The 72,089-nt window shown below is 36.9% G+C and overlaps 3 protein-coding genes, 2 long non-coding RNA genes and 1 pseudogene across 7 annotated transcripts; 3 read left to right on the top strand and 3 right to left on the bottom strand.

The window, feature by feature from the left end:
• Window positions 1–20,101: 20,101 nt before the first annotated feature.
• On the bottom strand, window positions 20,102–27,855 carry LOC110775891 (acyl-protein thioesterase 1-like; annotated as a pseudogene).
• Window positions 27,856–27,866: 11 nt separating this feature from the next.
• Window positions 27,867–34,861, top strand: LOC130466321 (uncharacterized). The gene is made up of 2 exons (XM_056835199.1): window positions 27,867–27,985; window positions 33,711–34,861. The coding sequence occupies exon 2, from the start codon at window positions 34,166–34,168 to the stop codon at window positions 34,562–34,564; it is 399 nt and encodes a 132-aa protein (XP_056691177.1). The 5' UTR covers window positions 27,867–27,985; window positions 33,711–34,165; the 3' UTR covers window positions 34,565–34,861.
• Window positions 33,785–34,093, top strand: LOC130463444 (uncharacterized). The gene has a single exon (XM_056832578.1). It carries the CDS (start codon window positions 33,785–33,787, stop codon window positions 34,091–34,093), a length of 309 nt encoding a protein of 102 aa, XP_056688556.1.
• Window positions 34,862–34,944: 83 nt separating the features above from the next.
• Window positions 34,945–44,363, top strand: LOC130466320 (uncharacterized). Of its 3 annotated transcripts, XR_008926428.1 has the most exons (8): window positions 34,945–35,105; window positions 36,149–37,032; window positions 37,429–37,547; window positions 38,085–38,433; window positions 42,486–42,828; window positions 43,822–43,884; window positions 43,977–44,072; window positions 44,183–44,363. It is a non-coding gene; the product is annotated as an uncharacterized lncRNA (long non-coding RNA). The 3 variants fall into 3 exon arrangements; XR_008926426.1 differs by having other exon boundaries at window positions 36,149–37,547; XR_008926429.1 differs by lacking the exon at window positions 38,085–38,433 and having other exon boundaries at window positions 36,149–37,547.
• A 4,299-nt stretch (window positions 44,364–48,662) lies between these two features.
• On the bottom strand, window positions 48,663–49,253 carry LOC110775892 (uncharacterized). Its single transcript, XM_021980485.2, has one exon. It carries the CDS (start codon window positions 49,251–49,253, stop codon window positions 48,663–48,665), a length of 591 nt encoding a protein of 196 aa, XP_021836177.2.
• A 19,019-nt stretch (window positions 49,254–68,272) lies between these two features.
• LOC130465782 (uncharacterized) lies at window positions 68,273–69,878 on the bottom strand. The gene is made up of 3 exons (XR_008925796.1): window positions 68,873–69,878; window positions 68,686–68,787; window positions 68,273–68,558 (listed from the first exon to the last, which is right to left on the bottom strand). It is a non-coding gene; the product is annotated as an uncharacterized lncRNA (long non-coding RNA).
• Window positions 69,879–72,089: the final 2,211 nt, after the last annotated feature.

Raw genomic sequence — 72,089 nt, 5'->3', positions numbered from 1 at the left:
GTAGATAGTCCACAGCACGTCCGGATCCGCCTTAAGATTGACCAACTAGAATCGCCCTTAAGGTACTAAAATTTTCGGCACTTTTAGGCAAGGTATGTGACTGAATTTTTCTCTCAAAAACTCACTTTGAATACTTGAAAACTTATTATAAATTGTGAACCCAGGCCACATATTTATAGGGGTATGGAAAGAGAATTGGAATCCTATTAGGATACGAATTAATTAAATTAGAATCCTAATGAAACTCTTATTTAATTAATTTATCAAAATAGGATTAGGAATTTAATCATTAAACGAATCCTGTATGTTTTAGGTTTCGTATGTGAACACAAACACACACGCACGCACAACAGCCCACGAGGGGCCCCATGCGCGCGCGCGCACAGCCCGAGCAACGCAGCCCACGACTGCCGCAGCCTTGGGCGCGCGTTGGGCCTGCCTTGCGGTGGGCCTGGCGCAGCCTTGGGCTGGCGTGTTGTGGCGCGCGTTTCCCTTGCTGAACGTGGGCCTGGCTTCGTGCTGGGCCTTCGTCTAGCAAGCTCGTCCGATGCTAATTCGTACGACGCGCTTCCGATTAATATTCCGATTCCGGAATTCATTTCCGATACGAACAATATTTAACATTTCCGATTCCGGAATTAATTTCCGTTTCGAACAAATATTTAATATTTCCGTTTCCGGAACTATTTTTCGATTCAGACAATATTTCCGTTTCCGGCAATATTTCCGATTCCGGCAATATTTCTATTTCCGATAATATTTCCCGATACGTACCATGTTTACGTTTCCGGCAACATCTACGACTTGGATAATATTTATATTTCCGATACAATCCATATTTCCGTTTCCGGCAATATCATCGTTTCCGGAGTATTCATTTCTTGCCTGTGACGATCTTAGCTCCCACTGAAACCAAGATCCATCGATTCCGAATATCCATAGATGGAGTATTTAATGCCATTAAATACTTGATCCGTTTACGTACTATTTGTGTGACCTTACGGGTTCAGTCAAGAGTAAGCTGTGGATTAATATCATTAATTCCGCTTGAACTGAAGCGGCCTCTAGCTAGGCATTCAGCTCACTTGATCTCACTGAATTATTAACTTGTTAATTAATACTGAACCGCATTTATTAGACTTAACATTGAATGCATACTTGGACCAAGGGCATTATTTCCTTCAGTCTCCCACTTGTCCTTAGGGACAAGTGTGCATTTCCTAATTCCTTTGTCGTTCGATGCTTGCTCTTGAACATAAGGTAAGAGTTGTCATCCTTATTATGTCCAGAGGTGTTCCTCGGTTTCAGAGTTCAACTGATCAAATAAACAGATAATCATAGCCTATGATTCATCCGAGCACGGCCATGCATTTCACAGTTTCTAGCTCTCCGAGTGGCCTTGTACAACTTTTAAGCATCTCATCCCGATTTATGGGAGGACAATCCCAATCTTGCGATCTTGAGATTAGACTTCGTTTGATAGGTGATTACCCGAGCGTTGCCTTTATAGCCTCCTTTTACGGTGCGACGGTTGGTCAACGTCAAAGCAACCAGTTCTCAAACAAGTAATCTCAAATCACTCAGGTATTGAGGATTTAGTGTCTAATAATTTTAATGAAATTTACTTATGACAGATTTTCATCTCTTACAGTAAAGTTTCATAGGTCTTGTCCGATACTAGTCTTCCCAAAGTAAGTATCTATGCAAATGATTATGACATTGCCATGTCCACATAGTTCAAGAAACAGAACTACTAGTCATCTTGCATTCTAATCGTCTAGCATTTTCTATGCGTCCAATTTTATAGAAAACTCCGACTAGGGACCATTTTCAACCTTTGACATTCAAGTTCACTTGATAGACATTTCTTAGTCACAGGACTGGTCCTGACAGTCTATCTTGAATATATCGTCAAATTGAAGGGACTCATCATTTAATAAACCACAAATTAAATGGAAAAATGAATTCTTTTCATTTATTGTGAATGATTAACCAATAATGTTTTACAAAGATTTAAACTCTAAAACTTTAAAACATTAAACAGAGACATCAAAGCCATTCTCCAATATGCTTGATTCTCATAGCTGCAGTGTGCGAGTTGTGCTTCGCCTGCGGCAGAGGTTTAGTCAATGGATCTGATATGTTGTCATCAGTTCCAATTTTGCTTATCTCGACTTCTTTTCTTTCAACGAACTCTCGTAGAAGGTGAAATCTACGAAGTACATGCTTGACTCTCTGGTGGTGTCTAGGCTCCTTTGCCTGTGCAATAGCTCCGTTATTATCACAATACAGGGCTATTGGTCCTTTAATGGAGGGGACTACACCAAGTTCACCTATGAACTTCCTTAGCCATATAGCTTCCTTTGCTGCTTTATGTGCAGCAATGTACTCCGCTTCAGTTGTAGAATCCGCAATGGTGCTTTGCTTAGCACTTTTCCAGCTTACTGCTCCTCCGTAGAGGCAGAAGACAAACCCAGACTGTGATCTGAAATCATCTTTGTTGGTTTGGAAACTTGCGTCCGTATAGCCTTTAACAATTAATTCATCATCTCCACCATAGACCAGGAAGTCATCTTTGTGCCTTTTCAGGTACTTCAGAATATTCTTGGCAGCAGTCCAATGCGCCTCTCCTGGGTCTGACTGGTATCTGCTCGTAGCACTGAGTGCGTACGCAACATCCGGGCGTGTACATATCATAGCATACATTATTGAACCAATCAATGATGCATATGGAATCCCATTCATTCGTCTACGCTCATCAAGTGTTTTTGGGCACTGAGTCTTGCTTAGAGTCATTCCATGAGACATGGGTAGGTAGCCTCGCTTGGAGTCCGCCATTTTGAACCTATCAAGCACCTTATTGATATAAGTGCTTTGGCTAAGTCCAATCATCCTTTTAGATCTATCTCTGTAAATCTTGATGCCCAATATGTACTGTGCTTCTCCTAGATCTTTCATCGAAAAACATTTCCCAAGCCAAATCTTGACAGAGTTCAACACAGGAATGTCATTTCCGATAAGTAATATGTCGTCGACATATAATACTAGGAAAGCAATTTTGCTCCCACTGACCTTCTTGTATACACAAGATTCGTCCGCGTTCTTGATGAAACCAAAGTCACTGACTGCTTCATCAAAACGTATATTCCAGCTCCTGGATGCCTGCTTCAATCCGTAGATTGACTTCTTTAGCTTGCATACCTTTTTAGCATTCTTTGGATCCTCAAAACCTTCAGGCTGTGTCATAAACACAGTTTCTGTTAAAACGCCGTTTAAGAAAGTAGTTTTGACATCCATCTGCCATATTTCGTAATCGTAATATGCAGCGATTGCTAACATTATCCGAATAGACTTTAGCATTGCAACTGGTGAAAAGGTTTCATCGTAATCCACACCGTGGACTTGCCTGTAACCTTTTGCAACCAATCTAGCTTTGAAAACTTCAAGGTTCCCATCCTTGTCCTTTTTTCAGTTTGAAAACCCATTTGCTTCCAATGGCTTGGTAGCCATCTGGCAAATCGACCAAATCCCATACTTGGTTTTCAGACATGGAGTCTAATTCAGATTGCATGGCTTCTTGCCATTGCTTGGAGCTAGGGCTCGTCATAGCTTGTTTGTAAGTCGCAGGTTCATCTCTTTCAAGTAATAGAACGTCATAGCTCTCGTTCGTCAAAATACCTAAGTACCTTTCCGGTTGAGATCTATATCTTTGCGATCTACGCGGGGTAACATTTCTAGTTTGACCATGATTCTCACCAGATTCTTCTAAAGATCTCTGAGTTTCATCCTAAATGTCATCTTGAGCATTCTCTAGAGTTTGTTGTTCGACTCGAATTTCTTCGAGGTCTACTTTTCTCCCACTTGTCATTTTGGAAATGTGATCTTTCTCCAAAAAGACACCATCTCGAGCAACAAACACTTTGTTCTCAGATGTATTGTAGAAGTGATACCCCTTTGTTTCCTTTGGATAGCCCACAAGGATATATTTGTCAGATTTTGAATGAAGTTTGTCTGAAATTAATCGTTTGACGTATACTTCACATCCCCAAATCTTAAGAAAAGACACATTTGGAGGCTTTCCAAACCATAATTCGTATGGAGTCTTTTCGACAGCTTTAGACGGACCTCTATTTATAGTGAGTGCAGCTGTATTTAGTGCATGTCCCCAAAATTCTAATGGAAGTTTGGCCTGACCCATCATTGACCTGACCATGTCTAGCAAGGTTCTGTTCCTCCGTTCCGACACACCGTTCCATTGTGGTGTTCCAGGAGGAGTCAACTCTGATAGAATTCCACATTCTTTCAGATGGTCATCAAATTCATAGCTCAGATATTCACCGCCTCTATCAGACCGCAGTGCCTTAATCTTCTTGCCTAATTGATTCTCTACTTCACTCTGAAATTCCTTGAATTTGTCAAAGGATTCAGACTTATGCTTCATTAGGTAGACATAACCATACCTACTGAAGTCATCAGTGAAAGTGATAAAGTAGCTGAAACCACCTCTAGCATTTGTACTCATTGGTCCACATACATCTGTATGGATTAAACCCAATAGTTCATTTGCTCTTTCTCCAACTTTAGAGAAAGGTTGCTTTGTCATTTTGCCAAGTAAACATGATTCGCATTTACCATAATCCTCTAAGTCAAATGGTTCTAGAATTCCTTCCTTTTGAAGTCTTTCTAAGCGTTTCAAGTTTATATGGCCTAATCGACAATGCGACAGATAGGTGAGATCTGAATCATCCTTTTTGGCCTTTTTGGTATTTATGTTATATACTGTTTTGTCGTGATCTAATAAATAAAGTCCATTGACTAATCTAGCAGATCCATAAAATATCTCTTTAAAATAAAACGAACAACTATTGTCTTTTATTAAAAAGGAAAATCCCTTAGCAACTAAGCAAGAAACTGAAATGATGTTTTTAGTAAGACTTGGAACATGGAAACATTCTTCCAGTTCCAAAACTAGCCCGGAGGGCAACGACAAATAGTAAGTTCCTACAGCTAATGCAGCAATCCGTGCTCCATTTCCCAAGCGTAGGTCGACTTCACCCTTGCTTAACTTTCTACTTCTTCTTAGTCCCTGTGGATTGGAACATAAGTGTGAGCCACAACCTGTATCTAATACCCAAGAAGTTGAATTAGCAAGTATACAATCTATAACGAAAATACCTGAAGATGGAACGACTGTTCCGTTCTTCTGATCTTCCTTTAGCTTCAAGCAATCTCTCTTCCAATGCCCCTTCTTCTTGCAGTAGAAGCATTCGGATTCAGAAGTGGGTTGACTGACCTTCCTCTTTACAGATTTGGCGCCAGTTTGCTTAGTTGGGCTGGCCTTGTTGCCACCTTTCTTAGCATTCCTCTTCTTTCCAGATTTCTTGAACTTGCCCCCACGCACCATAAGCACATCCTGCTTATCACTTTTGAGCGTCTTTTCAGCGGTCTTCAGCATACCGTGAAGTTCAGTGAGCGTTTTGTCCAGACTATTCATACTGTAGTTCAGTTTGAACTGATCATACCCGCTATGAAGAGAATGGAGGATGGTGTCTATAGCCATTTCCTGAGAAAATTGTTGATCCAGCCGACTCATATTCTCAATGAGTCCAATCATTTTTAGAACATGTGGACTTACGGGCTCGCCTTTCTTAAGCTTGGTCTCAAGAATTTGCCTATGAGTCTCGAATCTTTCGACTTGAGCCAGATCTTGGAACATGTTCTTCAACTCACTGATGATTGTGAAAGCATCTGAGTTGATGAACGTTTTCTGCAGATCCGCACTCATGGTGGCGAGCATTAGACATTTCACATCCTTGTTGGCATCAATCCAACGATTGAGGGCTGCCTGAGTGACCCCGTCGCCTGCGGCTTCGGGCATCGCCTCTTCTAGGACATACTCCTTTTCTTCCTGCATAAGAACTATTTGCAAGTTCCTTTGCCAGTCAAGGAAGTTTTTCCCGTTCAACTTCTCCTTTTCGAGAATTGATCGAATGTTGAATGAATTGTTGTTTGCCATATTAAAAACTACAATTGAAAAGAATAAACAAATAAATAACCATTCACAGTTTCTCTTAATAAACTTAAATTCTAGCATACATGCATAATTCAATGTTTATTAAGCATTTTATTCAAGTTATGTGTTCCGGCAGGTGTGAATAAAATGATTCCAAGATCCTAAAATCATTGAAGAACTAAGCACAGTTTGTCGACTTAATCCTAAAACATCTTAGGTAAGCAAAAGCCTTTTGCTAATAGTCTAGAAACTATTCTTGGTTGATAGGTACGTCTAAGAACTTATTAGGTAAACCTATCGATTTTGCCACGACATAAAAGGACTCCTTACTTATATCGTTGAGTTTCACCAAAACTAACATGTACTCACAATTATTTGTGTACCTTGCCCCTTTAGGACCAATAAGTAACACCTCGCTGAGCGAAAACTATTACTAGATTGATGTAAAGGATATCCAAGCAAGTGTATATTTTGGCATGGCACCTTATAACTCAATTTTTAAGTTTGGAACTTAAGGCTCTTACTATGTTGGTTAGATTTTAAGTGAACTAAAATCCTTAATCATGCAACATAATCAAGCCACAATCTCATGCATAATTAAGACATATTTAAAGCAATAAATAACTTAAAGCATGCATAAGATAAATGTGATCTAGTATGGCCCGACTTCATCTTGAAGCTTTAACTTCAAAGTCCGTCTCGAAAATCTCCGTGGGAGGCACCATTTTCTTCAAATAGGATAAGCTATAATTAAAACTAATTACAACTATTTGATGGTACGCAGACCATATTTGAATTGAAAAACGACTTTGGTACTTTAGACCAATTACATTCAAATTAATGGTACGCAGACCATATTTTCTATCCTATTTGGGCCATACTAGTCACTTCATAACCTGCAAAACAGTACATATACAATATATACCATTCACCCATTCATTATCATGAATGGCCCACATAGCTGGTTAGTAAAACACATTATGCATCACGTAAACATTTGCAGCAATTAATCAAGGGCACCAATAATCTACCAATTATTCAGTCCTTATTAATTCTAATCAAGTTGTTTTAACCTTAAGGATTTGTAGACCTAATCAAGAGTTTATGACTAAAAGCGCTCCCACTTAAACCAATAAATTCATATGCTTTACTAATTTTAAACATAAAAATGTATTTCTAGTCTAACCGGAAACATACAAATTTAATTAAAATTTAAAGCTCATATAAATTTATAATTGAATCCAAAAATTTAATTTAATTTCAGTCGTATTTAAATTAATTCATGATTTAAATTTTAGTAAAATAATTAGAATAAATAAAATTTATTATAATTATAATATTCAAAATTAAAATCCAAGAAAATAATTTAAATTATTAATTTTAAAATTAATTAAAATTACGTAAACTGAAAATTTCAAATTAAAATTTCAAAACGATCTAATCGTAACGCAACAACCTTACGCATCGCACGCCCATGGGCCACACGCACACAGCCATCGCTGGCCATGTACGCGCAACCCATGCGCTACGTCGCATAGCTGCTGCTTCTACCCTTCGCAAGCCATCGCGCGAGCTGGTGCTCGCTGCGCGCGCGCCAGCGCTCGATGCACGCGAGCCATCGCTCGCTCCGTTCGCTCGCGCCAGCGCTCGATGCACGCGAGCCATCGCTCGCTTCGTTCGCTCGCTGCACGCGGGCCAGCGCTCGCTTCGTGCACTCGCCAGCGCATGCTGTGCGCGCTCGCTAGCGCTCGCTTGGTGCGAGCCAGCGCTCGCTGCGCGCGGCATCGACGCTGGGCGCAGCACTCGTGGCACGCGAGCTTGGGCTCGCTGCGCGCGAGGCAGTGCGCGTTGTGGCGCAGCTCGCTTGCTGCCCACACGCGACTGCCGTGCCTTGCCTTCGCCCATGCCCATTCGTCCATTGCTCATAGCCCACGACACAAGGCAGGGCTGCTGCCTTGTGCTCGTGCACCATGCCCTTTGCTCATTGCATTCGTGCCGCATGGGCGACGAGCTCCCTTGCTCGTCGTCACATGCCCGCACTATACAACACCCCTTAAGGGTAACACGTAGCGTCCATTGCTTTGTGCGTGCAAGTTATATGAACGAATCGCATAAAATTTAAAAAAATTATATTTAAAATTAATGACAAATTAATAAATTTATTAATTTCATAATTTTAGGGCGAAAAATCGAAAATTTATTATTCAATTGATTTACGATTAACATGGATTCAAGTCTAGGTCATAAAAATTTAAAATTTATCATAAATTTACAATTTTTATGGTGGTTTTTAATCATAGGTATCTAATTAAATTATAATTAATTATGAAAATCAAATTAATTCTAAATTATTCTAATTTTCAACAAATTAATCATAATTACAAATTAGATTGCATAATTAACAAGGCTAGGCATTCAAACTTGTTAAACATATACAGTAGGTCAATAAAAAATTCAAGATTTATCAACAAGAATCGCAAATATTTAATTTAACATCTTAAATTTACGAAATTTTGCATTCGAAAAACTAAAACCTTCGAAAAGTCATAGTTAGGCTTCGAATTTGAGAATTCTGGGTTCGGCAAAAAAAAACTATTTTTGTCAAAATTTTAGAATGCCTTTTATATGCGGAATTGACACAAAAATCACTCGATTTGGATGAGTAACGAAGAAACTGCCGAAAAACTGCGTACGTATAATTAAATAAACGCAATTTGCAATTAATTAACAATTACGAAAATTAATCACCCCTTTTAATTCTTGCAAATTTGTAATATTTAACCATGTTCATGCAATTTAGATTATGAAAATAATAAGAGGCTCGTGATACCACTGTTAGGTTATGATACATATGACAATTCATAAATCATGCGGAAAAACCATTTAGCCAGGATTACATATTATTTACACATAATCATATAGCATAGTTTAGATGCATACTCTTTGTTGCGTGCCTTCCCTAGCTGCGCCCGAACCGAACAAGAACAAGTCTTTAGGACTCCAAGTGTTGTCCCTCCGTAGATAGTCCACAGCACGTCCGGATCCGCCTTAAGATTGACCAACTAGAATCGCCCTTAAGGTACTAAAATTTTCGGCACTTTTAGGCAAGGTATGTGACTGAATTTTTCTCTCAAAAACTCACTTTGAATACTTGAAAACTTATTATAAATTGTGAACCCAGGCCACATATTTATAGGGGTATGGAAAGAGAATTGGAATCCTATTAGGATACGAATTAATTAAATTAGAATCCTAATGAAACTCTTATTTAATTAATTTATCAAAATAGGATTAGGAATTTAATCATTAAACGAATCCTGTATGTTTTAGGTTTCGTATGTGAACACAAACACACACGCACGCACAGCAGCCCACGAGGGGCCCCATGCGCGCGCGCGCACAGCCCGAGCAACGCAGCCCACGACTGTCGCAGCCTTGGGCGCGCGCTGGGCCTGCCTTGCGGTGGGCCTGGCGCAGCCTTGGGCTGGCGTGTTGTGGCGCGCGTTTCCCTTGCTGGACGTGGGCCTGGCTTCGTGCTGGGCCTTCGTCTAGCAAGCTCGTCCGATGCTAATTCGTACGACGCGCTTCCGATTAATTTTCCGATTCCGGAATTCATTTCCGATACGAACAATATTTAACATTTCCGATTCCGGAATTAATTCCCGTTTCGAACAAATATTTAATATTTCCGTTTCCGGAACTATTTTCCGATTCCGATAATATTTCCGATTCAGACAATATTTCCGTTTCCGGCAATATTTCCGATTCCGGCAATATTTCTATTTCCGATAATATTTCCCGATACGTACCATGTTTCCGTTTCCGGCAACATCTACGACTTGGATAATATTTATATTTCCGATACGATCCATATTTCCGTTTCCGGCAATATCATCGTTTCCGGAGTATTCATTTCTTGCCTGTGACGATCTCAGCTCCCACTGAAACCAAGATCCATCGATTCCGAATATCCATAGATGGAGTATTTAATGCCATTAAATACTTGATCCGTTTACGTACTATTTGTGTGACCCTACGGGTTCAGTCAAGAGTAAGCTGTGGATTAATATCATTAATTCCACTTGAACTGAAGCGGCCTCTAGCTAGGCATTCAGCTCACTTGATCTCACTGAATTATTAACTTGTTAATTAATACTGAACCCCATTTATTAGACTTAACATTGAATGCATACTTGGACCAAGGGCATTATTTCCTTCACTTGTGTCATTTCCGGGTTGTTTAGGCCCAGAGATTAAGAGCGACAACATGATGTATCTACGCTTCACGCATAACCAAGGATGCAAATTGTATATGGTGAGAAGAGCCGGCCAAGATGCTATATTGGGTACTCAGGGTCCGAAATGGGTTCATTCCATCCGTGCAAAGGCCAAGCCTAAGATTCTGAACTTCTTCCCTAAAGACCTTGTACTTTCGATAAATGTTCCTCCATTGTGGAGAATCAGCAGGATGCCTCATTAACCCATCCTTCTTCCTCCCTTCGGTATGCCATGTCAAGAGTTTTGCAGTTTTCGCTTCTGAGTAAAGGCGCTTAAATCTTGGTATAATTGGAAGATACCAAAGAACCTTAGTCGGAGAAGGTTTCTTCTTAGTTGATGTTGCATCATTATCCACGATCTTGTAACGGGACAATACGCATCTTGGACAATCATGCGGATTTGCATACTGCTTTCGATACAACACGCAATCATTTGGATATGCGTGTATCTTCTCATAATCAATACCCAAAGGACACATAAGCTTCTGAGCCTCATAGTTAGATCTTGGAAGTTTGTTTCCTTCAGGAACAGTATCGGACGTGGCCTCCAAAAACTGTGAAAAACTCTTGTTGGTCCGACCGTTTTCCACCTTTAAGTTGAAATATTTGACGACGGCACCAAGTACAGTTTTTGTAGAACCAGGATATAACGGTGTTGCGGAAACTTTGATTATACTCTCATACATACGGGGACGCTCAACGAAATGGTGGTCTTCCACATCATGTATCATCTCATCTATCCTATCTTTCTTCTCTTCTTCCTGACTTTCAACACCAATATCATCCTCAATTTCATTTTCATCACCATTATCACAATGATTATGCTGACTCGAGCTCGGAATACTAGAGCTTGCCCCATGATTTATGCTCTCACCATGCCATGTCCACGTCGTGTAGTTACTCTTAAAACCGCGACGAACTATGTGATCAACAATATCATCAATTTCCCGATACCCCCTTGAATTATTGCAATCACAACAAAGACACTTAATCGAACTTGATTCATGTTCTGATTGATGTTTCAAGGCAACCTTACTGAACTCTTGAATCCCTTATAAGAACCTAAATCTTAAATGTACACAATTAAAATTCAATTCAAATTCAACTAAATAATATCCACAATTAAAATTCAATTGAAATGTACAACTAAAATTCAATCATAATATCCACAATTCAAATTAAAATGCACAATTAAAATTCAATTAAATTTAACTAAATAATATCCACAAAATTTCAATCTTAACATCAAAATTTAAATTCAATCTTAAATGTAAGCAAGTTTTTTATTCAACTAAATAAATTCCACAAATACAATTTAAACCTAATTATAGAAAGTATAAATATTTAAAAATAATGTAAAATGTACCTAATTAAGAGAGGAGGGACGACTGAGCAGGGGCGGCGGAGTGGGCGGCGGCATGATCGACGGTGTTAACAGGGACCAGCTGCCGTGGTCGGCGGCGATAACAGGCAGCAACTGCCGTGGTCGGCTGCGTTCAGGACGAACAGCAGGAGAAGATCGAGGAGTTTGAACAGGAGAACGACGCAGGGAACAGGAGAACGACGCAGGAGGCCAAAAGGGTGAATGACGATAGTGAAGCTGGTGAAGGTGGTGAGAATGGGGCAGCGGCAGTGAGCTATGAGGTCCATGAAGTGTGAAGCTTTGCTTGGTTAACTTCAATTTAGGTCAACAGAATTGGAAGTGAGCTTGCGGGGCGGCTAATCCAAATTAAAATTTCCAAAAATTTTAAACTCATTTACGTTGCAGAATTACTAACCTGCAACGCAGATGACTCTAAGATGTTCTCAGAGTCATTTGCGTCGCAGGTTAGTAATACTGCAACGTAAATGAGTGAATATATTGCATCGCATTATTAGTAATCTGCGACGCAAATGACTCTGAGAACATCTTAGAGTCATCTGCATCGCAGGTTAGTAATTCTGCGACGCAAATGACTAATTTTAATGCTAAGAACTGTCAATTGTGCCACATGTTTAAATGTGCGAGGTAAATGTGGTGACGCAAATGACTGTTTTTGCACTAGTGTCAAATTCTACACGATTATGGAAATCAGGTATTACTCATATTTTCTTAACTTTTCCAGAAGTTTAGCTGAAATTAGGTATAAATTCAACAAAAAGAGAAAATCGAATCAATAATTTGAATGGATTTTTTTTTTTTTGGCAATTAAAGATTTTATTACCAAAAGAGGAGGCAATAGCCCATTACAAGCACAAACCACTAAGCCACACAAACCACCTGAGCAGGAACAACTGCTCAACTAAACACTAAGTTCTAATAAATAAGAACAAAGCTCATCAGATAGCCTACTAGCTACCCTAAACTGAATCTCTCTAAACAACTCAGTGGGACTTTTACAATGCTTGTTATACACTTGATCATTCCTATTTAGCCATAAAGAATACACACTCTCAGCAAAAAACATTCTCAACAGTTTATGCCTATGACCACCTCTTTTACAGCTTTTCAGCACCCACTTCAGTTCATCAGTAAAACCCACAGGCCTCCTTGCAAACTGCAGAAGATTCAGAACCATCTGCCAAACTTGAGCTGAGAACTGACAATCAAAAAACATATGCTCCACAGATTCAGAACCAGCTTGACACATAGGACACAAACTAACTGATACTATGTTCCATTGCAGCAGCCTATCCAATGTAGGAAGTCTTTTCCAGATAGCAACCCAAAGAATAAACAGACTTTTTGGTGTAGCCTGATTGTAGCAAGTTAATCTCCTCCAAGGAACTTTGGCATGAGTACCACTAAGCTTCTGGTACATGAGCTTAATAGAGAACTTCCCATGCTTCATCACTGCAGACCAGCCTCCCACTTGCTCAATCAAATCAATTCCTTCCAGAATCTTCTTCAGAGACCAAGACATGTTAGTAGGACAATGCAATCCCACCAAAGGCTTGTTTTTCACATAATAGCTGTTCACCCATCTTGCCCATAGTTTATCTTTTTTGTGAGCAATAGCCCATAGCAACTTACAGATGGCTGCTTTGTTCCAAAGTATCATATCTTTAATGTTCCAACCTCCTGCTGATCTTGGTAAACAGATGGTATCTTATGAAACCAAGGCCTTTTTAGAGGCAGCAGTGTCACCTGTCCAAGAAACAGCCTGCAGTACCTTTGAATTTCCTTTATAGCTTTCTTTTGAATAACAAATATCTGGCACTAGAAAGATTGCAGACTCAACAGGGCAGTTCTCACCAACTGTAATCTGCCTGCATATGACAGATACCTATTAGTCCAGCATTTTGCTCGAGCAAGAACTCTATCAATCAGTGGTTTACACTGAATATAGGACAGCTTTTTAGTGGACAAGGGAACACCCAAATATCTGAATGGAAAATCACCAGTAGGCATGTTCAATGTGTGCAAAATCTCCTGTTGAACAGCCATTGATACTCCACCAACATATATGTTACTCTTATCCAAATTGGCTTCTAAACCAGAAGCTTTAGAAAAGAGTAAGAATTTCTGGAACATCATTGATGCAGAAAGAATGTCTGCTCTAGCAAACAAGAGCAAATCATCTGCAAACATCAGATGAGTAATGTTCAATCTTTCACATTTAGGGTGAAAATTGAAGTTTGGATCATTTTTCAATTGCATCAGATTTCTTGATAAGTACTCCATTCCCAGGGCAAATAAGAAAGGGGATAGTGGATCCCCTTGTCTTAACCCCTTTTTTGCAGCAAAGGGAGGGCAAGGTTTGCCATTGAGCAGGATGCTATAAGTAACAGAAGAAATACAAGCAACAATCCAATCAATGAACAAATCAGGGAATCCTAAGCTTCTCATCACATCAACCAAGAAGCTCCACTCAATGGAGTCATAAGCCTTTTTAAGGTCAACCTTAATCATGCACCTTGGTGAGAGATGTTTCCTGTTATAGCCCTTAACCAACTCAGTAGCCAACAGAATGTTGTCAGCAATATGCCTCCCAGGGATAAAACCAGCTTGGCACTCACTAACAACTGATCCAACTACCATCTGCAACCTAGAAGTTAGGATTTTAGAAATGATTTTGTACAGAGTAGTGCAGCAGGCTATAGGCCTAAAATCTTTTACTTTAGTAGGGTTAGAGATTTTAGGAACCAGTGTAATTGTAGTACAATTGATCTGAGGGAGAAGCTTCTTGTGCTCAAAGAAATCTAGGATAGCAGAGTAAACATCAGCTTTAATGACTTCCCAAGATTTCTTAAAGAAGACAGCATTTAAACCATCAATGCCAGGAGCTTTACTATCATCAATCCCCTTTAGAGCTTCATATATTTCTCTTGTTGTCACAGGTCTACAAAGAAGAGCTCTCTCCTGGTAACTTAAAGTGCTACCAGCTCTCATAACAGGAATATCAATCATAGGCAAAGTGGGAGCACATGACCCCAACAAAGAACCATAAAACTTCATAATTTCAGCTTGAATATCATCCACTTTGTCCAGCTTATTGTTATTATCATCCATCAGCACTGAGATCTTGTTGATTCTGTATCTTTCCTTGACTGCAGCAAAGAAGAACTTGTTATTAGCATCCCCTGCTCTTAACCATTGTAGTCTTGATTTTTGCCTTAATGCAGATTCCTCAATTCTAAGCCATTTCCTCAGATGAGTAGCACAAGCTTGCTCCTGGCCCAATAACAAAGTATCACCATGTAGTTGCTGTAGCTGGGTCTGGACACTACTTAATTGATGTCTTGCTTGCTCAATTTTCTCATGGATACCTCTAAATTCCTGATGATGCAAGTTTTTCAGCTTCTGTTTTATCATTTTCAACCTACTCCAGACAGAAGCCATAATAGAACCACTAGCATGCCTCCAACACAACTTTACAGTAGGTAAGAAATCATGATGATCAGCTAAGTAATTGAAGAATCGAAAAGGTCTACCCCCACCTTTATCATCAGGCAAGCAGTTAATTAGGATAGGGCTATGATCAGAAATGCCAGAGTTGAGATACTCAGAACACACAGAACCTTTTTCACTCATCCATTCTCCATTCCCAAAACACCTATCAATCCTACTTGAAGTTTTTGTAACATCCCCCCCCTTACGCCAAGAGAAATAGTGGCCACTACTTTTAAGCTCAACCAACTGGTAAGTATCAACAAAGGCAGAAAAATCCCTAACCTCAGCCAAAGAAACTGGATTTCCATTCATCCTATCTTGCACATCTAGCAAAGCATTGAAGTCCCCTGAAATGAGCCAAGGAGAATTCCCCACACTGACACTTATACCCCCCAATTCACTCCACAAGTGCTTCCTATCATCTATGGTATGCAGTCCATACACAGCAGAAAAGTAGAACATAAAGACTCCATGTAAATCACACACCTCCATATGAATAAACTGCTCATGACTCTTTACCAGCTTAACAGATACTAAGCTAGCTTGCCATCCCACCCAAATTCTACCCCTAGGACAGTATAGGTAATTTTCCAACCAACACCAGTTTCTACCAAACTTTTTACTAACAACAGGATACTTGCTAGCTTTAACTCGAGTTTCAAGAATAGCTATAATTTTAATTTTATAAGTAGTCAACAGATGTTTTACCTCAGTCACCTTAGAGGGATCATTTAACCCTCTAACATTCCAAGTACAGAGACTCACCATAGGGGATCAGGTGGTAGAATAGCATCCAAATCACCCTCCAAAGCACCCTCATCTGCATTTTCTTCCAATTCTTCATCAGAAGCATCCTCAACCAATGGACAAAAAGTGTTGCTAGTGACAATTGGGACACTTCTTGTACCCTTGGTAGCCACTCTCCAACCTGCATCTGCTCCTGAATGAGTCATAGGCATTGCTTGATTTACTGGTGTTGCAGTAGGAGTAACAACAACAGTAGTGGTGGTCACCTTATTCTGCTTCTTAGGCACCCATACTTTTTTCACCACTGGTGGCTCCTTCCTAAGAGGAACTGCATCACAGTTGTGCCCTGGCATCTGACATTTCTTACAATATGAAGGCTTCCAATCATACACCACCTGCTGTTTGAATTCAGTACCATTGATATCCTCAATCCACACATGGTCAGGCAAATCAGCAGTGACATCCATCTCAACTAACAATCTAGCAAAAGATACCCTTTGTTGTCTAGTGGTACAGTCATCTGCACACACTGGCACACCCAAAAGGCTTGCAATCCTACTAAGTGAATCACAACTCCAACAGTTAAGGGGAAGGTTAGGCAATTTAACCCAAAGAGGGATTACCTTGAGCACCTCCTCATAGAAATTGAAAGCAGCTGTCCAAGGTTTAATGATCACAGGTTTGTTAAAAAAGGTATAGGGTCCCTTACAGAGAATTTCATCCCTCTCAGCCAGTGAAGAGAATTTGATGACAAAGTAGCCATCATCATGCAGGAAAACATTAAGGACTCCTACCTGATTCCAATTTGCAGCTATGTAACGTTTTACAGAAGCAATGGTAGGAACATCACCCACCACATACATCACCAATGAAGAAATCCAGCGCTCAGTCATAGCATCTACTTCAGTTTTCTGCAATTGAGCCAACTTCTTCCCTTCTTTCACAACTGGTGCCATAAATTGTAGAGTAGCACCCTTACCAGTTAGTGGAGAACGCTGAAACAGGCTAGCCCAAGCTGGTGGAGGAGCTTGCATCGCAAGCCTTCGCTGAACAGGGGGGGCCCTGTTCTCTGTATAGTAGGTTGAGGTATTCCACCCCCAATCTGCTCAGTGACACCATTAAGGATCTCTTGAGGCACCACAGTAGGAGCAACAGTTTGCACTCCAGTATCGCAGTGGCTTGCGGGTGAAGAAACCCCCAAATTTGAACGTAACGGCTCTATTAGAGTCGAGATAGGCCCAGAGATTCCCAGAAGACGATTATACTCAAGGATGGTGTTATGGAGTTCCTTTGAGATCATACCTGCACTAGGATGAACCAATGGTGAAGCAATAAGTTCCTGCAAGGATTCCATGGGGGCCATATCATTCCTCGATTGAGTCTGCACTGGGAGAGAAACAGGGGTGAAATTTGTGTTTTTTGGGGTAGCAACAGGTTCCACATTAGAGCCATTATCCTTTGTTTGAGTATTGCTCGCTCATTTCTTCTTCCTGCCCATCTATGGAGATGGAACACGATAGTACGGATACCCTAAACGTGCGCCAGTCGAGAGGAGAGGGAAGAAGCTTGTTCGGTCATATTCTTATTATTATTTGAATGGATTTTTGATCGATTTGTTGTGAATTTCTCATACGCAAGAAAGGATTTTCGATTTAAGGTTTTTAAATTTCTTCAGCTTTTCATAGAAAAATTAGTTTTATCTTCGAATTGTAGAAAAAACTGCTTGATTAATTGATTTAACTTTCGATGATGATCGAATTAGGTTTCCGAGAGCAACTATGCGGATTTCTTCAACAACCAGAGATTTGAAAGCTATAATTAAGGTAAACTTCAAAATTTTTGGATTAATTGAATTTTAGGTGTCTAATTTGTCCACAAATCACATGAAATTGTTTGCTTGCATTACGTTAGCACAAATATTCACTACTAGAAATTATACATCTAACGGCAAAATAATAACGACCACACCTATATGTTGTCGTTAATATATTTAGCGCGCTACATTTTCACCGCAAAAAGATAATTCCATCGTTGAAGTTCAATATAAAAAAATAAAGAAAAAAGAAAAGAAAATTGTGTTTGTCGTTATCCCCTCCTTTCTTCATGCTTCAAGCCTTCAAATTTCCCTCACCTCCAACCTAAAACCCTAATTGATCGAACTCGCCTCATGTTTTCCCTTTTAGCTTAAAATGAAATTTTCGATTCTTTATCACTCACCTCCAACCAAAAACCCTAAATTTCACTCACCTCTCTTTAATTGGCCAAAGTGCAGTTGAATTAATCTGTGTTTGGGCGAGGCTATTAAGCTTGAATTCACATTCGTCTATTTTATGCATGCTCGCAACCCCATTTGATTGGTAAGAATTATATTCATATGTATTTTCTACCTTAAATGAATTTTTCTTTTAAGCTGGATATAGGGATTGTAAATCTTTTGGTTCAATCGATTAAAATTATGTGAAGATGTCGCTGGAAATTTTCTTGAATCGCAATTGTCATTTCTGCTAAGTTCCTATTTTTCTTTAATTAATACAACTAATTAAGCCCTTTTTATTTTGAATTAATCAATTTTTTTGTTCCTTGTATTGTTCCATCAAATTTTCTTTCACAACATTCATGCTTCTACTATATAATTATTCAATATTACAGAGGCCAAAATTAGAGGGAGTACAAGTGGTTGACTAACTGAGAGCTGGAATCCTACATTAGAACTTCCTACGATTGAATTCTAAGGTTCGATTTCTCCAAGTATTGATTGGTTCAGGTATTGTTTTTGCTGGATGGTTTGTGTTTAGTTTGTTACTATAGTTATGTTTGTTCTTCTTGTCAGTTGTATTACTGATGTAGTTTTTTTGTTGATTGTGTATCCCAACAATGTTGTGACTCATCAATGGTTCGAATTAGGTGATTTTTATCTACCTACATACCTCTTGGTTTAGTTGAAGTTTTCAAAAAGCTATTTTGACCTTTGTTTTGGTGTTTGTAGTTCCAAATGTCTTATAGATTTAGTCATTGTATGTTTTGATTTCGACCCCTCCAACTCTTGTGTTTCTTTGTTCAATAAACAAGTGATGGTGCTGATGATGAGTTAGACGAAGTTCCTCTTGTATTATACGTAATAGATTTATTTGTTGGTGTTGTTGGCGTGTTTTTCTTTGTTTTTTTGCAGATAGAAACTTCTGTTTTTTATTCAAATTGGAAGGGGAAAAAAGGATGTTCTTTTCCATCTCCATTTTAGTATATTCTTATCCTTATTTTGGAACATAAGAGTCTAATTTATGGTTTAGGTACTGAGTTAGGTTTGCAATGAATTAAATAATTTTATTGGACTCGTTGTTTATTTATAGTATGTCTATTACAATCATTATATTTCCTCTTTCTATAGTCCGAAGTAAACCATAGGAAAAACCTATTAGCTATCATTCCCCTAATTTCCATTTTCTAGAAATAACATGTTATGCTATATATTTGATTGTTGATTAGATGCTTTTTTATACAGTATTTGTTTTAAGACTCAGAACTATGAATCTAGTTTTATGAAATACCAGAATTACGAAGCAACTTTTTCTACACTTGAGAAACTTAAGTTACTTTCCTAGGGTGATTAAACAAAATGTAATATTTTCGTAAGAGTAAAAGTTGATTTAGAGTTTTCGGTTTTGTGGCCTAGCAATATTGGTGTATTATTTTCTTCTTATTGAGTGTTTAGGATATCTGGTAGGAATTATGGATGTTATATTTTTGTTTATCATGGCATGAATGCAATTTATTTTCGATTTCTATTAGTTATACTATGTAGTATTATATATTTACAGGGTCGATCCTGATAATCTAGGGGCCCTAGGCGAAACAAAAAAAAGGGCCCCTTTCGGCCTTGCCCCTAATTTTAAATTTTTTATAATATAACTACAATACCACAATACATGTTGCTGCTCCTGCTGTTTACCTCACACTACTAGGCTTTTCTTTACCTGTTCTGCATACTAGAAAATGATCACGCTGTTAATAATTTCTAGTGCCTGGGCCTCTGAATAAAGGATAGATCTGGAACATCAATGAATAGAAAGTGTTTAAACCATACGGGGGATAAAGAAATATGCTATTTGTGTTTACTAGGTAGGAGTATTGTTAGAAGAGACATGAAAATGGGGTTTTGAACTCACGGAATCATCAAGATTATATATTCTCAGTTCATGTGAAGCTGACTAATTTTTCATTCTGCTGAGACATTAAACATGTGCACATACGACCTTCCTTTGAGCATGGCAATCCTAACTTAGATGTCACTTCTTTTTGTTTAGAATTATAATAATCAGAGGCATTAGAATAAAAAAATCTAGGAAAAAGTCAAATGGAGATGGATTGAATAAATAATAGCAGTTAACATCTATTGGTAGTCCGAACCTAGTTAAGTAAATATATGAAAAGTATACAAATTTCAATTGTGTGAACAAATTCCATTAAATGATTACAGAGGGAGAATCTTCAACAAGAGGACAATTGAATAAAATAATAGCAGTTAACATAAACTCCATTAGGATTATTATGCTAGCTAAAAACATGGTTCAGGCCTTTGTTTTCTTATCAATTCATTTCCTCCAAGTCAAATGGTAAAATATAATGTGATAGTTATATTAAAAGTGTTGCTTCAAGTCTAACTTTGCGATTAAACTGGAGAATTCAGTTCTATTTACTTTTGACCAATTCAGTTCTGTTTAGTTCACTAATAATTGCATGAGTATGTTTCCTCAGTTTAGAGGCGTGACCACTTATTTTAGTTGCATCCTTCACTTGTTTTCAGGTCAATGAATGCAAATGTAAATCTTTATTTGGGCGGTCAAAAGAGAATTTTAAGGTTTGGCCTCTAAACTGATTATTCCCTTCTTGACAGACACTAACATAGTATCAGATGTGATGAGCTTAACCTTCTGGCATTTTGTAGTCACAGTCGTGTGCTCTGAATCTTGTTTTAATCCTGTAAAAATAATGGTCTCCAAGTTGGATTGGCTTTCTAGTTAACCTTTTTCTAGGTGAAGTTTTTCATAATGTGTTAGTCAATTCAGTTCAATTGTTTGGCATTTAACTGAAATTAGAGAATTGCAACACCAACCAGCATTCTGAAAGTATGTAGTTTGTAACCAAGCATTCTGAAAGCATTTTGAAAGTATGCAGTTAACCCATATGATTGCAGGTTTACGTTTTACTCGATCAAGCTCTTTATTATTCTGTTCCCTTTCTAGACAGTGTTACATTTGAGTTGTTCTCTTGCACTTGATTTTAGCCAGACCCCTTCTTATGATTAGTCATTTTTTACTAGTTTGTCAGTCCATTATGGAATGTTTGCTGTTGCCATTGGTTGTACTTGATCAAAGTCGTTTTCCTTTCATGCTCTATAAGCTACATGCAAATTGATGGATTTTATTTATTTTTAAATATGATGATTGTTCCTAGCTGATCTCTCTCTTAGGTGAGCCATTACATGCCCTTTGATTGTCTCTTTATAGTCAATCATATGGTATGATCTTATTTAGTTTAGTGGTTTTCTTTTCCTTGTTTTGCAGGCTATATTATGCAAAGTTGGGTATTGGGACACCTCCAAAGAACTTTTATATGCAAGTGGATACAGGGAGTGATATCACATGGGTTAATTGCATTGAATGTACGGAGTGTCCTAAAAGAGGCTATCATGGTGTAAGTCTCATTATGTCTTTTTACATTCACTTCCCCCCTTTTTTTGTACACTTTTTTTGGGTTTTGTTAACTCCTGCATCGATAATTCGGTACTGAAACTTTTGGGCCTTCTTGTCCATCAAAATCATATCTTGATGAAAATAACTCTTATTATCTAATAAAAAGAACACTCTACCATATTTCAACTGTTATATAAGTACATAGATCCTGCTAAATTGCTATGTGTTTGATGATAGTCATCAGTGTTGTAACTTGCAGATTTCCCTTAACTGGCTTTATTTTAATGATTTACATTTGTAGATTTACATTTTAGGTCGATTAAATTTTTTTCCCGAGGTAACTAAATCGCTTGAGATTGCCAATTACTGGCTTTATTTTAATGATCAACAACTGCCTGTTTAATCAACTTATTTTCTCTTTGTTAAGCCTATAAAGAAATCAAATATGATATGGGTTTTAAGTCCCTGCAGTCCTACACCAGTCTTGTTATGCATGTTTGTGAAGAATCTCGTGTTTGTGTAAGTACTATTTGTTGGTTGGATGTCTACGACCTCATTGTTACAGGAGTAAAGAGTTTAAGATAGGATACCCTGATAACTTTGCATATTCCATGGTTTCAGTTGGTTCTGAAGGTTGTTTTAGCTGGAGCACTGCGGTGTATCTGTATTTTTTTCCCTTCCTAGCCTATCATACAACATTTGTAATGGACGCAATCCAGATGAAATGTGGCCTCGGTGCAAAGCAAAGATTGCTTTATTGTATGGTTTTATCCAAAGTCATTGCAGGTATGCACTCTCCCTTTTTTAGCAAATTTCAGTGACAGTTTTGCATTTAACCTTTTCCTTGTTGTTCCATTATGCTGGATATGTTTCTGTATTTCCAGCTTGTTTATTAAGTTCTGGTGCCATCATCAATATATGATCCAATCGTGTCGGTACAAAAAGAAAATAATGCACTTAAGAGTAGCATGAGTTCAGTTGAAGACGAGCTTAATGAGCTTGAAGCACTTAAAGAAGTTCTCTTACAACGCTTTTCAAGAGATGGCACCGCTCCAAGAGAGACCACCTCAACTAGTTAGATATTTTTTTTGTTCTTTTAGATTGAACACGAATTACTCATCTTTTAGTTAGTAGATTTTAAAGACGAAGGGATGTGATTTTTGGTTTTACATAACTTGAAATTCTATTGTAAAAAATCTTTCGAGTAATGAAATTTTCATTTGTGTTAATTGATTGATTTATTCGGAGTAGTTATCTATATTGTTTCACAGGTCATATTATTATGATGATTGCAATATTAACGACAAATTAGTTGGTCGTTATTGCTAAAATTCAAATTTTTTTGACCGATGGGAAGTACATTTTACAACGGAATTTTTGGTCTTATTGCTTAAAACATCATCATGAATAAGTATCTAACGACGGATTACTGTTTCGTTGTTAACAATTAACGACGGATTACTATTTCGTCGTTAACTTTTAACGATGAAAATGTAACTTCGTCGTTAATTGTTAACGACGAAACGATAATCCGTCGTTAATTGTTAACGACGAAACGGTAATCCGTCGTTAATGCTTAACGACGAAATCTTAATTCGTCGTTAATAAACGTTAATTATTAACGACGAACATCGTCGTTAAAGCCAATAACGACGGAACCTGTTACAACGAACATTTTTTCCGTCGTTAAAGGTTTTAACGACGAAAATTGAGGCTTTTAACGACGAAATTGTTCGTCGTTAAATGTCCTTTTTCTAGTAGTGATTTTTGTTGCTCTTTCTGTTATGCATTACGTTGTTGTTTGCTGCTACTGTTTGGATCTGACTGTTATTTCTGATCTGATTCCCTATTCTTTTTTATTTGATATGTGCTTTCTCTACTTGTGATGTTCTTGTGTTGCTGTTATGTTGTTCCTGTGTTGTTGTTCTAGTCTCTAGTTCCTTGGTTGAAGCTATTTAGCTAGGTTTAAGCAAATGTTGACCTTGGTTGACTTTAGTGTTTATTTTGTTGGTTTTTTTGGGTGGAATATGGACCTAACTGTGAACAGTGGTTAGTATATATGTTGATAATTAGGATGGAGTGGTGACATAAAATGATTTAAGTACTAAAACTACAGAAAAGTAAACCAAAAATCTCTAAAAGTAAACCAAATATCTCTAAAAGTAAACCTGATATATGTGGCCACAGTAAATATGTGGTGTTTGCTGCTGGTTTTTTCCTGGTTGCTTGAAGCAGTCTATTGCTTACTGATGCACCTCAGATAAAATGGAAACTTTGGATACTACTAGATTGATTGTTCCAGTGTCAACGAACAACTCACATATACATAAAATCAACCAGGTTGTGGAGCTATAACTTAAAGGAACGTAACCCCTCTAAAACTAATAAAATCTCGCAAAATGTAAACTAAAATTTATGCTCGCGAAGTAGGATACTATTTGCTATTGGGCAGTTGTTAGTTTGTTACTGCTTGTGTAATTTGCTTCGTTTGTGTTTCACCCATAGATCAGCTTGTATATGCTCAAAAGTAGATAACCTTCAAACACTTCAAAATAAAAGAAACTCAAAAGTAAATCAAAATAAATAAAAAGTGAATAAAAAGTAAATAAAAATAAATAAAAAGTAAATCAAACTAAATAAAAGTAGATAAATAACTTGAAAAAGTAAAGCATAATAAATAAAGAGTAAATCAAAATATTTTTAAAGTGAATTTTATTTTATTTTCTACAGAGACAGAAGTTATTATACAATACTAACTAGTGTTTATCCTGAGTTCTGTTCAATTTTGTATCTAGGGTATAATACAAGGTAAGGAGAAAATAACATCAGCATAGACTGTTACTCTGAGTTATTTCAGGTCACTTAGTGACCTTCAGTTTTAGTAGGTGGTTTATTGGCATACCATGCGGCCTTGGACACTTCCAAATTCCTCTTGTCTACACCTTCCGCTTGGAAAATTAGCTAGCAAAACCTGTACAGAGGAAAGCGATAAAGAATAGCATATAGACATCACAAACAGTCTGCTAATCATTCGCTCAAACATCCTGCAGTTTGAAATTTTCCTTTATGTAAGGATGTGTGCTTTGTTGTTGTTGTTGTTGTTGTTGTTGTTGTTGTTATTGTTGTAAAGATGTGTGCTTATCGTCTGCAACTCTATGGTCCTAGGAACTAGAAAGAAATACGGGCAGTTGATATCATCTATAATTTAAATTGACTTTTCAATTAGTTCCATTTACTTTTATGAGTTTTTATCTACTTTTGCAAATTTGATGCAACTTGAGATTTACTTTTAAATTAGTTTCATTTACTTTTCTTAGTTATTTATCTACTTTTGAAAATGTGATGCAACTTGCGATTTACTTTTAAATTAGTTTCATTTACTTTTCTTAGTTATTTATCTACTTTTGAAAATGAGATGCAACTTGAGATGTTTTGTAAAAACCTATTAGCTCAACTGGTAGAGCACTATGCAGTTGCATAGGGGATGTAGGTTCGATTCCTACATAGGTTGTCTGTAAGACTAAACTTTTTTTTAAAAAAAAAAAAACTCAAAAGTATATAAAAGAAACTAAAAAGTAAATCAAAATACCTCAAAAGTAAATCATAATAACTAAAAAGTATATCAAAATAACTAATAAGTAAATCAAAATAACTAAAAAGTAAATCAAAATGTTTCGATGCAACAATTGCTAAGGATCTAGTAAAGAAACTCCAAGTCATTAACTTTCATCAATCTACAAGCTGATCCAAATTATAAGAAACAAGTATATGCTCGGAGGTCAAGGTAAAGGTTTTTGAAATAAAAGTAAGTAAAACAATACAAAAAGTAAATAATAAAATTAGAAAACTAATTAGCCAACACATAATAATTAAAATGTAGAAAGTAGACCAAACATGGTTAACTATTTCAACAACTTCACTATTAATAGAAACACACTGTAAGGTAATGTCGAGCGCATGTAGGATATGCATTCCTCGTCATAAATCAAAATATTTCTAAGTACATGTACAACACACTACCCTAATCTACTGAATATGAAGCTACATCAGACCTTCACGTGTATGTGTGACTTACTTTAAATTATTAATAAGAAGTACGAAAAGTAAACAAAAAAAATTCAAAAGTAAATTATATATACTCAAAAGTAAACTACAAACCTTAGAGGTAAATCAGAAAATCTCAAAAAATTATTACAATCAAATAGTTCAAAGTGGCAAATGATCGAGCAAAGAGTCATTAACTTTTATCTCTCTATAATATGAAAACAAACTATAGAAAAAATATATGGTCGGAGGTCAAAGTAAAGGTTCTTGACTTAAAAGTAAATAAAATAATACAAAAAGTAAATGTTTTCAAACTAAAAGTAAATATCATAACACAAAAATTAAAGAATGAATTAACCTACGTAGGATTCGAACCCACATCTTTTGTGCATTTGCACAATGCTCTTCCAGTTGAGCTAGTAGGTTACTATTTAAACATAGAGTCGGGGTAATCAGAATGCATTCACATATTTTTCCTTTTGTGTAATTTAAAAGTAGATAGAAAACCCTTTAAAGTAAATAGAAGAGATTAAAAAGTAAAGATCATCAAAAAGGAGTAGAAGATTGCAGACTACTCTTAACACTGCACTAATCTACTAAACATCAACCCTGAAGCAACACCTTACCTTTTAACAACATCAGTGTAGTAGGAGATGGACAATACTGCAATCTGGAACCCAACTAAGCAGGCCAACAACACCAAACGAAACAAAAAAAACTAGACCGCCGAACTAAGAAGTCAAGCCAGATAACAGCTGAGCACACCAACTGAAACACTACAAGTTGATGATATTCACCAGCCTCTCCAGAAAAGAAACAGATGTTAGATCATACCCATCATGGATTTTGAATGAGAGATTTCAAAATCCAGCTGAAGTCAAGGCTTGTGCAGATTTCTCCCGAAATTTATATGCAACAACTATATCAGCTGCAAAAACAATTGGTGATGTTAGAATTATCCATCAACATTGTTCGAGCTAGCTGAGTATTTGATGTTTTACACCAAGTTTTCCGTATTCTCTTAATTGTTCTGATGTTCTATGACAACAACATGAATCTAGGAGAAAAGGTACAGAAGGAGTTACATTTTCCATGACAGATGAAAATAGGCAAGGACGCGACCCTCCTTGCAGCATCATGTGAACCTTCCATCTTGTTCCTCAAGTTCCTGCAACAATGAACATAAAGTATTATTAGCATTAAGAACAAAAAATCATCCTAATGACATGTTTTATAACGTAAATGAGAGTGTAATTTACTCCATATTTCATAAAGAGGAAATCATTAATACCTTGCACTTGGAATCCAACCACTAAGTCCAACTATTTCCCTCAAATTAATCAGATAGAAATTTCCATTAGCGTATTTCCCAACAGCGAAACAGGTTGCTGAGTAAAGCCCAACAGCAGCACCCATACTAAATCCTCCAATACCAAGTTTAACTGTTTTAATTGAAAAAAAACACAAGGAAATAATCAGATTTGTTTTATGTGTAGATTTTGCATTTAACTCATATATATATACTTCCTCCATTCCACAATACATGCATCATTTCTTTTTGCACGTATTCCAACACTCTTATTTGAACATTAATATATCTAAATGCGTATAAGTAACAATTATAAAAATTTGATATTTGGAATCCTTGTTAATACGAATTTAATAAGATCTCACTTGACTATGTTTTTTCTTACACAACAGTGAAAGAAAGATTGTCCAAGTTGATTGAGAAATGATGCATCTATTGTGGAACGGAGGAAGTATATATATATATATATATATATATATATATATATATATATATATATATATATATATATATATATATATATATATATATATATATATATATATATATATATATATTTATTTATATTTATATATATATATATATATATAGATTTACACTAAAATGAGAAGGGTGCTTAAAATGAGAAGAATGAGAAGCGATCTCATGCGTTCGCTAAGATCAGATCTAACCGCTCTAAGGCTCTAACTTTCGCGTTATAGTAATGGAAAAATCGTAAATATATAAATATATCATGTCAAGGTCATGTTTTCGTTTAGTATCTCATATTTTCTCCGATTGATTTCACTTTATGACCACTTATTTCTTGTAGAAACTGCGGACCAATATTCCTTGAGAGAGAAATACCTTGAGAGAGAAATACCTTGACCATTACCCTTTATCAACAAAAACCTAGAATCCATGGAGGAGGAGACGCCGTCTCCTTCCTCACCTCAAGATGAATGCATGCAGGATTTGAATTCCAATCATATGGACAATATGAATAAACAGCAGGAGATCCACATGCTTCCTATGCAATCGTTATCAACCAAGGTAAGTCGTATTTCCTTTCGTGATGCAGTATCAAAATCATCTCAATGGTTTGATCAGGCTAAAAATATCATTCAATCTTCTAAGGATTGGAACGATGAGGAGGAAAACATACCACCAGATAGTAATCTTGTGGTGAGTTTTGATAGAAATACTTTAGACAAATTGAGATCACCATGGAAATTAACCTTGATGGGCAAATGTTTAGGAATTAATGTTAAATTGGCCTACATGGATTCTAGGGTCAGATCCATGTGGAGAATCAAAGGATCTATGGAAACCATTGATGTAGGAAAGGGAGTTTTCTTTTTCAGATTCACCTTGGAAGAAGACTATGAAAGAGCATTATTTGGAGGACCATGGTTTATTTTGGACCATTACTTAATGTTAACTAAGTGGAAACCTAATTTTCGTTCATCTGTTAACAATTTTGATAAAATTATGATCTGGGCTAGATTTCCAGAACTACCCATAGAATATTATGATAAGGATGCTTTATTTAGTATTGCTAAATTAGTGGGTAATCCTATAAGGGTCGACTATGCTACGGATAAATTAACTAGGGCCAAATATGCTAGGGTGTGCGTTGAAATACACTTGGAAAAACCATTAATTACAAAAGTTTGGGTGGGAGGAGATTGGCAAAAAATTTCTTACGAGAATATTGATACGCTGTGTTTTTTATGCGGGAAAATAGGTCACGTTAAGCAATTTTGTAATCTCGGAAGTACTTGCTTTCCAGATAAGAATAATGAGACCGACAATAATAGTCATATTAAGGAAAAGACGGTTCGGCCTAATTCTAATGCTAATCCAAATATAGAAACCATAAATAATAAGGGGGAGGATTTTGGGGATAATCAAGATTATGACCCATGGACAATAGTTACGAATAAACGGAGTAATTATCATAGTAAGCATAAACTGGATAATTCCAGAGGAAGAAACCCAGGAGCAGCCTTTAATAACACTAGAATAAATGACTATGGAAAAAATAAATCTGTGACTTTTAATGGCTCGAAAAACTTTTCGGGTAATGTTCACCAACATGGGAAAGATAATCTCTTGGTTCCTTCTGCTCAATCAAAAAAATCCACTCAATATTCAGAAGAACAACAGCATCTTAATAATAATGAACAAAATATTTTACCCATCTCCCCAAGGAAAGTAGCTGAACAGAGTAAAGATATTAATCAACACGTGGATCAATTCTCAAAGCAAATGGAAGCATCTCCATTGGAGGACGACATTTTAAACCCTTCAACTCCCTCAGCTGCTGCTCTATTAAATACAGTTCTAAGTGGGCAAGGAAATTCCAATCTCTCTCCTCCTTTTCCATCTTTTAATTCGTCTTCTTCTTCCATTCCTCCCTTCCCTTCTGCTTCTTCACCTTCACCTTCTAGTTACTGTTCTCCCAATGGATCCAAACCAAACCCCCAAATCGACATGCATGGAATTAAACCAACTACCAATAACCACCTATCAGAGACGGCCGACCGATCAACGGAAGAGGAAAGATTATGGTCAAACACCGGTCACTACCCCACCGAAATTGCCGGACGATCCGTGGGAAATGAATCCACCACGAACTCTCAATCTTTTTCCAGCTTATCCAGACACTGCATGCAAGATAACCAAGGGTCAGAAATCAACCTGGGAGGAGCTGAGGAACAGCATCACAACTCTCAATTCGCTGAAGTATCAGGGAGAATCATCAACGACCCTCAACCTCAGCATCTCAGTGGACCCTCACTCTCCAATTTCGGTGGGACCAAGACTCCATGCAAATCGAAAGAGTTGGGAATTCAACCCTCCAAATCGAACTCAGATTACTCGCAGACAAACACTACAGCAGCTACCAAGAGGGGTTCTCATCACACCCTTGCATTCAGAAACACGAGGTCAAGACATGGGGCATCAAGATCGCCTTATAGCCATATACGAGACGACGGAGGAGGTGGTGGGGCTGCAAGTGAAAGCAAAATATTGGAATCCACCGCTAGAACAAAGACAGATATTCACTTATATGACTCCGGTGAGATTGGAGGAAATTCATCGGACGGGAGTCCAGCAGTTTTGGAAGGATTGGGAGATTTACTTGATTCGCCAGTCTTGGAATCCTAATCATCCGATTCTGATCAATACAGCTCTTCCCAAACCCAATCCCCAAATGAAATTGTGTATTTGGAATGTTCGTGGAGCAAATAAGAATGTGTTTATGGATAATGCAAAGGATATTATTGCAAATCAACATCCGCAGATTTTTATCTTTCTGGAAACTAAAGCAGATGGGAGTAGGGCTAGAGAGGTGATGATGGAGTTAAATTTTCATGACTACAGGGTTGTGCGTCCAGTGAATACAAGGGGGGGTATTTGGGTTTTCTGGAGAAATACAGTTGATTTGGTTCTCTTTGACGCGGAATACCATCATTTTCATGCATTATTCCATTTCAAGAATTTGGGTAAGGAGGGCCTAGTCACTGCAATGCATGCACCTAGTAATCCAGCTAAAAGGGGCCAATTTTGGGATCAATTACGCTCTGATTTTCCCCCCCCTAATTCCCCATGGTTGGTTGTAGGGGATATGAATGAAGTTATTTCTCAATCTGAAAAGATGGGAGGGAGACCAGTTCGAGGAACGCAAGGCCGTAATCTGATCAACTTTATGGATGATGCGGGGCTGGTGGATATTGGCTATAATGGTTGCAAGTACACTTGGACTAATGCTAGAGATGGAATGGAGCTAATTCAGGAGCGACTGGACCGAGCTTTAGCCAATTCTCCATGGCTGGACAGTTTTCCTCATACTAAGGTTCATCATCTCCCTCGAATTCATTCTGATCATTCTCCAATTTTAGTTTCTTTGGATAATTGTGCTGTGAATGGCCCGTTCCCTTTTAGATGCAAAGAGGTGTGGTTATCTCATCCAAATTTTTCTGATTATTTTGTTCAAAATTGGAAACCTCCTAACAATGACTTTTTAAATGGTAGGAATAGCTTTTTAAATACTATTCGTAACTGGAATCATAATATCTTTGGGAACCTTAATAAACAAAAAAGATCCATTATGGCTAGAATTGAAGGAATACAAATTGCTCTTAGTAAAAAGTACTCTCGGTTTCTTGTTAATTTAGAAGCTGATCTTTTGACTAATCTTAATGATATCTATAAAAAGGAGAGAATTATTTGGGCACAAAAGGCGGGTATTAATTGGCGTAAATATGCTGACTATAATACGAAATATTTTCATACTATAGCAAAAATTAAAAAATCAAAAGGAAAGATTTTAACCCTAAAAAATGATCAAAATGAATGGGTCTCTGATCAATTACTTTTAAAAAATATGGCTTCTTCTTATTTTCAGTGTCTTTTTACTTCTCAGCATATTCAGGGCAATTTTATTTTCAATAACAAAAGCAATCTAAAACTTACTGAGGAGGAAATCAGAGATCTATCCATCATGATTTCAATAGAGGAAGTTAGACATAATCTCTTTTCTATGGACCCTATTAAAACCCCTGGCCCGGATGGTATCCAACCAATTTTCTTCCAAAAACACTGGAACAATCTGGGAACAACCATTTATGATTTTTGTGTTTCCTGTTTTAGGAGTGGTTCAGTTCCTAAGGAGATCAATAAGTCCTATATAGCCCTAATTCCGAAAATTGCTAATCCATCCCTTATTACGGAATTTAGGCCCATAGGGCTTTGTAACACTATTTATAAATTAATCACAAAAATAATTTCTTCTAGAATCAAGTCTATTTTAAATCGGATTATTAGTCCGTTGCAATCTAGTTTTATCAAGGGACGAGGAATAGAGGATAATGTTATTTTGGTCAAAGAAATGGCTCATCATTTTCATAAAGCAAAAAAGAGGAATAAAATTATGGCGTTAAAATTGGATATTACGAAAGCTGATGATAGCTTAGAATGGGATTTCATAAGAGAAACTTTATTGTTTTTTGACTTCCCAAACCTTCTCATTAATCTGATCATGTCTTGTATTACCTCGTCTTCTATTTCTGTTCTTTGGAATGGAGAAATTTGTGATCCTTTCACTCCTTCCAGGGGAATTAGGCAAGGGGATCCTCTTTCTTCTTATATTTTTGTCCTTTGTTTGGATAGACTTTCTACTATGATTGAGGATTTGGTTAATCAGGGTCATTGGAAACCTATAGCTTTGACCAAAAATATTAAAATTTCTCATGTTTTTTATGCGGATGACGTTTTTCTTTTTAGTAATGCTTCGGTGGATAATATGAATGTAGTAATGTCTTTATTGGAACAATTTGGGAATATGTCAGGGTTAAAATTAAGTCTCACCAAATCAACTCTTATTTTTCCTAAATCCCTTAATCATAATATAAGAAGAGACATAGCTGGTAATTATGGCATTAAGATTTCTTCCTCTTTTGGTAAATATTTGGGGGTGGATATTAGACCTCATAAGCTAAGAATTAATAATTACAAAGGTCTGTTGGATAAAACGATGGATAGAATAAGAGGTTGGCAAGCTAAGCTTTTGAATATGGCTGGACGTTGTACTTTAATTAGATCAGTTCTTAGCTCTTTTCCTCTTTATGCCATGCAAACTTCTCTAATTCCTTCCAACATTACCTATGCTATTGAAAAATGTTGTAGAAAATTTCTTTGGAACAAGGTGGATAGAAGTAATTATATGGCAAGATTAGCTTGGGATAAAGTTACTCTTCCTACTAATGTTGGAGGGTTGGGAATTAGAAGATTGAAGGATTGGAATCTGGCGTTTATGGCAAAACTAGGATGGACTATTCTTGATAAACCAGATAAATTATGGGTAAGAATTTTAAAGGAGAAGTATCTAAAGAATTCAAACCTTTTAAACTCTATGCCTAACTACAATCAATCTCCCTTATGGAGAGATATCCTTAGGGGCAATCATATTCTTCAAAAGGGTTTAATCATAGGAATTGGTAATGGTAGGAACACTTCTATTTGGTATCATCATTGGGTAGGGGAAGCACCTCTTTATACCCTTGAGGATATTAAAATTCCAGAGTTGAAAGCCCATTGGTTTGTCAATAGAATCATTAGAAATGGAAAGTGGTATCTTGATGAGATTCAACATCTTCTTCCTACTCATATTAAGGATCTTATTCTAGCTTACCCCCTTTCAAATAATATGGATGAAGAGGATTTTATAAGATGGAAATACTCAAAAAATGGTGATTTTGATATTAAATCTGCTTATCATATTCAATTGCATGATCCTTCTCCTACTTCTTTTTCTAGCTTTCCTTGGAAAACTATCTGGAAAATAAAATGTCCTTACAAATACAAAATGCTTCTTTGGAATTGCTGTCATGAAATATTACCAGTAGCTGCTATTTTAAATCAAAGAATTCCAAATATTAGCCCTATCTGCTCTAGGTGCCAACAGCAAAAAGAGGATCACTTACATCTTTTTAGGGATTGCCCCCAATCTAGTGTTCTGTGGTCCTTCATTTTTCAGAGGGTTTGGAACACTGAACATTTCCAGTTCTGTGCTTTTTATAATTCGAGTTGGAGGGATTGGATTCATTTCAATCTCCATAATTCTGCTTCTTGGAAAGTTATTTTTATTGTTGCTATTTGGCATATTTGGATCTCTAGAAACAAAGCTGTTTTTGATCTCAAAATGAAAAGTGCTTTCTCTCTTTATAACTCTTTCTTTATAGACTGGAACTCTACTAACTTGGCTTTGCAGGGTAAAAGTACAGATGTCAAAACGAATCTTCCCCCTATTAGGAAGCAGTGGATGCCACCTTTGGAAGGATATATATGAAACTAAATATTGATGGTGCTTGGAAATCAGGAAATGTGGCAGGAGGAGGAGGTGTATTCAGAAGGCACACTGGCTCCTGGTTTGTTGGGTTCTCTACTAAATTTAGGGTTCATTCTCCTTTGGCTTCTGAACTCTATGCTTTGAGAGAGGGCCTAAAAATTGCAAAGAACTTCTTAATTGATAAGTTAGAAGTTGAAACAGATGCTTTGAATCTTAAGCTCCTTCTTGATAAAGTGAAAGATCATACTCATCATGAATTGGGTCCGGTTCTTCGAGAGGTTACTCAGCTTTTGGGAGAAAACTAGATCATTAGTTTCTCTCACATTCCAAAGACCTATAATAGAGTTGCTCATGCTTTGGCAGCTCACTCTTTGATTATGGTGGTGCAACATAAGCTTCACTACATCATTCCATCTTGTGCAAAAGAGGAATATGAAGGGGATTTTGAAAAAGCAAATCCAGCATATGCAGAGGAGATGAGAAGAAATGCCCGGGATCAAGTTCGGGCAATGTGCAATGCAAGAAAAGAAAATGCAGCAAAAAACAACAATATAGCTCAGACTTCTTCAGCTACAGAAATTGTCTTCGGTTCCATAGTCTCTACTATCAAACAGGTGATGCAGGATAAAGATTCAGGAAAGGTTGGAAGCAATACTGATAAGGGTAAAGGAAAGGCTTTTGTTCCATTTGTTGTTGGTAGTTCAACAATTCCAAAGGATATAGAAATTGTTGAAGTTGAAGACGATGAGGAGATCAATTCTGTCACCAACAACTAATTTGGACCTTTCTTTTGGTGCGACGCAGGCTTCACAAGGTTATATATGGCGTCTTTTTGGATGTATATAATCCTAGTTTTAAAGCATAAGTATTTTCGTAATATCGATTATGGTATTAGGATAGATAACGATTTTCATCCTCATTTTAATAGTCCTATCTTTTGCGGGCTTAAGGAAGATAGTTAGGAGGACAAGGATGATTTGCTCAGCTGATCTGATTTTTTTCTGGATCATGCTTGCTTTTGTTAGTATTAGGGTTTTTATCCCTAATTAATTAATATATATATATTTCGTCGGTTTGCGTTAAAAAAAAAAATCGTAAATATATATTGCAAAAAATAAAAAGAAAATATTTTCATTCTACTGCTCCATTTTCTCTCTCCTCGTGCTTCCCTGTCAGCGGCAAGAGCTCCGTGTTCTCTCTCCTCCATTGTCGCTCTCCTTCGCGATTCTCTCTCCTCACCTCCATCATCTGCAACCACCTCGCTGTCATCATCTCTACGATACCATCATCTATGAGTTGTCTCCTCTGTTGCAAGTGGTGAGTGATTCTTTGCTGATTTATGTAAATTATAGGGTTATATTTTCAGTTTTATTGCAAATTTGTTGAGATTTAATGTTCATTTCATGATTTATTGTTGTTCGTTTAGTTTTTCTTTCTCTCTCTAATTGTTTCTTCAAATTGTAGATAATAAGTTAACTTAGGTCGAATTGTATTGAATTTTCTGTCAAATTTTGGTGCAATTAAATAGGTTTTGTGATTGAGTGAACTTAGGTCAAATTGTAATGAATTTCCCGTCAAATTTTGGTGCAATTAAGTAGGTTTTGTGATTGATTTTGGTCGAACTGATTTTTGTTTTGTGCAAATGAGCAAATTTAAGTGTTTATTATTTCGATTCAATTTTGCTCATTTCTCAATCAACTACTATGATTGGCTGATTATCTTAAAAGTATTTTGTGCTTCAATATGTGTAGTTCCTGTCAAAATTTGCTGCAATTGAGTAGGTTGGTTATAGTTCTTTCCTTTGACTTGTGTTGATAATTACAGTGTTGTTTAGCCATTAATGTCAACAGGTGTAGAAAGAATAGCAGGACTTAGTTTGGGGCGTGTAGTCAGTCAAGATATCCAACTCTATGTGTAGGAGAGAGTCTTAGGATTGCTAGAGCTGCTAGATGTGATGTCTGTTGATGTGGATGGTTCTGGCCTTGCAAACATCCACATGTAAGAGTATTCATATGAATTCAGCTGCCTTGATGACCGGTTTAGCCAGTTAGTTTAGGTAGTGCATATTGAGATCATAAGTCCCTGACTGACAGCCACTTAATTAAGCTAGCCTTAGTTTACTATCTTGGATCTAGTGCGAATTGCCATATGGCGGTATTAATCGCAGGAACATACTTCCTCTCTCTCACAGCACCACCTCCGCTTCCCTTTTCAATCTTAACCCATTTTTGAGATTGGTTAAGATTGGTTAACCCATTTTTTGGATGGTTTTTTAAACTGTTAATTTGTTGGGTAATGTTGTTGTTTCTGTTGTTTTCTGCTGACTGTTCTCCTAACTCTTGTTGTATTTTATCTCGCAGGAAAATCCACCCTGACTGATTCTTTGGTGGCTGTTGCCTGGATCATAGCCCAGGAAACTGCCGGTGATGTTCGGATGACTGATATCCGTGCAGATGAAGCTTAACGTGGTATCACTATCAAGTCCACTGGAATTTCTCTGTACTATGAGATGACAGATGAAGCTTTGGCTGCATTCAAGGGAGAGCGTGCCGGCAATGACTATCTTATCAACCTCATCGATTCTCCTGGACACGTGGACTTCTCATCAGAAGTTACTGCTGCCCTCCGTATCACTGACGGGGCTGACTTTGTTTCGGTTTGGTATGTGATTAGGTGACCTACTCTTTTAAATTATAAGGACTAATGTGAAAAGTTATGTACACTGCATGACAAATTGACAATATAATGGCATGGTGTTTGAGGCAATGCAGATCCAGGTAAGTTTTTATCCAGAAATGTGACCCTATGTCTATGCTCCATTCTAGGTGTGATGTCTTCTAAGTTGATGTGAACCTAATGGAATGTAATTTTGCTCATTTGACAAATGAGTAAATTCAGTTTGCTCATTTGCATAAATGAGTAAATCCAGTTTGCTCATTTGCATAAATGAGTAAATTCAGTTTGCTCATTTGTATAAATGAGTAAATTCAGTTTGCTCATTTGTATAAATTCAGTTTATATGAAAAGTTCTGATATGAATGTGTTCTCTTTTGGGAAATAGGAAATTAGCTGTAATTAAATTCCCTAGGTAGCCAAAAACCAAAGCTACATACCTTCTGAAACATTCTGGAACATGCTGGAACAGGTTATATTTGATGTTCTCCATTCAAGCTTACATCAGTCTGCTATTCAAGCTCAACATGCTGGAACAGGTTATGTTTGATGTTCTCCATTCAAGCTTACGGTGAATATTATGAATCTAATACATTATCATATGTTTCATGCCTATGACTCCCTAAAAACCTAATGTTTCTGCAATCTGCATTCCTAAAACAACTTTCATCCTATGAATCCTGGCTTTTCTACATTCTCAAGCTGTTGTTATAACTTATAAGTGTCACCACCTATAGTTTACCTTCTGCCTTGTTGCCTACACTGTCGGTTTAGGACTAAATAATATGTTTATCCAGATACTCCTTGGTGTACGAAGGTAACCCCTTATTGGAAGGTGCAGTTGTTGTGACGGATTACTAAACTTGTGCATACTGATACAAAATACGGAGTAAATTATTTTGCATGCATGGCCTGTAAGTTAACCGGCTATAAGAACTCTTTTAAACGTGTTTTCTTCTTGTTAAAGCTGGAGTGCCCCATCTGAAATGGTTTGGAGTTGAAGGTGAACCAAGTCTGGAAGACCTATTTAACTACTGCAGTAGGGAGTTGTCGCTGAAAACAGTACTAATGCTTGCCGACCAGATAGTAAGTACTAAGTACCATCAATATCTTGTTGCTAAGTCTTATCTTTATTTTGCTCATTTGATTCTATTTAAAAGCAATAGCCTACTAGCTCAATAGGTAGAGCATTGTGCAAATGCACAAAAGATGTGGGTTCGAATCCCACGTAGGTCAATCTTTACTTTTTGTTCTCATCATTTTGAGCTGGGTCTTTAGTCTTACTTTTAATAGTTTTCTTTTACTCTTTCTTTAGTTGCAAAGTATAATTTCCTAGGTTAATATTATCATTTACTAAATTGAAACAAGCTCTAAATTAACATGATGAAAGAGAACAAAATTAGAAGGTGATGAAATTGGAAACAAAAAACAGATTCTCACCAAATTCTTCATTTGTTGCTCAACATATATCTGTAGAGAATAGTTTGAAAGTTTAAACTCAAACCTAGTGCTCAATTGAGAAGGCAAGATATATAAATCACAATTATTCCTCATCAAAGGATAAATAACCTAACGTAAACAGACCTGATTTGGACAATGAAATAATGAAGATTTGCCTTTTAGGCTTCAAAAATAGAGGATCTGAAGCAAGAGAATGTGATATTAGCTGAAGAAAAGGTTGGACTTGAAATTTACAGCCAAAATCTGGCAGAAGAGGCTGTAAAAGATGAATTTTCCGAATTTGTTGAACCACTCAAAGCAACGAAAAGGGAATTCAGATAGAGAATGAGTATGCAAAAGATTACATGAACGAGACCTTGTATGGGGAAAGCTTAAGGCTTCAGCAAGTGCTGGCTGATTTCCTGTTAATTTCAGTGAATTTTAGACCTGGTGGAGGTCATATTGGAATTATAGTTCACTGAAACAAGGATAAGATAGGAGAATCCGTTCAACTTGCAAATTTGGAATTCAGGTAACGCATCACCCTCCCTTTTATTTAGGTTGAACACGAGTACTAATTAAAGGTTCAAGGAACTGTTGTAGTTCTGTTTTTGGAAAATTAATTGATAGATGAAACCTTTCCTAAAATACTTTTGCTCATTTTTAAAAATTTAAAGTTCGGATTTGTTAATATTGAAAACTTTTGCTCATCGTTTCTAAATGAGCAAATAAATTTGCTCATTTTTTATAGTTTACACAAATGAGCAATTACTTTTGCTCATTTTTTATTAAAGTTCGGATTTGTTAATATTCAAAACTTTTGCTCATCGTTTCTAAATGAGCAAATAAATTTGCTCATTTTTTATAGTTTACACAAATGAGCAAATAATTTTGCTCATTTTTAAAATTTTAAAGTTCGGATTTGGTAATATTGAAAACTTTTGCTCATCGTTTCTAAATGAGCAAATAAATTTGCTCATTTTTTATAGTTTACACAAATGAGCAAATAATTTTGCTCATTTTTAAAAATTTAAAGTTCGGATTTGTTAATTTTGAAAACTTTTGCTCATCGTGTCTAAATGAGCAAATAAATTTGTTCATTTTTTATAGTTTACACAAATGAGAAAATACTTTTGCTCATTTTTAAAAATTTAAAGTTCGAATTTGTTAGTTTTGAAAACTTTTGCTTATCGTGACTAAATAAGCAAATAAATTTGTTCATTTTTTATAGTTTACACAAATGAGCAAATAATTTTGCTCATTTTAAAAAATTTAAAGTTCGAATTTGTTAATTTTGAAAACTTTTGCTCATCGTGTCTAAATGAGCAAATAAATTTGCTCATTTTTTATAGTTTACACAAATGAGAAAATACTTTTGCTCATTTTTGAAAATTTAAAGTTCGGATTTGTTAATATTGAAAACTTTTGCTCATCGTGTGTAAATGAGAAAATAAATTTGCTCATTTTTTATAGTTTACACAAATGAGGAAATACTTTTGCTCATTTTTTAAATTTTAAAGTTCGGATTTGTTAATATTCAAAACTTTTGCTCATCGTTTCTAAATGAGCAAATAAATTTGCTCATTTTTTATAGTTCACACAAATGAGCAAATACTTTTGCTCATTTTTTAAATTTTAAAGTTCGGATTTGTTAATATTCAAAACTTTTGCTCATCGTGTCTAAATGAGCAAATAAAATTTTTCATTTTTTATAGTTTACACAAATGAGCATATACTTTTTCTCATTTTTAAAAATTTAAAGTTCGGATTTGTTAATTTTGAAAACTTTTGCTCATCGTGTCTAAATGAGCAAATAAATTTGCTCATTTTTATAGTTTAAACAAATGAGCATTTACTTTTTCTCATTTTTTAAAATTTAAAGTTCGGATTTGTTAATATTGAAAACTTTTGCTCATCGTGTCTAAATGAGCAAATAAATTTGCTCATTTTTTATAGTTTACACAAATGAGGAAATACCTTTGCTCATTTTTAAAATTTTAAAGTTCGGATTTGTTAATATTCAAAACTTTTGCTCATCGTTTCTAAATGAGCAAATAAATTTGCTCATTTTTTATAGTTCACACAAATGACCAAATACTTTTGCTCATTTTTTAAATTTTAAAGTTCGGATTTGTTAATATTCAAAATTTTTGCTCATCGTGTCTAAATGAGCAAATAAATTTGCTCATTTTTTATAGTTTACACAAATGAGCAAATACTTTTGCTTATTTAAAATATTAAAGTTCGGATTTGTTAATATTCAAAACTTTTGCTTATCGTTTCTAAATGAGCAAATACTTTTGCTCATTTTTAATAGTTTACACAAATGAGAAAATACTTTTGCTCATTTTTAAAAATTTAAAGTTCGGATTTGTTAATATTGAAAACTTTTGCTCATCGTTTCTAAATGAGCAAATAAATTTGCTCATTTTTTATAGTTTACACAAATGAGCAAATAATTTTGCTCATTTTTAAAATTTTAAAGTTCGGATTTGGTAATATTGAAAACTTTTGCTCATCGTGTCTAAATGAGCAAATATATTTGTTCATTTTTTATAGTTTACACAAATGAGCAAATACGTTTGCTCATTTTTAAAAATTTAAAGTTCGGATTTGTTAATTTTGAAAAAAATTTCTCATCGTGTCTAAATGAGCCAATAAATTTGTTCATTTTTTATAGTTTACAAATATGAGCAAATACTTTTGCTCATTTTTAAAAATTTAAAGTTCGGATTTGTTAATTTTGAAAACTTTTGCACATCGTGTCTAAATGAGCAAATAAATTTGCCCATTTTTTATAGTTTACACAAATGAGCAAATACTTTTGCTCATTTTTAAAAATTTAAAGTTCGGATTTGTTAATATTGAAAACTTTTGCTCATCGTGTCTAAATGAGCAAATAAATTTGCTCATTTTTTATAGTTTACACAAATGAGGAAATACTTTTGGTCATTTTTAAAATTTTAAAGTTCGGATTTGTTAATATTCAAAACTTTTGCTCATCGTTTCTAAATGAGCAAATAAATTTGCTCATTTTTTATAGTTCACACAAATGAGCAAATACTTTTGCTCATTTTTTAAATTTTAAAGTTCGGATTTATTAATATTCAAAACTTTTGCTCATCGTGTCTAAATGAGCAAATAAATTTGCCCATTTTTTATAGTTTACACAAATGAGCAAATACTTTTGATCATTTAAAATATTAAAGTTCGGATTTGTTAATAATCAAAACTTTTGCTCATCGTTTCTAAATGAGCAAATACTTTTGCTCATTTTTTATAGTTTACACAAATGAGAAAATACTTTTGCTCATTTTTAAAGTTTTAAAGTTCGGATTTGTTAATATTAAAAACTTTCGCTCATCGTGTCTAAATGAGTAAATAAATTTGCTTATTTTTTATAGTTTCCACAAATGAGCAATTATTTTTGCTCATGTTTTATAGTTTACCCAAATGAGGAAATATTTTTGCTCATTTTAAAAACTTTAAAGTTCGGGTTTGTTATATTAAAAACTTTTGCTCATTGTGTCTAAATGAGCAAATATTTTAGAAATTCTAATTGCTTAACTTACAAATTTTTTGCTCATTTTGATATTTTACACAAATGAGCAAATATTTTTGAAATTTTGATTGCTTAACTTTAAAAAAATTGCTAATAGTTTTCCTTTTGTTCAATTCAAAAGTAAATAAAGAACTTGTAAAGTAAATAGAATTGATTCAAAAGTAAAGAATAATCAAGTAGGAGAACTAATATCATGAACAAAAATACAAAGAGTTGCCTATGTAGGATTCGAACCTACATCATTGTGCAAACGCACAAAGCTCTACCAATTGAGCTAATAGGCATAACTTACATGTTGGTACCAACACAATTACAGCAAGAATATAGGTAACCAAGATTTCACCTTCACTTGTAGCCAAGTTCTATGCCAATTCTTCTGTCGACATGCCCTTTTCAGATCCCTAATACCCATAATCCAAAACAAAAAAAAATGCTGTTGTGTTTGCTAAACTCAGAATGCAGCAACTTTCAACCAATTCCAAAATTTCAGAACTTCAGGTCCTCATCCCTGGCGGCAATCTTGAACTTCTCTGTTTGTTTTTGCTGTAAGAATGAAAATCAACCGAAGCTAAAGAACATCAGTATCAACCATTTTCACATCTTATTAGGACATCATAAGATTAAAAGTGTTAAAATTTAACCTTTTTCCAGAGTTCAATGTGTTTTTTGCAGAACCCAGTAACAATCAATTTCCCTTCTTTAAACCACAACTGTCTCATGAAATGCCAAAGGACACTTAAACTCAGAACACTGAACAGCACACCCATTGATTCCTTTACACAACTAACACCTATCCCTCCACTTCCTCTTAGGGATCTTCGAGCAATCGATCTCATCCCGGCCTTCCGGATCCTCAAATAAAACCTCTGGGACTAAAACATCACACACAATGTGAGCCCACCTGCCGTCACTTGTAGGCTTCATAGCACCACCAGTGGCAGGACAAAGTAACCAACTGCATCTACTGCTAGAATTTACCTATTTGTCAACTGCAGCATCATTTCACTAACTGGCACAACCAGGTACAAAAACAAGATATCCAACAAAAAGAGGTTAATGGAGCAAGAGAATCTTCTAGAAGAATCAAAGGTTAAGACAGAAGACCTTGTTGAGGTTTCAACACTGAAACAGGAGCTGGAAATGGCAAAAAAGACGAATGAACTACATAGTTTGCAGCTGGAAAGTGAGGCCAAATCGGTAAAATCTGACTTGGAGAAAAGGTTAAGGAAACAAGAGCAGCTTTTGGAAGATTCAAAGGTTAAGATTAAAGAATTGGAGATGAATTGTCAGACAAAAGATCAGAGATGGACCAAGAAAGAGCATATCTATGAAGCCTTTGTGAAGATTCAGTGGTCTTGTTTGGAGGTATGTATTTAACTGTTTAGAATTTAGAGTTATCCTTTCGGCAAGAAATATCAAATTTCGACCGTTCTACAAACTGATATACTGCAACACTCAAGAGCTTAAACCTATGTTACTCCGACACTCCATTTGACGGTGGGTGTCGGTGTCGACACGACCCGATCCGCGACACGACACTCGACACGTGCCTGGGGAGGTGTCGACACCAGTGTCGGAAAAGAGTCCAATTTGAAGTGTCGAAATCGGGAGTAGAAAGAAAAATTCGAAACCCTAGATCTAGAAATTGAAGGTGGGGAGAAGCGAGAGAAGAACAATTATGTTGGGGCTTTTGTTGTTGAAGAAAAAACGCCTAGATTGCACTCTTTGATTCTGATTTTCACCGATAATTGACTGTTTGAGAGTCTTCCATGGTTGTCTTCGTTTCCTTCCGGTCATTTTTCTGCCTTATGCTGAGTTATGCGTTGTTGGTGATGGTGAGTGACTGAGTGGTGGACTGGACTTTCCAAACTTATTCTTTTTTTTTACCCTTTTTCAAAATACCCTAGGCCTACCCGTATACTTCGTAATAAATAAAAGAAAGGAAAAGATGGGAAGTGGGGAACAAACCCACGTGCTCACTGATAACTTTACAAAAAGTTAGCATTTTCTTTTTTTTTCATTTGTTTCTTACTTTTTCAATTCTTTGTACTTTTAAACTCTTTAGGATAGATTTTATCCTGCTTTAGAATTTTAACTTAAACTTAATTAATATTTTTATTTTCATTTTTTTTTATATAATTATATTATTTAACACTATTTTTGTAGTTTTTATTAAAAGTGTCGATTTTTTTTCCGACACTTGCAAGCGAACCGTGTCTAAAAAAAAGGTCAAGACACTCCTTTGACCGTGTCGGAGTGTCTGCAAATATTTGGATCGGAGTGTCAGATACTCCGACACCTTGTCGGACACGACACCGACACCCGTGTCTGAGTAACATAGGCTTAAACACTCTTCAGATACCATCAAGCAAGAAATCTCGTTAACACAGAGGACCTACCTGGAGGAATTGAACCATGTAGGTAAGAAGTGCCATATGCCCATATTGTTCTGTACTTTATGGACAGTATTGGTTTATTCCATCATCAAACTCAATAGTTTTAAACTATCACAGGTACAAAGCTCAAAAAGTTAGCGAAAGCAGCTCAGAGCTATCATGAAGTTCTATATGAAAATCGCAAATTATTTAACGAGCTTCAGGATTTAAAAGGTTTGTTTTCTTGCTGTTGTTTTAGCCTCGTGAAAGTTAGTGATGTTGGAGCTAATCATGTTGTTTTATCCTACATTTTTTAACTCGTTGTTTTTTCCTCATTTTCACAGGTAATAATAGAGTATATTGTCGAGTAAGGCCATTCCATTCGTGGGAGAATCAAAAGCAAACATTTCTAGAGAAATGACTGTTACAAATCCTATACTTAACCAAACGATTCTCAAAAGTCATTCATATTCAACAAAGTTTACGGTCCTAGAGTCTAACGAGCTTGACCTAGAATCTAGAGAACCCACCAGCAAACTCGTGGTCATCCCTTTAAGAGAAACAACAGACACTAATATACTTTGCTCATTTCATACCAATCATGTCAAAAACAACAGTGTATTCACATCAATCTCAGTGTACTTCTGCATCATAGTCAATGTCAATGACATCAAACAATAAATCACGGTTATAACCGAGAAAAATAATTCCCCCAAATCAACTCAATTCGAGCAAAACACCTAGTTGATTCGAGAACATCAAAAGAAAACCCCTAATTCAAAAGATTGAATAACATGAACTCAATTCACATAACTACTCAATCAGAAATCACCTGAATTCCAACAAAGAACCTAATCCCACAAAATCAAAAGAAACCCCAAATTTGAGCAAAATCAGTCGAAAACATCAACAGAGTAAGATAAGAAACACGAGTAAGAGAAATAAAACATTAATCGAGAACCTAATTGATCACAAATCAAATTCCACGAACAGAAAAATTGAAGAACAACAACAAAATAATCAGAAAAATCGAAGAACAACTACGGGCTCATTGAATGAAGAGAGAAAAATTAGAAGAAGAAAAAATCAAAAACGTACCTGGAGAATTGGAAGATCCACAAAGAAGCTCAAGGGATATGGAAGGAGAATCAAAGAAGTTGAAGAAGATGAATACCCATAGCAGAGGATGTACGAGAGGAGAGAGAAAATTGGAGGATGAGAGAGAAAGAATTCTGAAAATTCGATGATGTGAGGGGAGGTCATTTAACACGTCCAGAATTACTAATTTACCCTTAATTGTTTCATTTGGTCAGTAAATCGCGGGCCATTGGATTTAGTTACTTTGGACGGTTAAGATCGTTTCTCATTCTTCTCATTTTCATAGCAGAGGATGTACGAGAGGAGAGAGAAAATTGGAGGATGAGAGAGAAAGAATTTTGAAAATTCGATGATGTGAGGGGAGGTCATTCAACACGTCCAGAATTACTAATTTACCCTTAATTATTTCATTTGGTCAGTAAATCGCGGGTCATTGGATTTAGTTACTTTGGACGGTTAAGATCGTTTCTCACTCTTCTCATTTTAATGATTTTCTCATTGGAGGAGGACCATATATATATATATATATATATATATATGTATATATATAAATATATGTATATATATATATGATGAAAATAAAAGTATTTTACTAACAAAAATTACAATCAGATATACAACCACGTAAATCAATTAATATTTACTTACATCGATAGTGGCGATTGTCTTTGTTATTTTCTCGTTTGTTTAATCGCGGTTTCCTTAGATTTCCCTCAACGATTAGCAATGGTGTTGATAACGTGTTATGAAAATAGAGAGGAACTAAAAGAGAAACTGGCGGTTATGATCTTATTTCAATCGATAAAAGGTACATATGCATATCTCTATTACATAAGGGAAGAGGGGAGGGTTATTTGCGTAATCACGCTTTTGGTGTCCCCAATAAAAAATACTAATATACCCTCTACACTTGCACAACTAAATTCAATTCAAAATCTGATTATATACTGATTTAAAAAATGCTGGATATTAATTCATTTTAAAAACTTAATTCAACAAATCAGGAAAATCATTTAAAAAAAACGATTAACCCAAAACCTTCAGCAAACCCAATCAATAACAAATTTTTGTGTTATTTGTTAATATTGATGATTTGATCTTGATCTTACACTATGCTTGCTTAAGGAGATCAAATTTACTTTTTTATATTCGCACGCATCGCGTGCATATAAGACTAGTATTATATAGGATAAGGATGTCAGGGGTATAATGGGCATCTACAATACAATGTATTTATAACAAAACAGTTAATTAAAATTTTAAAATCAATATTACCTAATCCATAAACCATAATCTTCTCTGCTTTAATTTGTGCAGCAGTTTAAAACAAAACGCATGTATACATATATATAGTTTGTAATCAAACACAACTACACAATTTAAATTTTCTCAATCATTCAATCAATATTTTGTAATCAAACGCAATTACACAATATGACAATACACAAGTATACAATACTCAACTACTCAAGGAAAAATCAAATCGGCTAATCGCATAATCTAATTAAATTATTGGAAAAATTAAATTGAAAATACAAAGAGACTATCAAAACATACAGAAAATTAAAAGATGTTGATTCCGTACTCTGTAGCACTGTGAATTTTGTGAGATTTTCCCAATTATTGCATGTACCCATAAAATATATTGATTTTTTAGCAATTAAGCTAGCTTGTATTTTTATTTGTGAAAATGGAGGAACTTGTTTGCATATATAGGAAAATTAGGGTGTGAAATAACGGTTTAATTATCAATTTCATTGTAACATTGAAAATTTATTTGTTGAAAACGAGATTTGATAGGGATTTGAAGGAATAAATTAAATTGGAGATGAAAGGTTTGTTTTTCTTAAAGTTGGATGAGTATGAGGAAGAAAGGATGAATTTGTGTTTCCAGTGATTTATTCTGCAAGCATTGTAATAGGAAAAGACAAGACGAGAAGACGTGCTTCCAATTACTAGACTTTCCTGAATGGTGGGAAGAGAGGAGAAACTGAGAAAGGGGGGACATGGTCTAGGTAGAGGTAGCTCCTGTCGGGTTAAGAACAATCTACTCGTCCCACGGAATAGACCCTAATAACAAGATCGCATCTAATAATTTAATCCACCAATTAGTAAGTTAAATATACATATATGCAATTTGTAATGCGTCTCTTTCCCTAGCTAGCTGCTCTTCAATCGAACAAGAACCGAGTTAAGTACCCCAAGTATTATCCCTCTGTAGTACTACGTAGTCCACAATATGCTTAGATACGCCTTTAGTAGGCAATATGAATAATATTGGGTGTGAATAATTATGATACCCAAGGGATCTCACAATCTGAGTAGGCCTATTTTACTTGTCTGACTTTACTAAAAATTATTCAAGTTCTTCACTAAAAACTTTATGATCTAACATGATCTTACATTAAGATCTGACCCATGAATCATCACGTGTGAGAGTCTCACATGGACAAAAGAGAAGAAAGTTAATCACTTAATAAGGCCAAGGGGTTACTTCCCTTATTGCCATATTGTTTTAAGGTGGAACCTCATTTGGAGTTGTTAAGTGGACTCTCTCTCTAGATGACGGGTGCGGCCTAGACCCGTATTTAACATGGTATTAGAACCAGGCCCACATCCGGGACCTTACTGTATTGTATTTTGGGCCAACTAAACGGGATCCATGTGAGGGAGAGTGATAAAGACACTCTGGCCCATGAAACATCACATGTGAACCATATTGAAAAGGGACCTCACACATGAGAGGAAGTGTTAAGATCTGACCCATGAAGCTGTTAGAAAGTTGGGTGCGGAAGACTTGGTGAGTATTTGTTGTTTATGGTTTGATATGGAGAGCAAGAGTCAGCATAAGAGAAAATGTTATATTTTTTCATTCCACATCATCACCATACAACAAAGCTCTATTTATAGTTGTACAATATAGGTATTCATTCTCTAGAATTTTCTACCTCCTTCACTAACTAGATTTTTCTTGACACTTAACTAGATATTTTTCAAGTAAATTCTAGACATTGTTTTGGCTAGATTTTTCTACACACTTTACTACTAGATTTTTATACAGTACATTCTAGATTTAGATTTTTCTAGATTAACATTTTAACACTCCCCCTTAATCTTGAAAAATCTTCTACTCCAAAATGTTTCATCTTTCGAAAATCTCGTTGATGCACTTGTCACCAACCACCAATCGACATAAACGCTTAAATTCCATTAGTGTTGGCACCCGTGTTACCAACCTCCATTTTCTCTGTACCTTTTATTAATCTTGATGATCTTCTCGTTGGTATTCATGTTACCAACTATCCCACTGATGCACATGTCACCAGTCATCTCCTGAAATATTTTTCCAAATTTTGTTTTGTTATTGGTGCTCATGTCACCAATCATCCCGCTAATGCTCTTGTCATTAGCAAACTTCAAAATCTTCTTCAAAACAGATTTTCTTCACCAAAATCAGGTAACATTTTTTTTCTTTAACCTGCAATTCTTTCCTACATGACCAAACCTTTTGCATTCCCAACATTGTGGTTTTCCTTTAAACCAACAATTTTCACTATCATGGTTAGTCTTCTTACAAATATTGCAGGAAAGTTTAGCATTCGTACCTTTGAATTTTGGTGAATTCTCTTCTCCATGATCCTCAATCTTTTCCTTGGGCATATTCTTGAACTTTGCTATAAGAGCAGTCTCAACCGCTTCTTCATTAATATAACGGTTTTTCCTTTGTTAATGAGACTCCAAAGATCCCATAAGTTGTTCAACCGTAATTTTGGATAAATCTTTTGTTTCTTCAATTATAGTGACAATATTATCAAATTTATCCGTTAAAGATACCAAATTTTTCTTCACAATTTTTTCATCCGAAATTTTTTCCCCATATGATTGCATTTGATTCACAATTTCAATAACTTTTGAAAAATAATCTTCAATAAATTCACCTTCTTTCATTTTTAAAATTTCAAAATCTCTTCTTAAAGAATGAAGTTTAATACTTCTCACCTTGCTATCTCCTTGAAATTCTTGTTCTAGGATCTCCCACGCCTCCTTTGCCGTATTAGCCCTCAAAATTCTGGGAAATATCGTATCCTTGACCGCATTTTGTATGAGGTACAATGCCTTAGCATCCTTCATCCTTTCACCATCGAGCTGCTTCTTTTGTGCTTCGGTTAGGATACTTTCATCTTCATATTCCATATATCCTTTATCGGCATAACTCCACAACCCTTGAGACCTTAGTAATGTCTTCATTTCAATTTTCCAAAAATTATAGTTTTCTCCCCCGAAAACTGGAATCGGAAATGTTGGGTTGTTAGCCATTGTAATTTGTTTTGTATTTGGGGTGAATGTGTTTTGGCTAAAATAGTGAAGGCTTTGGGAATTTTGGCTCGGATACCGAATGTTAGAAAGTTGGGTGCGGAAGACTTGGTGGGTATTTGTTGTTTATGGTTTGATATGGAGAGCAAGAGTGAGCATAAGAGAAAATGTTATATTTTTTCATTCCACATTATCACCATACAACAAAGCTCTATTTATAGTTGTACAATATAGGTATTCATTCTCTAGAATTTTCTACCTCCTTCACTAACTAGATTTTTCTAGACACTTAACTAGATATTTTTCAAGTAAATTATAGACACTTAACTAGATATTTTTCAAGTAAATTCTAGACATTGTTTTGGCTAGATTTTTCTACACACTTTACTCCTAGATTTTTATATATACATTAATTCTAGATTTAGAGTTTTCTAGATTAACATTTTAACAGAAGCATCGCGTGTGAGAGTCCCACATTGAAAAAAGAGAAGAGAGTGAATCACTTAATAAGGCCAAGGGGTTACTCCCCTTATTGCCATATCGTTTTAAGGTGGAACCTCCTTTGGACTTGTTAAGTGGACTCTCTCTCTTGATGACGGGTGCGGCCCAGACCCGTATTTAACATCTTATCACCGTGTATTTTCCACGCAAGTTTTTTGCTGTATCCGGGTACATCCAGAGTTGGTTGTACCCCCATCCAAAACGACGTAGTTTTATGTTGTTTAAGATGAACATTAATATACTGGTATGAAAATTAACATTTACTATTTCGGAAATGAACATTTATTTATTTATTTGGAAATGACCATTTACTATTTCGGAAATGAACATTTATTTATTTATTTGTAAATGAATATTTATCTATTCATTCGAATATGAACATTTATCTAATTATTTGACAATCCTCATTTATTCAACCAATTTAGAAATGCATTTATCTACTGATTGTAAAATGAGTATTTACTAATTTTAAAATGAACTTAGTTATTGCATTACGATGTTATTACTTTGAACATATGTTTACATTATCTCGAAATAAAATCCTTATAGAACACCGTTGGATTTTGAATTTGTCCGATTGTTGGTTCTACACATTGATGCTTCTGAGCTTGTTCATCTTAGTCATTAACTCAGGAAGATTGGCATTATTTCATTTCTGAAAAATTAGGCATTACCTTTATGTGTAGTAGTGATTAAGATTAAGGTGTAGAAACTTTGTGTTTTGGTTCATAAGTTTATCTGTTTTGCTCCTTCTCTACATTGATAAAAAAAATTTGTAATGGTCTAAAGCCAGGATCAGTCGGCAAGCTAAACAACTTCTAAGAGAAGAGACTTGCAGATTATCTACATTTTTCTTGTGAACAACCAACTCTATTCTTCTATAGGATGAAAGACTACAAAAGGAAATGACCGCAATTGAAAATATTGATAATTCCTTCAAATTCTCCAGGTGTCAATCTGGTATTGTTTACATAAGTGCACTTAATAGAACAATGACGAACAAAGAATACAAAAGGTATGAACAAATAAAATAAAATGTATGAACATTCAATTTCATTATGAACATTAACCAGATGATTATTATGAACAAAAAATAAACAAGGAACAAACAATTCAACAAAAAAGAACAAACAATATAAAAAAGAACATAAAATTCCAAAAGAAAGAACAAACAATACAACAATTATGAACAATTTTATGATGAATTTAAAAAAAAAACATGAAAGAACAAACAGTACAACAAGAAAGAACAAACAATACAAAAACAAAGAATAATCAATATTGGCGCTTGTAAAAACATAAAAGATCAATGAATAGTTTAATTTCATTATGAAAATTAACCATATGATTATTATAAACAAACAAATAAACAAGAAAAAACAAACAATATAAAAAAGAACATAAAATTCCAGAAGAAAGAACAAATAATACAACAATAAGTTTGATTAATGAATTTAAAAAACAACATGAAAGAACAAACAGTACAACAAGAAAGAACAAACAATACAACAAGAAAGAACAAACAATGCCGGCGCTTGTAAAAACATAAAAGATTAATGAAGAGTTTAATTTCATTATGAACATGCATTAACCATATGATTATTATAAACAAACAAATAAATAAGAAAGAACAAACAATATAAAAAAGAACATAAAATTCCATAAGAAATAACAAAAAATACAACAATTATGAAAATTTGATGATTAATTTAAAAAATAACAAGAAAGAACAAACAGTACAACAAGAAAGAACAAATTGTACAACAAAAAAGAACAAACAGTAGAACACAAAAGAACAAACAGTCGACAAGAAAGAACAAACAAAATAGACGCGTCGTTTTTTGAGGTACAGCCAGAGCTGGTTGTACCTAGGTACAACAGTTAGGGGTTATATTTTCCACGTGTATTAACTATAATCATTTTTATAGGATAAGGTGATTCATTTCCGAAAGAACTTTATGTGCTATCGGATAAAAACTTTTTATTTACAATTCAAATCTCCAAATCATTATCCTAAGAATAAGGGATGATGAATAGCTAGTTAATCAAATCATTATTGGATGCCAACAGTGTTTTGCAGGTGTTCCGGGGTTGAAGTGGATGAAACAATGGGCTTCGAATGAAGGCCCTTTTGGGTGTGTTGAAGATCTTGCTAGCTCGAATGTGTCGTGTCCAAATCAACCTGCACAATGAACAAGTTACTAGCCTCGGGGGTGTTTCCGAGGAAAGCCCCTCCGATGCCTAAGTAAGAACAATGCTCGGATTCTAGAGAGAGAAGTTCTCTAGAAGAGTAGTCTTAAGACGTGAAAATGGACGTACCTTGGTATGTGAGCCATGACGGCTTATTTATAGTGTTTGTACAATAAATCCCCTTAGGTCATTTATTGCAAGTGGGCCTTGGGCCTTGATTGGTGGCTGAATAGCCTTTTGGAATGTAGTGCTTGTGGGTTTGATGCTGCTATATTGAGCCATTGGGCTTCGGACTTAGTGGCCCAATTGATAGTCAATTGGGAGCCCAAACATCATGCCCCCCAGACCCGGTCCATTTAGGAATAAATGGGCGGGTTTCCATGTATCAGAAGTTGGAAAGTTTTCCCTCTCTTTTTTCAAAAGGGACGTTGGAACCATGCACTAGTGGGGCAGGTGTCACATGGATGCTTCATGAATGACGTTGATCGAACGGCCCAGAACAAAGTGGAAGTTAGGCAGTTTCAGTGGGTGGTGGCCTATAAATACTCGACCCAACCCTTCGTTCAAAACTTTATTCGCAAAAATCTTTCTCAAATCCTCCCAGAATTCCGGTGGTTTTTCTTGTGAGTTTCCTTTAGATCTTCGCGAATTTGCCAAGAATCAGCTTCGGGTCTTTGTTCCGTTCGACTTGTCGGCGATTTCCGCTCCGAGGAAGGTAATTTGTTTCTCGTTTTCTCTTTTTTTACTCTCCGATTCTTCGTATTTCGGCACTCTTTCTTTGGAGTTTTTTCCATGGCTGGGGGAAGATGGAAAACGAAGACGGGTGTGGTATCCTCGTCTAGTGGCTCCGAGGATAGAACGGCGAAGACCTCTTCTGAGGCTGAAGAGCGCTCAGGGAGTGGGGCTCGTGCTGTGCCGAGTCATGGAACCGGCGCTACTGGCCGTTTTCCTATTCGCCCTTTCTTCCCGAGGCGGTGGGAAGAGGCGGATCCCAAGGGTAAACTTGCGGCTCTCTTTGATGATCCGAGTGAGATTGCTGGTCCCGATGGCACGGCCATTGAAGGGGAGTGGTTAGTTGAAGCTCGTCGAGGACATTATCATCGGCTCGCCGAAGATCTTTATGGCATTCAATATGCCTTGGGCTACTGGTGTGAGCTTCCGCTTCAGAAGCACGCTCGGGTGACGAGGCCGCCCCCAGGCTTAATTGCTGTGTATGTCCACCACTTTGATTATGGGGTTCGATTTCCTTTGGATCCATTCCTCTCCCGAGTGTTGGAGGAGTATAACATTTCTTTGGCGCAGTTGACGCCGAAGTCGATGCGTCATATCATTTCTTACCGCTGGACATGCGACTTTCTGAGTTATCCCCCGTCTCTCGAGGTTTTCAAGGAGATACATGAGCTCGGGAGGAATCAGAATGCCCAACATGGTTGGTGGACCATTACCAACAAGCGGCTTCGGAAGAGCGACTCGCAGTATCTGACTGCGTTCCCTTATGTGTCTTCGGTTCATAACTGGAAGAAGCAATGGCTTCTAGTGCGGGTGCCCGTGGATCCGAAGCATCCCCATTATTATGCGCCACCAAAATGGTTTGTCAGGGTGGATCCGGAGATGTCTAGGGTTGGCCCGGTCGATCTGGGGAATCCGGATCATGTTGCTCTTCTGGAGTGGTTCCGAGCGAAAACGACTAGGGAGCCTTTGCATTGGCTTCCTAACTTCCATTATATCACTCAGGAGGCTCTCCTCGCTGCTGCCGGTCTCATTCAGATCTATGATAGGGGTGAGATTTCTTGTGCTGAGATCGTGCTTCAGCTGAGGTATTTGCCTCTCCTTGGCTTTGCCTGTATCTGACCCTCTCTCTTGTTCTGTTGTAGCTTACGGCGAGGCTGCTATTGACCCTCAGAAATTGGGGTACTCCTTGGAAGGCGAGGTTCTTGAGAGTTGCCCTCCCTACGATTTCAAGGCATCTAACCCTCGGCAGGCGAGGCTAGATAGCTACAAGTTCTCGGATCACGCCTTGGCCCATCTTGAAGACGTCCGAGCCGACCCTTGGTCTGCCGACTGCCCTGGAGAAGCCGTTCCGAGACAGACTGTTCTGCCTAAGCTGGTAACTACTTCTGATCCGGTAACATTCTTGTTTTATCTTTTTGGGTATGAGGTGTTTACTGCTGGGGTAGAGATTCATCTCTTTCCTTTGGTTGCAGGGTCCCGAGGTGACAGTTACTGCTCCCGTTGTTTCGTCTGCCTCATCTTCTCCTTCTTTTACCCTTCCCGAGGTACGCGTTGTTCTTTCTCCATCTTCCTTGTTCTATTTTTTAACTGCTTTCTCACTCCTATCTTTTCTAGGAGCCGCGGAGGTTAAAAAAGTGAAAATCTTCGGAGGAAGAAACTTCTCAGAAAGGGAAGTCTGCTTCGGGGGCGAGCCCAAAGAAGAAGAAGAAGAAGTCTTCCAAGGTAACTCCCTGCCCCGAGGTTCTTGAGTTTCTGAGCCAACGACCTTTTTTAACTAAGGAAAAGGTTCAACAGGTTGTTGCCTCGGATCCAAGCCTCGCTAAAGCAGGAGAGCGGTACCTTGCTCGGCAGGAGAAGGAGATGGTTCTCCCCGAGAATCTGCGTCGCTTCATTCCCCTCCCTGGCCAAAGGTTGAAAAGTGTCGCCGTGCTGGTGACTAATGATCCTGTGGATCAGCCTTTGGCCAAGGAGACTGATGTTCCTTCGCCGCTGAAGCCCTTGACTCCAACTGAAGTGTTCGTTGAGGACATTACCCACGAGTTGGAGCAAGCCGATGTGGATATCCCTATGGTTCCCACTGAGGGTATTGCTTCTGAGGAGGTTGCTGCTGTGATGGGAGAGGATCCTCAGACTCCACCTAGGGTAGTGGTGGAGATTTCTGATTCTGAGGCTGCGGAGAACCCAACTTCTGCCGCCGAAGGTGCCGAGCAGCCTTCGCCTCTCCAACTTGCTGAAGGTGGACCCTCCGAAGGTCGTGGGGTTAAGAGGCCTCGTGAGACTTTGGGCTCGACTTCCACTTCTGTGTTGGAAGGGTTGGTCCATGGCGACCCCTGCGCGGACGTTCCTTTGAAAAGGATTCCGTCTGAAGTTCGGGAAACCATGGCTCGCTACGCTCGCCCTGCTGTGCTGGGTGAGGACCCCTTGGCTCATGTGGGCTCTCTGGTCGGTCCCGAAGCTGCCCACGAAAACTTGCTTCGCGGGATCCCGCAGTTCCGCATTCCTGGGGAGGTGGCGAACCATCCGACAAAGATGGCTCAGTACCATCTGAATGAGGTAATGTGTGCGTGTTTTACTTTTCATTTTTTATTGCTTTCTTTTCCTCGTTTCTCCTAACTTTGCCTTCTCCCAGTCTGCATATTGGAGCTCCTTTGTTGCCGTATGTCAGTTTCATGATGAGAGGCGGCTCCGCAAGTTTGAAGAGCTCTATGCTTGGGACATCCCCAACATTGATCGAAAGTTCAGCTTCCTCGTGTCCGAGCTTGCCAAAGCGAGGCGAGAGGTTGCTGAATTTACCAAGGAAGGTGGGGATGCCTTGCTTTAGATTGGCAAGGAGGTTGGCGTTTTGACTTTCCAAGTGGAGGAGGGTGCTCTAAAGCATGCTGCCGAAGCAAAGAAGAGCGCCGCAGAGCGAGCTGACCTCGAGGCCAAGCTTTACAAAAGGGACGCTACTATTGTGGAGCTTCGGGAGAGCAATATGAAGCTCCAAGCCTTTGCTGATCGGGTTCCCGTTCTTGAAGATGACGTCAAGCGTCTGAAGGAGCAAGTTCGTGAACTTGAGGAGCAGAAGGCCCAGATGTATACTGGAGATCAATGCCAGGATATGTACTGGGAGGGGATCCTCGGCTGCCGCAGGATGTTTGCCAAGAACATGCTGTTAGGTTATGATACATATGACAATACATAAATCATGCGGAAACAACCATTAAGCCAGGAATACATATTATTTACACATAATCATATAGCATAATTTAGATGCATACTCTTTGTTGCGTGCCTTCCCTAGCTGCGCCCGAACCGAACAAGAACAAGTCTTTAGGACTCCAAGTGTCGTCCCTCCGTAGATAGTCCACAGCACGTCCGAATCCGCCTTAAGATTGACCAACTAGAATCGCCCTTAAGGTACTAGAATTTTCGGCACTTTTGAGCAAGATGTGTGACTGAATTTTTCTCTCAAAAACTCACTTTGAATACTTGAAAACTCGTTATAAATTGTGAACCCAGGCCACATATTTATAGGGGTATGGAAAGAGAATTGGAATCCTATTAGGATACGAATTAATTAAATTAGAATTATAATAAAACTCTTATTTAATTAATTTATCAAATAGAATTAGGAATTTAATCATTAACCGAACTCTGCACGTTTTAGGTTTCGTATGCGAACACAAACACTTACGCGAGCATGACCCGCAAGCGTGCAGGCCATGCCCGCGCACAGCCCACACGGCCGCACGGCCCACGCGAGCTACAAGCCCACGCGAGCTGCAGCAATGCTCGCAGCCCACTGCTTGTAGCTGCGCGCGCTGTGCGCGCTGCCACGGCCTGCTGGGCCTGGCGTTGCGCTGGGCCTGGCGTGGCCTTGGCTGTTCGTGTGGCGCGCTTGGCTTGCTGGGCGATGGCCTGCCTTCGTGCTGGGCCCTCGTCCGGCAGGCCTCGTCCGATGCTTATTCGTACGATACGCTTCCGATTAAATTTCCGATTCCGGAATATATTTCCGATACGAACAATATTTAATATTTTCGATTCCGGAATTAATTTCCGTTTCGAACAAATATTTAATATTTCCGTTTCCGGAATTATTTTCCGATTCCGATAATATTTCCGATTCTGACAATATTTCCGTTTCCGGCAATATTTCCGATTCTGGCAATATTTCCATTTCCGATAATATTTTCCGATACGTACCATGTTTCCGTTTCCGGCAACATCTACGACTTGGATAATATTTATATTTCCGATACGATCCATATTTCCGTTTCCGGCAATATCATCGTTTCCGGAGTATTCATTTCTTGCCTGTGACGATCTCAGCTCCCACTGAAACCAAGATCCGTCGATTCCGAATATCCATAGATGGAGTATCTAATGCCATTAAATACTTGATCCGTTTACGTACTATTTGTGTGACCCTACGGGTTCAGTCAAGAGTAAGCTGTGGATTAATATCATTAATTCCACTTGAACTGAAGCGGCCTCTAGCTAGGCATTCAGCTCACTTGATCTCACTGAATTATTAACTTGTTAATTAATACTGAACCGCATTTATTAGACTTAACATAGAATGCATACTTGGACCAAGGGCATTATTTCCTTCAGTCTCCCACTTGTCCTTAGGGACAAGTGTGCATTTCCTAATTCCTTTGTCGCTCGATGCTTGCTCTTGAACATAAGGTAAGAGTTGTCATCCTTATTATGTCCAGAGGTGTTCCTCGGTTTCAGAGTTCAACTGATCAAATAAACAGATAATCATAGCCTATGATTCATCCGAGCACGGCCATGCATTTCACAGTTTCTAGCTCTCCGAGTGGCCTTGTACAACTTTTAAGCATCTCATCCCGATTTATGGGAGGACAATCCCAATCTTGCGATCTTGAGATTAGACTTCGTTTGATAGGTGATTACCTGAGCGTTGCCTTTATAGCCTCCTTTTACGGTGCGACGGTTGGTCAACGTCAAAGCAACCAGTTCTCAAACAAGTAATCTCAAATCACTCAGGTATTGAGGATTTAGTGTCTAATAATTTAATGAAATTTACTTATGACAGACTTTCATCTCTTACAGTAAAGTTTCATAGGTCTTGTCCGATACTAGTCTTCCCAAAGTAAGTATCTATGCAAATGATTATGACATTGCCATGTCCACATAGTTCAAGAAACAGAACTACTAGTCATCTTGCATTCTAATCGTCTAACGTTTTCTATGCGTCCAATTTTATAGAAAACTCCGACTAGGGACCATTTTCAACCTTTGACATTCAAGTTCACTTGATAGACATTTCTTAGTCACAGGACTGGTCCTGACAGTCTATCTTGAATATATCGTCAAATTTGAAGGGACTCATCATTTAATACTAAACCAAGATTAAATGGAATATGAAAATACATTTCATATATGATAAATGTTCAACCCCAATGTTTTATAACCATGGGCCTCAAACCCATCTTCTAAAACAATTCATGGAATTCAAAGTTATGCTTGATTTCCAGTGCTACAACGTGAGTGTTGCTTCTCACTTGTTGCATAGGTTTAGTTATCATGCTTTGCCAATCTTAATATCCTTTTCATCGAATGTTCTTCGAGATATGATGATAAGATCTTTTCGAGTTTGTTTATTATGTGATCTAGTCTTTCTTACTTCGATGGTGGTTTTACTCACTTTGCAATGAAGAACCATCAAGTTAGCAGACGTTTTTCTTGCTTCAAGAGTGGTTCTACGCATTTTTCAATGAAGAACCATCAAGCCAGCAGATAGGTGATCTACCCAAGTTCAGTGAAGAACTTTAAACAACCCTGTTTTATTGCTTCTTAGGCAATAATTACTTTTACTTCAACTGTATAGGTTGCTAGTGATGCTTTGTTTGGATTTGCCTATCCAAGCAGTTCATAGATATGTGGAAGACTCTCCAACTATATCTTAGAACATAGAAATTATTATTTTAATTTCCCACGCAACAACTCATGGTCTCCAATCCATGTTGCCATTTCAAAACACGATGCTCTATAGCTCGTCCTTATCAATGGTTAACTCCAAAGGGTCTTGCTTGATCCTTTGCCAGTGTTTATGCGTGTAGCATCAATATTTAGCATATCTTTATTTCCTTGAATCAAGAACTATTCCTATGTACCTTTTCAAGTACCATAAGTATTCTTGATCTCAATCTAGTTGATCTTCACTTAGATCAATAGAGATTGGTATATGTTCGTCATGCCTAAAGTCATACGATACGTTTTTGGCGATCCTCATATTATATCATACATGATAAATTCTTTTGCAGAATAATTCCCAATTGAATTCTATTCATGTAACTTTAGCTTATCTAGTTTCAGTAGATACTAAATTCAGCTAAATTCTTTGACATATAATATAGGTTAAGAATCCCATTTAGACTCTTTGATGTTTAACTTAGTAAATGCTTATACATAGTTCAAACATCTTTTACTTAGATTTATTCACATGGGTCGAATATCTCCAATGGAGACTTTCGTGTTTGATTTAGTAAATGCCATTTACTTAATCCAAAACAATATCATAAGATCTTTGTAAATAGATCTTAATACCCAGTATGTACTAAGTTTCGCCTTGGTCCGTCATTGATGAATAATCTCAAATCTAAGTATTTAGCATTTGAATGTTATTTCACAATAGAGAGATATGTGTGTGATACACATAGGACCAATTAAGTTTTATGTACTCCCACTAAACTTCTTATATATCTATAAGAATCATGTACATTTTATGAAACTAAAATACTTATTAGCTTCACTAAAATACAGTTCTAATTCCCAATTGCTTGCTTAAATCTGGACTTAGATTTCATAAGCTAGCTTTCCTTTTCAAGCATTTATTTGGATCCACAAATCCTATGACATACCATGTACATAGTTTATTCCAACATTTGATTGAGGAATACGTTTTGTCATCCAATTGCCATATGTACCAATATGCAATCATTGCTTGAATTATAGACTTAAGCATTACGATTTTGCATGAGGTTTCAACACAATCCATGCCATGAATTTGCTTGTAACCTTTAGCAACTAATCTAGCTTTGTGTGTGAACACAATTCCATGTTTGATGGTTTTTATCCTTAAAACAAACTTGCAACCAATAGGTGTGAAACTATTCTTGCAAATCAACAAAATTTCAATTTTGTCATCAAAACATTGAGTATGTTTTATGGCCTCTAACCATTTAGAACATTTGAGTCTATATATGGCCTCTAACCATTTTAGGGAATCTGGGTTTCGTCATAGCTTTCTTACAAGTCACAAACTCATTAATCTACATGATAATAGTTTGACTGCAAGTTGTAGGTTTCTTCACTATTTAATAGAAGAATCTCATAGTTTCATTGACCTGATCTCTATGTTTCTTCACTATCTAATAGAAGAATCTCATAGTTTCAGTGACTTGAATTCTATGCCTACTTGGGTATAGAACATCAAACAATAGAATATCAATAGCCACTTGAAAGTCCTTTGAATATTCTGTTCTCCTTGAAGCACTTGTAAAGTCTTCTAAGAGATGTCTATTCTTTAAAGCCACTTCTAAAGTCCTTAAAGAATAAGTTCGGATTTTCTGAAGCACTTCGAAAAGCCTCCGGAATGTCCGTTTATGTTTGTTGTTCGCCTCGAAAACTTTCGAGGTCTATTTTCTCCCACTTGTCATTTTGGAAACGAATCTCCAAAAGGACATTATTTCGAGCAAACAAACATTATGTTCTCAAAAAATCGTGGTAGAAACAATACCCTTGTGTCTCATTTAAATAAATCACAATGAAACATATATCTATACTTGGGCCTTAGTTTGTCGAATGACAAACACTAAGCTCCCACTGAGTTTTGCAACTCTCTAGATATATTTTATGAAAAGTTATTCTGAAATTACTTTTCAATAGCTTTGACGAATTTGGTTTAGTTTGGTGGTAGTTGAGCATTTTGTTTTAGAAATTATAGGAAAAGTCTTTATGATTCATCATTAATCGAATCAAGTACTAATTGACTTCGATTATTCCAACTAAGATATGCCATATCTTATGGACCTAGATTGTGAAATTACACCACACAATCATTGATGATCATATTTGGTCTCAAGTAATCATCAACATGATCTAACCTAGATCTTTATGAATTCTTGCCAAGTGGATTTATACTTCTGAATCTTTGAACTAGCCAAACAGATTCAAACTTATATCACTTTGAGTAAATAAACCTATATTCATTTAAATCCATGTGAAATAATAAAGTCATAAAATCTTTCTTTAGCTTTGAACTCTATTGTCTAGGCGTTCTAACAATAGTTCATATCTTTTGTTACTTTCAACAAGTAAGACTAGTTGTCTTAAAATGATCTAGAAATCAATCAACTTTCAAAAGTCCATCAAAATAGAGCTTATGAATGTTAACTTGTTGATATGGTCTAAGCAACAATGCCAAAGATTAGTGGAACTCAAATCAAGGGGTTGATTTGAACCTAGTAAAGTTCTTTAAAGAGTTGTTTGTTTTAATCAAGCATATTGACTCATTCCGTAAATGACCATTTCATTCAAATAAACAAACAAAAAGCATTGTTTTTGTTCTTCTGAATGTGAGTCTTTCTGTGTTTGAAGCAGAAATTTAGGTATGCTGATTATGGAACAAAATAGCCATTTAGTTCCAGCCTTTGAAAGGACTTAAAACAAACTAGATGACCCTACAACTAATGTAGCATTGCCATGCTTCATTTCCCACTTGTAGGTCATTAGTGTATCCTAGCTTCCATTGTTTGAGTTATTACCGAAGTAAGAACCTCAAGCGGTATATGATACCAAGGAAGTTTGATTGCTAGGTCACTTCTCTTTAAACATAAATTTATAGGTAGAAACGAAATCGTAAATTCCTTTCATTTGTTCCTCGTTTTCCTATTTCTTGTACCCTTTCTTATAGTCTTAAGAATTGAATTCTTTAGTGTTGACTTTTATACTTTGTTAGACATGTCCAATGTCACCAACAAGGTTCTTTACCATTTTAATTTATGTTGAATATTTTGTTTCAACTAGATGATCTTACCAGAAGCTTCTAAAGTTCTCTAAGCATCGATCTATTCGAATGTCTAGGGACTAGACTCATTCGAGAATTAAATGGACAAAGATATTAGGTTGTTAACCATTGGTAAAGCTGAGCGTATTAAACTCAATGCTTTATGATCTCAAAACTACATTGTATTTTGAATTCACAAGCACCAATCGGTTTGCCATTCGACTTTGATACTCGAAAACAACCATAAAAGTCGCTATAAGAAACGTATATTTTAAATTGCTCATTTTCTCTCATTTCCGTGAATCGTTCTTGGATTCACTACCAATCGAGGAAATTTACTGTTACCTTTCTAAAAGGATTTATTGCAGTGCAAGATATTTAATTATAAACAATAATTAAAACATTCATTGAAGCATGCAAAGTCTAAACATTTATCATGAATAATAACTTGAAAATTAAAGCAATCATGCAATTTCAACAAGTTATTAGCATTTTATTCGAATTTATTGTTCCGGCAGGTGTGAATAAAATGATTCCAAGACCCTAAAACCATTGAAGAATTAAGCACAGTTTGTCGACTCAATTCTAAAACATTTTAGGTAAGCAAAAGCCTTTTGCTAATAGTCTAGAAACTACTCTTGGTTGATAGGTACGTCTAAGAACTTATTAGGTAAACCTATCGATTTTGCCACGACATAAAAGGACTCCTTACTTATATCGTTGAGTTTCACCAAAACTAACATGTACTCACAATTATTTGTGTACCTTGCCCCTTTAGGACCAATAAGTAACACCTCGCTGAGCGAAAACTATTACTAGATTGATGTAAAGGATATCCAAGCAAGTGTATATTTTGGCATGGCACCTTTTAACTCAATTTTTAAGTTTGGAACTTAAGGCTCTTACTATGTTGGTTAGATTTTAAGTGAACTAAAATCCTTAATCATGCAACATAATCAAGCTTTTGATCTCATGCATTTTAAGACATATTTAAAAGCAATAAATAACTTAAAACATGCATAAGATAAATGTGATCTAGTATGGCCCGACTTCATCTTGAAGCTTTGACTTCAAAGTCCGTCTTGAAAATCTCCGTGGGAGGCACCATTTTCTTCAAATAGGATAAGCTATAACTAATTACAACTTTTTGATGGTACGCAGACCATATTTGAATTGAAAAACAACTTTGGTACTTTAGACCAATTACATTCAAATTAATGGTACGCAGACCATATTTTCTATCCTATTTGGCCCATACTAGTCACTTCATAACCTGCAAAACAGTACATATACAATATATACCATTCACCCATTCATTATCATGAATGGCCCACATAGCTGGTTAGTAAAACACATTATGCATCACGTAAACATTTGCAGCAATTAATCAAGGGCACCAATAATCTACCAATTATTCAGTCCTTATTAATTCTAATCAAGTTGTTTTAACCTTAAGGATTTGTAGACCTAATCAAGAGTTTTATGACTAAAAGGGCTCCCACTTAAACCAATAAATTCATATGCTTTACTAATTTTAAACATAAAAATGTATTTCAAGTCTAACCGGAAACATACAAATTTAATTAAAATTTAAAGCTCATATAAATTTATAATTGAATCCAAAAAGTTTAATTTAATTTCAGTCGTATTTAAATTAATTCATGATTTTAATTTTAGTAAAATAATTAGAATAAATAAAATTTATTATAATTACAATATTCAAAATAAAAATCCAAGAAAATAATTTAAATTATTAATTTTAAAATTAATTAAAATTACGTAAACTGAAAATTTTCAAATTAAACATTCAAAACGATCTAATCGCAACGCAAACACCCTACGCATTGCACGCCCATGGGCCGTACGCACACAGCCATCGCTGGCCATGTGCGCGCAGCCCATGCGCTCGTCGCATAGCTGCTGCATCTTCCATCGCAAGCCATCGCACGCTACGGTGCTTGCTGCGCGCGCGCCAGCGCTCGACACACGCGAGCCATCGCTCGCTGTGCGCGCTCGCCAGCGCTCGCTGTGCGCGCGAGCCATTGCTCGCTGTGCGCGCGAGCCATCGCTGGCTGTGCGCGCGAGCAATTGCGCGCGATCAATCGCTGGGCGCAGCGCCCGTGGCACGCGAGCTTGCGCTCGCTGCGCGCGAGGCTGCGCGCGCTTGCGCGAGGCAGTGCGCGTCGTGGCGCAGCTCGCTTGCTGCCCACACGCGACTGCCTTGGCTTGCCTTTCGCCCATGCCCATTTGTTCATAGCTCGTGGCCCACGACACAAGGCAGGGCTGCTGCCTTGTGCTCGTGCACCATGCCCTTGCTCATTGCATTCGTGCCGCACGGGCGACGAGCTCCGTTGCTCGTCGTCGCATGCCCGCACTATACAACACCCCTTAAGGGTAACACGTAGCGTCCATTGCTTTGTGCGTGCAAGTAATATGAACGAATCGCATAAAATTTTTAAAAAATTTATATTTAAAATTAATGACAAATTAATAAATAATATTAATTTCATAATTTTAGGGCGAAAAATGGAAAATTTATTATTCAATTGATTTCCGATTATCATGGATTCAAGCCTAGGTCATAAAAATTTAAAATTTATCATAAATTTACAATTTTTATGGTGGTTTTTAATCATAGGTTTCTAATTAAATTATAATTAATTATGAAAATCAAATTAATTCTAAATTATTCTAATTTTCAACAAATTAATCATAATTACAAATTAGATTGCATAATTAACAAGGCTAGGCATTCAAACTTGTTAAACATATACAGTAGGTCAATCAAAAATTCAAGATTTATCAACAAGAATCGCAAATATTTAGTTTAACATCTTAAATTTACGAAATTTTGCATTCGAAAAACTAAAACCTTCGAAAAGTCATAGTTAGGCTTCCAATTTGAGAATTCTGGGTTCGGCAGAAAAATACTATTTTTTTGTCAAAATTTTAGAATGCCTTTTACATGCGGAATTGACACAAAAATCACTTGATTTGGATGAGTAACGAAGAAACTGCCGAAAAACTGCGTACGTATAATTAAATAAACGCAATTTGCAATTAATTAACAATTACGAAAATTAATCACCCCTTTTAATTCTTGCAAATTTGTAATATTTAACCATGTTCATGCAATTTAGATTATGAAAATAATAAGGGGCTCGTGATACCACTGTTAGGTTATGATACATATGACAATACATAAATCATGCGGAAACAACCATTAAGCCAGGAATACATATTATTTACACATAATCATATAGCATAATTTAGATGCATACTCTTTGTTGCGTGCCTTCCCTAGCTGCGCCCGAACCGAACAAGAACAAGTCTTTAGGACTCCAAGTGTCGTCCCTCCGTAGATAGTCCACAGCACGTCCGGATCCGCCTTAAGATTGACCAACTAGAATCGCCCTTAAGGTACAAGAATTTTCGGCACTTTTGAGCAAGATGTGTGACTGAATTTTTCTCTCAAAAACTCACTTTGAATACTTGAAAACTCGTTATAAATTGTGAACCCATGCCACATATTTATAGGGGTATGGAAAGAGAATTGGAATCCTATTAGGATACGAATTAATTAAATTAGAATTATAATAAAACTCTTATTTAATTAATTTATCAAATAGAATTAGGAATTTAATCATTAACCGAACTCTGCACGTTTTAGGTTTCGTATGCGAACACAAACACTTACGCGAGCATGACCCGCAAGCGTGCAGGCCATGCCCGCGCACAGCCCACACGGCCGCACGGCCCACGCGAGCTACAAGCCCACGCGAGCTGCAGCAATGCTCGCAGCCCACTGCTTGTAGCTGCGCGCGCTGTGCGCGCTGCCACGGCCTGCTGGGCCTGGCCTTGCGCTGGGCCTGGCGTGGCCTTGGCTGTTCGTGTGGCGCGCTTGGCTTGCTGGGCGATGGCCTGGCTTCGTGCTGGGCCCTCGTCCGGCAGGCCTCGTCCGATGCTTATTCGTACGATACGCTTCCGATTAAATTTCCGATTCCGGAATATATTTCCGATACGAACAATATTTAATATTTTCGATTCCGGAATTAACTTCCGTTTCGAACAAATATTTAATATTTCCGTTTCCGGAATTATTTTCCGATTCCGATAATATTTCCGATTCTGACAATATTTCCGTTTCCGGCAATATTTCCGATTCTGGCAATATTTCCATTTCCGATAATATTTTCCGATACGTACCATGTTTCCGTTTCCGGCAACATCTACGACTTGGATAATATTTATATTTCCGATACGATCCATATTTCCGTTTCCGGCAATATCATCGTTTCCGGAGTATTCATTTCTTGCCTGTGACGATCTCAGCTCCCACTTAAACCAAGATCCGTCGATTCCGAATATCCATAGATGGAGTATCTAATGCCATTAAATACTTGATCCGTTTACGTACTATTTGTGTGACCCTACGGGTTCAGTCAAGAGTAAGCTGTGGATTAATATCATTAATTCCACTTGAACTGAAGCGGCCTCTAGCTAAGCATTCAGCTCACTTGATCTCACTGAATTATTAACTTGTTAATTAATACTGAACCGCATTTATTAGACTTAACATAGAATGCATACTTGGACCAAGGGCATTATTTCCTTCACATGCCTGACTTTAAGTGGGCAGAGAATGTGCCTAAGTGGCTCGCAGCTGAGGATAACCAGGTGGAGTGCCAGGGTGATAGGGATGACGCTGCTAAGGAGCAGCAAGCTCGGAAGATCGCCTCGGAAGGTGACACCACTGCGGCTGCTTCTCCGAATGTATCTCCTCAGGGACCTGTTGGTGAAGTCCCTTAGGAATTCGGGTAGTCGTCTTCTTCGGAGTCGGTTAATTGGTTCCAGTTGAGGGCCTCCGAACTTGTGCTGACTTTCCCCCCTTTTGCCTCGGTGATGCGTCGTACTTTTAATAATTTTTGCTTTCTGTGTACTTCGGTAGGCCGATTTTAATCTGTTGATGGCTGCCGATTTAACTTGTTCATTTTTATTTTCAATTTTTGAGGGTCCTCGGGTATGTGCCGAGTTGACTGATGTGCTTTGTATTTTCCCCCCAAATATTGAATAAAAAATGCTTGTTTGTTAATTGACTGCTTCTCTATCTCTTCTGCTACTTCCGAAGTATCTAGTTCTTTTGTCCTTGATTCCGCAGATTTATTGAGGCGCTTCTTTGTTCATGAGTCAAATCCATAGATTTGTTAAAGGATTCGGTCTGCTCCTGAATCTACTTCGAGCTCTTTTGTAGCGCTGAAGATGTTTAGAGTCTGCTTTTGAGCTCTTCAGATCCGTGGATATGTTGAGAGTCTGCTTTTGAGCTCTTCAGATCCGTTGATCTGATAAGAGTCTGCTTTTGAGCTCTTTTAACGTTTGTAGTCATATAGAGTCTGCTTCTGAGCTCTTCAGATCCCTGGATCTGTTGAGTCTGCTTTTGAGCTCTTTTGATGTTTGTGGACATGTTTAGAGTCTGCTTCTGAGCTCTTCAGATCCGTGGATCTGTTGAGTCTGCTTTTGAGCTCTTTTTAATGTCCAACTCCCGTCCTTCCGACTTCTTGTGGTTCGGAAACCTGGGCAAGAAATCGCAAGTCTGATTTAGTTATGAGTTTCGGGGATCCGTGGATCCGAGCCGAACTCTTCATAACTATTCGAGACTCTTTTGCGAACGGAATGTCTCTGGGTATCGCGAATCCGAGGATTCTGGACGGTACCTTGCGGGTTGTTTTGAGTTAGCTATTTTTTTGGGCTTTTTGACCCCAAGAAATGGCTACTTCGGGTTGATTTTAGATTCGGATTGATCAGATCCGAAGTTGCATGCATGCGAATGAGAACATAGTGATAGAAAAATAAGAAAGACATAGGGATATGTTTAATGAAACACATGGTGCCAGTAGCTTTCCTCTTCTCATTAAACGACTTACTTGGGATACAAAAGGAGGGGTGAGATCATAAAAAATATTTCTTGAGAACATCGGCATTCCAATGGTTCTTCAAGATTGTTCCACCTAACTGTTTAAGCATAAAAGTGCCAGTCCTCTTTTCAGAGTGGATGATGTATGGTCCTTCCCATGTTGCCGAGAGTTTCCCGTGGATCTTTCCCTTCTGAACTGGAGCAGCATTTTTGAGCACTAGATCACCGACCTTTAGAGGTCTGGCATTCACTAGTAGAAAAAACCCTTATTGCAGCGGGCTTTTAGACCCCTGTTGCAGCGTACATCGTATGCTGCAACTGGGGGGCCTGCAACAAGTCTGAACTTGTTGCAGCATACAATGTTCGCTGCTAAAAGGTGTTTTTTGCAGCGTACATATGTATGTACGCTGCAACAAGTGCCAAAAAATTGGCAAAAATTTGGACTTGTTGCAGCGTACATATATATGTACGCTGCAAAAGACTCAAGTTTTTGCAGCGTACATTTATTTGTACGCTGCAACAAGTCTGAATTTTTGCGAAATTTTTTTCCCTTGTTGCAGCGTACAACATATATGTACGCTGCAACAAAGCACTTTTGCGGGAAAATTCTAATTTTGTTTAGGGATACCTAGAGTGCCTTGCACCAAATATAGAAACCTGTCAAAACAATAATAGAATAACGCAACCTGTATAACAAATATAAAAACAACAACTGGAGTTTTGTATATATCCCAAAACCAAAAGTGCACATACCGATACATTTAAATATATTTACGTTCCAATTTCAACGTACGCATACATTTTAACATAAAAGATTGTTCTATAACATCTAAACCAACACGATCAAGCGCCCTCAGGTCAATAATAAATACTTGGTGGTAAAAAACTTCGCCCATTGCTCACGAACCACATCAATTTCCTCACTAGCATAAGGCGCAGTCCTCGGAGTATAGACCTTACAAAAACAAAAATTTGATGGAGCATTAGATCGATTAAATGCAAATGAAATGTCACATTTTAACATTCAAGCAACTAATGACAATGTATTAATAGTCTAGAATACGAATCAATTAGTTACTTACCTCATCTAGTCGGCCTTCATAGTCATGTTGTAACGTGACTATCTCTAACATGAACTTCATAACGTAATAGCCACACTCAGTTCCGCCGATTTGTTGAGCACACTGATTAAGAAACATAATACTTTATCTTGCAAGGCCAATAGTTAATAAAAACAAAGCAAAAAGCTAATTAAGAAACATGTTATACCTCTATATGAATGGGTTTACACGACTTAAAACTCGTTTTATTCGGACAATGCCCACCATTGCACTTGTACACTTGGTATGCCCTAGAATATTAACCATGCATATTTAGTATAGTATAAAAGGATACTGAGATGAAAGAGATTTAGGAGTTGATGAAATTCCTACGACAAAAAGACTGAGATAACTGATTTTAACCAAGTCGACAATTTATAAATATTAAGCATGTACATTTAGTTGAATATGAAAAGGATACTGAGATGAAAGAGATTTAGGAGCTCCTAGTCGTGCTTTGTCAGGGACAGACGCAACAAGCTGTGCCACTCTAGACACTGTCAGCTTGACTAAAGAATTAGAGCTGTCTTTAGATTCATGGTAAGCACCAAGTTCCCTAGCCAGCTGAAGAACGCCTTCATTTTCTAACAAGCAGAGTTCAACTAATCTGTCAATAATTGGAGAGAAACAAAATGCTAGTATTAGATAAATTCATGATTGCATCATGTGGACAAATTGCCATCAAACTTTCAGTAAGAACATGACAGAATTATACGCGGGATCATCCTTAGCAAGAACAAATTTGAAAATCAACAAGTGCATCATCAACTTAATGACAACCTTTCAGCATTTGATCTTACTACACTGACATTGTGGCCTAGAGAAGGAATCAAGGCTTGGACAACCTCAAGAACGAGACCCTCTATGAAAAATACATCATAAACAAGCTTCCTTGCAGTCAAAGGGAAGCAAGGTAGCCAATTGGAAGCAACATCTGCAAATAATCAAAAGAAGAAGAATTGTAATTATTATTTGAAAAATTTTAGCTGCAGATAATTGTTTCAACCAACCCAAGCTTCTCGATCTCACTCAAGCAGCTTAATTTGAAAACAATTACAACTGGTAGTCACAAGTGGCAAATCCTTTATTCACACAAATGGAAAACAACCCCAACCAGACTGCAAATCCAGCCTCTCGTATATTCCCATGTCACATTTTACTTCTTTGGTATCAATGGCCACAATCTTTGACATAACCTCTCTCTCACTTATATATTAAACCATCCTTCATAAATACCACTTCACAACTGTATTCATGTGCAAACCATTTGCCTCCTCTTCTGACCTATTCTTTACAAGCTAATAGATTAAGGAAATTGCACTAGTTATTAACTTTTGAAAAGAAAATGTAAGGCATTTGGATTAGCATGGAAAATTGTATGTACCTATGTAAGTTTTAATTTTACAGAACAGTGTAAGCAAGAACCATTAACAAAATGATGGGAGCATAAGCTTTTTTCTTACTGAAAGGCATTCCCCTCATACATCCATTCGCTCAACAAAATGATCTTAGTAGGTTATGAACTTATGATTCCACATTTTACTTCTAGCAAGTAGCAACCGGACTTCATTTTATCATAAAAATGTAACAAAAGAACACTGAACATAGCAACATCACTGAATTAGATTTAAAACAGAAGAAATGAAAGGAAAGTCACCATAGATCAAAAATCTTGATAATGTAGGAAATGAGACTCCTTTATAGAAGACTTCCCACACTTGATTCCTCCTCTCACTCGTATAGGTTGCTTCTGCTTGATTGAGCTGAAATGTCAATTCCAAGGACATTATTATACATCAACGAAAGCTAGAATTCTACAACTATAACCCCGAAAGACACACGAACACCCCCACCCCCTCCTGTGAGTTGGGTTAATAGTCTACAGATGCTACTTTCTTAAAGGCAAGGGTATATCGTCGAGAGAAGGTAAATTAGAAAGAATTGCAACAATTTGTACAATATACACTCATTTACTAGCATTCATCTAGTAAGCATTAAACAACATAGATTCATGAATTCTTGAACAATATATGGGCTTTGTTCTCTTCGCCTAAAATTACAAGTTTCAGTAAAAATTAGTTCGCATTCAGGCTAATAGTTCCAATAAGGGTTTCCTAGGCGACAAAGAAAGAACATTGATAACTTATTATAAGTCAGATAACAATAAAAATAGTTACCTGATCACTGTATTTCTCTGAGATTACTCCTGCAAAATCAATGAGCACACAAATACAAGATTATTAGCAAAACCCCATGTTTTCTTCTTTAATTAAATGCTTAAATCAATTCCCAAAATTAAGCTAACACCCCAGAAATTTAAGAATTAGGATTCCCCCAGAATAATTAAACAGGCAAATTCTTGAGTTTTCCAGATTAATATAGTTCAAAATTACGATTTCTTTCAACATTTTTGAATAATGGGTGCTTCAAAAGTAATGAACTTGAGAAGAAAAATTGCAAAAAAAATGGAGATATTAAATTTAATTAAACGAAAAAATGGAGTTGTTTTTGTACCCCACCTGAAAGAGAGGAAGTGTCGATAGGGAAAATGAGGAGAGCGACGGAATGAAGAGCTAAAATGACATCATCGACATATTTGGCCGTGGAAACGGCGGAGACGGTGGCGGAGACCGTTTCCAAGAGTTGGGTTTGTTCTTCACTCTTCTTTAACTTCTCCTCTGTCGCCATTTTTAGTCCTTTGCCAAAAAAATCAAAATCAAAACGAAAATCAAAACGAAAATCAAAAACGAAAATCAAAACGAAAATCAAAACGAAAATCAAAAACGAAAATAAAAAACAATAATCAAAACGAAAATCAAAAACTAAAATTGAACCCTAATCTGAAAACGAAAATAAAAAACGAAAATAAAAATTGAACACACCATACCGAAACCACCGGAACCACGACGCCGAGCAACCACCGGAACCACGACGCGACGGGGAGATGCTGAACCCCCGGCCGACCAAGAATATATCTTTCAGTGACAGGCCGCGCGAGAATTGAACGGGATGGGGGAGGTGAGGCGAGAACACCACACACCGGCGAAGACAGCGACGCAGGGCTGAGCAACGCTTGGGTTCGACGGCGACGCAGGGCTGAGTTCGACGGCGACGCAGGGCTGAGTTCGACGGCTGAGTTCGACGGCTTGCTTGGATATTTGTTTAAGGGAAAAAGCTTGGAGCTAGCAGAGAAGGAACAACGTACGTTTGAGCCCGCTCGTTTGAGCGCGGTTTGTTGCAACCTAGGAAAGTAAAAAATTTTGAAACGCGGACTTGTTGCAGCGGGCAATAACATGTACGCTGCAATAAAGTCGGGTTGTTGCTGCGGGTTTTTATTTTGTACGCTGCAACAAACACATTTGCTGCGAACAACTAAAATGTACGCT

This window comes from Spinacia oleracea, chromosome 1 (genome assembly GCF_020520425.1).
Source record: "Spinacia oleracea cultivar Varoflay chromosome 1, BTI_SOV_V1, whole genome shotgun sequence".
Lineage (NCBI taxonomy): Eukaryota > Viridiplantae > Streptophyta > Magnoliopsida > Caryophyllales > Amaranthaceae > Spinacia > Spinacia oleracea.
The sequence above is the reverse complement of the archived record's forward strand: the minus strand, read 5'-3'. Positions and strand labels throughout refer to the sequence as shown.

Excerpts from the sequence above, each read along its gene's own strand:
- LOC130463444 (XM_056832578.1), top strand. The coding sequence starts at position 33,785 with ATGAAACTAAATATTGATGGTGCTTGGAAATCAGGAAATGTGGCAGGA.
- LOC130466321 (XM_056835199.1), top strand. The coding sequence starts at position 34,166 with ATGGTGGTGCAACATAAGCTTCACTACATCATTCCATCTTGTGCAAAA.
- LOC110775892 (XM_021980485.2), bottom strand. The coding sequence starts at position 49,253 with ATGGCTAACAACCCAACATTTCCGATTCCAGTTTTCGGGGGAGAAAAC.